The sequence below is a fragment of the Melopsittacus undulatus genome, chromosome 1, assembly GCF_012275295.1.
Source record: "Melopsittacus undulatus isolate bMelUnd1 chromosome 1, bMelUnd1.mat.Z, whole genome shotgun sequence".
Taxonomy (NCBI): Eukaryota; Metazoa; Chordata; class Aves; order Psittaciformes; family Psittaculidae; genus Melopsittacus; species Melopsittacus undulatus.
Window position 1 is genome coordinate 118890101 of NC_047527.1, and position 72089 is coordinate 118962189.

The 72089-nt window shown below is 40.9% G+C and overlaps 2 protein-coding genes across 6 annotated transcripts; one reads left to right on the forward strand and one right to left on the reverse strand.

Annotated features, from left to right (window-relative positions):
• Positions 1 to 4056: 4056 nt before the first annotated feature.
• Positions 4057 to 9348, forward strand: C1QL3 (complement C1q like 3). Its single transcript, XM_034065102.1, has 2 exons — positions 4057 to 4644; positions 9169 to 9348. Exons 1-2 carry the CDS (start codon positions 4057 to 4059, stop codon positions 9346 to 9348), a joined length of 768 nt encoding a protein of 255 aa, XP_033920993.1.
• A 2783-nt stretch (positions 9349 to 12131) lies between these two features.
• PTER (phosphotriesterase related) lies at positions 12132 to 33049 on the reverse strand. Of its 5 annotated transcripts, none has more exons than XM_034069262.1 (6): positions 32938 to 33049; positions 26111 to 26238; positions 22185 to 22620; positions 19817 to 20082; positions 16255 to 16395; positions 12132 to 12972 (listed from the first exon to the last, which is right to left on the reverse strand). In XM_034069262.1, the coding sequence occupies exons 3-6, from the start codon at positions 22614 to 22616 to the stop codon at positions 12762 to 12764; spliced, it is 1050 nt and encodes a 349-aa protein (XP_033925153.1). In that variant the 5' UTR covers positions 22617 to 22620; positions 26111 to 26238; positions 32938 to 33049; the 3' UTR covers positions 12132 to 12761. The 5 variants fall into 5 exon arrangements, 4 of the variants coding, with proteins under 4 accessions (XP_033925153.1, XP_033925143.1, XP_033925159.1 ...); XM_034069252.1 differs by having other exon boundaries at positions 22185 to 22661; XR_004550270.1 differs by lacking the exon at positions 26111 to 26238 and adding an exon at positions 14147 to 14444 and having other exon boundaries at positions 12855 to 12972; positions 22185 to 22661; positions 32938 to 33043.
• Positions 33050 to 72089: the final 39040 nt, after the last annotated feature.

Consider the following 72089-nt stretch of genomic DNA (forward strand, 5'->3'; position numbering starts at 1 on the left):
CACATTCCCTGAGATTTTAGCAACCTGAGTAGAAGTGAAATAGGACACCAGGAATGGCTGAGGAAAGGTGTCACCACCGTGGTAGCTTTGAGCCATCTGATACAAATATTTATCCTCCTTTTATGATACGTTTTATTTTGTAGCATTGAATTCACACATTGGAGTGAGTGCCTGTTTTTCCTTGATCCTACCACTGGCATCCATGTTGAAATGCTAACCTTGGCACACATAGTTAAACCAGTGTATATAAAGGGACAGCGCAACAAAGCCTTAATTTTTGAGTTGACTGAAATTCAAAATGCTTCAGTAAAGTGATAATAAAAAAGAGTTAAAATATAAGGAAGAGCAAAACAAATGCAGATAGGAGTGAGCAGAAGCAGTATGGAACTTGGCACAGCGTTTGAACACTCCTTTGCACAGCAGATGCCTTTTTCCACATTATTCCTGCTCACCGTAGCCGGTAAAGGGCTACCCTTTCTCACATGGTATTTTTTCCTGGGTTAACCCTTTGAATTTAGCACGGCAAGCATAAGAAGCCATTTTGTGCCTGGCAAACTGCAGAATGTGTTCCCCTGTGTGCCAGTGGGTACGTTCTTAAACCATTTTCTCCATGTTTACCCTATATTCACGCTGAGGCAATGCCACACATGTAAAATGGGCATGTATGTTACACTGTACATCTTTAAGGTTCTGTATGAACATTAACTAATTAGTCAGTAAGGAAAAGAGCTGTGAGAAGGCTGTTTCAAAGAGCAGAAGCTGCAGGGGTTACAGCTTGAACACCAGCTGCGGTCTGAATGTGTAAAGGCCCAGAGGACGGGAAGGGAAGCAAACAGGCTGAAAGGCTGGAGCAAGCATCCAAGAGGGCTCCAAAAATACAAAGAAATTTAGCATGTTAAGACTGGCTGCAGCTCATGTAGGTACAATTAAGATATTAAGAATGGACTGTCAAGCTTGAGTGTTAGCCTTTAACATGAGAGGAGATTATATTATAGCATAAATGCTACCCAAGCCTTAATTACAGCGAATCAATGCTCTGACATACCATTTCAGGAAAACAGAGGTCCCATGGTAAAAAGAGGTTTCTACATTTCCTTTAGCTTTGCTCCAGAATACTGAGAGCTCCACTGAGAAACTGAGCCCTTTGGTTTCCCATTCTTAGTTTCCTTGGACAATAAATATTTTTCCTTAGAAACTAAGGATAATCTGGTAACTAAAACATGGGTCTGGCATTCAAGGTCCCAGGCTGTATTTCCAGCTAACACACAAGGTCCACTGACAACCCAGCATCAGTACTTCCCCTGTTCTCTCAATTCTGCTTACACAAGGTGTGATTTTTGTGGCTTTCTTTGGGAGAAAGTCTGCAAGAGTTTAGAGTGAATGAGTGCTCTTGGCAACACGCATGAGAATAAAACTGTTTGTCAATTGAGAAGGTAAATGTGGTTGGCATGGTAGGACTTCACTTTAAAAATCAGGCTTATCATACCTGGAGTAAGAAACTGAGAGAGTGCTTGATGCCAGTAAGTCACCCAGCATCACTATGGTTTGACAGGGCATGAGAAGTTGGTGCCTATTTGAGAGCAGCGTCTAACATGGCTGTTGCAATGTTTACGCACACCCCTATGTCATGAAAACCATCTGGGTTAGGGATAACTAAATACAACACCTCAAGGGCCCAGCTACAGGCTGAGATGGACCCATCACTCTTACCATGACTTTTGTGCCTGCCCAGATGAAAGAGCACCACTGAAAGCCCTTTCCTATGGGGTGAGGAGAGCAGTGAGATACGAGCATAAGCCTCCAAGTGCGTTCAGCTGCCTTCCTGGGTCTTTAGGGGAAGCCCTTAACTGAGGGAACTGGCTAGCTTGTGCCAGTGCCAGATAAAGGATTTTTAAAAGAGAGCATTGGATGAAAGAAAGAAGGAAGAAGAAAAAAGAAAGCGGGGGGGAGCAACGGATATTTACAAGTGTGGGAAATGGAAGCTTTATCGGGAGATAAGGAGCTGGGCTGGCCCGTCTCTACCCAGCGTGGACACACTCGCTGCCTCTGAGTCTCTCAGGAAAGAGCAAAAGGAGCTGCTGACATTTCTGCTGAAAAGGAAGAATCAATGAATCTTTGTTTCCCAACGCCTGCTTGTTTGACCTTATTGTGTTGCGGAGTAGAAAAGGAAGAAAAGAGAAAGGGTGAGGGGAGAGGGGATTTGTGCTAATAAAATCCAAGACAAGATCACAGCCCTCAGATCGCTGGAGATGCCATTATTTGGTTGTTGTCCTATTTGCCGCTGTTGCTCATTTCTGATTCTTGCCTTGCTGTAATAAGTCACACTCTTTCCAGCCATCATCCCTGTATTGACAGGCAAATGTCACCCGCGTTTGATTGACGTCCATTGCTCCTGAATACAGAAGTATGATTTAGGAATCAATTCTGTTTGTTTATTTAAACAGCTCTTTGTGTACCTTGTATATCTGTAACCAGGACAAGTTCCTTAGTATTTTCTCAGGAGAAATGCCACTAATACTGCACATTCACCTTCCCACTCAGTCACAGAGGTGCTCATCAGCCCTTGGGGGAGGAGAAGCCTTTGACACACTTTCACAAATAGGAAAATTAAAAAGATCGAGAAAAAAAAAAAAGATTTTTTTTTTAAGGAAGAAAAATCAGGACTTAACAAAACGCTTTGCTGCCCCAGGGTTAAGCCAGAGAGACGTTTTTCTTAGGTCCAAGCATCTGTTGATCTGCATATGCCCGGCACTTGCCTTTGGCTTCTACACAAAAGGGAGCTCTTTCCCCGGTGTCAGTTTGCTAGCGAAGCGGTGGCTGGCTTTAACGCCGGAAAGCACTGCAGCCAGTGATGGGTACCGTCAATTCCAATTCACAGAAAGAACCGCTTCCTTCTCTGCCTTCATGGTTGTAATCGGGGAAGGGGGAGAAGAGGGAGATCCGAAGTTGCGAGAGATGCTAATCTCTGTTACTGTGCGAGGTGGGAGGTTTATGTTCAAATAACTTCCCCTTAGACAATGGGCAACTGTAAAGCGTCCCTACATTTAAAGCAGTATTTCCCAGAAAACATTAATATGGCAGGTCAGCCTCAGGGAAGCGTTAAGGAGGAGGTGGATTGACCTTTTAATTCTCGATCGGTGACCTGAAGGGTACCCAGAGGCTGCTAAACACATCTCTTCCTTTCGGTCTGCTCCAGAAAGAGCTGTCATCGCAAGATGCAGCTAGTGAGTGAGGCTCACGATTTCACTGTTCATCCGTTTGCGGGAGGGGAGGGGGAGGGAGAGAGGTGTGGGGGGGGAAATACATATTTCCCACACTGCCAGAGTAATGCCAAACTCTCTGTGAGTGGGAAGAGCAGAGCAGATGCTGGAATGAGATGCCAAAGCAGCTCCCCTTTCCCCTGCGCTTTTGGGTGCCTATAAATTGCTCCAGCGCGCTCGTCAGCCTCCTCGTCTCCTGGCAGGTGGCACCCGGGCAGGATCCCGCTCTCTCTCCGGCTCCGGCTCGGGCTCCGGCGCGGCTGTGCGGTTCGGGCTGTCGGCTGCGGGCAGCGGGGCGGCTGCGGGGCGGCCGGGAGGCACGTCCCCGCTGAGGACTGTCGTCTGTGCGAGCGGAGGAAACAGAGGAGAGAGCGAGCGAGCGAGGAGGCGAGCGGGGCGATCGCGAGAGGGAAGGCAAGTTCCAGGGAAAGTTGACTCAGACTGGCACAGCCTGCAAAAAAAAAAGTCGATCGCCAGCAGGAGCATAAAAGTGCGTGCGGCCGGGGCGCGGCGGCAGCGCTCCCTCCCCTCCGCTGCTCTCCTCTGCTCTCCCTCCCGCCCCGCGGCCGCAGCGGAGCCGCGACCCGCTGAAGCCCCCGCCGCCACCGGCAGCGGGAGGGCGGCCAAGCCCCAGGGGAGCCGAGCTCGGGCGGGCTCGGCGGTTTTTCGGCTCTGAGGAGGTCCCCCGCCAACCATCAAGATTTTGTCCAAAAGCAGGCAAGAGGATCGCCCTGCGCTGAGCCGGCTGGTGGGCAGCAGGCGGCGGCTGATCGCGGCCGGCGCGCTGGGGGTGGTGATGGTGCTGCTGCTGGTCATCCTCATCCCGGTGCTGGTCAGCTCGGCCGGCACCTCGGCGCACTACGAGATGCTGGGCACCTGCCGTATGGTCTGCGACCCCTACGGCGGCACCAAGGCGCCCAGCACGGCGGCCACGCCCGACCGAGGCCTCATGCAGTCCCTGCCCACCTTCATCCAGGGGCCCAAGGGGGAGGCCGGACGGCCGGGCAAAGCTGGGCCCCGCGGCCCCCCGGGGGAGCCGGGACCGCCCGGCCCGGTGGGGCCGCCGGGTGAGAAGGGCGAGCCGGGGCGGCAGGGTCTGCCCGGTCCCCCCGGCGCGCCGGGGCTGAACGCGGCTGGGGCCATCAGCGCCGCCACCTACAGTACCGTGCCCAAGATCGCCTTCTACGCCGGCCTCAAGCGGCAGCACGAGGGCTACGAAGTGCTCAAGTTCGACGACGTGGTCACCAACCTGGGCAACCACTACGACCCTACCACCGGCAAGTTCACCTGCTCCATTCCCGGCATCTACTTCTTCACCTACCATGTGCTCATGCGGGGCGGCGACGGCACCAGCATGTGGGCCGACCTCTGCAAGAACAACCAGGTGGGCACCGCGAAGGGGGAAGTCACTGGGAGCAGGGGACTTGAGGGCAACAGAGACCGGAAGGGAGCCGGGTTTCCCGAGGGCAGCCGGGTACCGTGAGGGGAGCAGGCACCCGGGGGGAGAAGACGTCTCTGAGGAAGCGGGCCCAAGGAAGTGCGTTGGGATAGTTCGGGGGTTGGAACTAAGTGATCTTCAGGTCCCGTCCAACCCTGATCATTCTGTGAGTCGGCACCCGAGGGGGAAAGCCGGGCTCCTTGAGGGAGTGGGCGCCGTGAGTGCAATGGGCGGGGAGGGGAGAGAACCCCAGGGGGAGCTGAGGGGAGCGGGCGCTCTCTGCTCAGCAGCCCACGGGGGCCCTGCCGGCTCCGCCTGGGGTGCCCCACCGGCCCGCGGGGTGAATGCGGGCTCAGCGCACTCTTTTCCCCGAGTCCCTCCGCTGGCGCCCGCTCCCAGCCCTCTGTCCGAGCCCGCCCGCGGGCAGAGCGGCATCTGGATGTCGCCAGCTCCCCCCGTCCGGTCTCGGCTGCCGTCCGGTCCCCAGTGTCGACCGCAGGCCGCTGAGCACTACCCGCAGCATGCCGGTCCGCGAGCAGAGGGCGTCTGGGCCGGCTGCTCCAGCTGGGGCGAGCGGGACAGGGGGTCCCCCAGCGAGCGGAATCTCGCTGAGAAGGAACATGAACCGGGGAAGGCGGTGAGCTCAGAGGGGTGATCCTGCGTGGGGAAGGGTGAGATGTGAGCGAAGAAAACACGCACGGGGCTCCCACGCCCGATTTGGACACGCTCAGACCCTGCTGGAAGCGAGGTCTCCCTCTGCCAAGGAAAGCCGGTAGCAGTGAGAACACGGTGCCCGCAGACCTCTCCCAGCGGCGGGCCGGCACACAGCCGCGGTACGAGGTCTGCCCGCACCCCCGACAGGAGGGAAACGTTCGGAATAATTAAAGACCCAGTCGTGCTAGCGTCTGGGAGACAGAGGAGTCATCCATTTTAATTAGGGTAAAGGCTGGCACCGCGCTCGCAGGGGCCGTGCCTGTCACATCGCCCCCGAGGAGCATACTTCGCAATTTTGCCTTTCTTCCGTGCGCTGTTCAAAGAGCGCTTGGCTCTAATTACGAGAGCGCTCCGCGATACCGCCATCCCTCCCGCCCTGGATGCCGAGGGCAGCACGGGGTTCTCCGCGTCTCCAGGCGCCCCGTGGTGCGTTCCCCGGCCTCCACTGCGGAGGGAGGGAGAAGGACCCTCCGCTCAACAGGTCCTTCCCCGCCCAGGCTGTCCCGTCCCGCAGCGGGTTGCCGGCTGCCGGCTCTCCCGGTTTGGGTACCCGGCGCTCTGCCCCGGCTGTTCACCAGCCGGCTGGCTGGGCTGCGGGTTGACCTGGTGGCCTCGCCGTGTCCGTTCGCTCGTCGGTGAGCCCCGTCCCCGCAGAGCATCGCAGCTCGGCGGAGCTCGCAGCCCCCCGGCCCTTGGGAGCTGCGGCGGCCGGTTAATTCATTTAATAGAGTACTTAACCTTCTGTTTATGGCCCCTCAGAAGTACCAAGGAACCAGAATAATGAGGCCATCAGCAGCAATTAATTAAATTAGAAAATGTCCACCATAAAAACTAGCACAGCAGATACAGCAGGACTAGTAAAGAGAAGTACATCGCTACATACTCACTTTGATTTCTTCAGACAAAGGCAGTATTTTCCACCGCGAGAATACCATTTTACTGGCATTAAAACATTCTTCTGGTTTTGATTCCCATTTATAATGTTTTAAAGTGTTTATTTACCCAAACCCTGAACAAAATACACGCCAGCACATTTTAAAAAGTACTCAGTTATAGCTATTCCATTGAACCCGAAGTCTAACCGTTCCCAAATGTAACTGCTTCCAGCACCAGCCGTGAGACAAATTAATCTCGCAGCAGTTCAAAGGGGGGAAAAAAGAAGACAAGAAAGGGCAGGGGCTCTATGTATATATTTGTATCTATCTGTGCAAAGATAAAAAAAAAGTGTTTAGGTAAATACAAACTACTTAAAATTGACACACAGTTTTAATGCAGCAGTGCCTCCTTTTGATGATGATTTATGCTTGAAACACTAAAAGCTGATGTGACAACGGTTAATTTTGTGTATTATTTGTGAGACAGCTCAGACGTTTTGGAAGGAAGTCTTTAAATGGGAATCTGACAAAGGTCACATTATAAATCCAGTGTTTTCTAACAATGAAAAGACCAAACCGCTGGAAAGTGCATGACTTACAGGGGGGGAAAAAATCATCCCTAAGCACTGCACAGGTGGAACCTTAAGGTCTCTGCTGTCAACACATTGCCTTCTTTAATGGTTATAAAGCTTGATCTCAGCTTTAAGGTAAACTGAGATCACATAGCTTACCTTAGATCACACTATTTAGTATGTGTGAGCAACCTGAGAACACAGATTCATGAGGGAACTTGAATGCAACGTCTGAAATGTATAGCCTATTAGCGGTTTCATTTTGAGATACATTTACCGTTTTGCAGCAGTCAGTACACTGAGAATTCATTTGAGACTGTTCTCCTAGCCTTTGCTCTGGCTAACCAAACAAGCAGGTAAAACCTCCAAGAACAGCACACTAGAGTACAGAGGGCATTTATTGCTATGCAGAGGGCAGGAAGATCGGCACTTTGGTTTCTAGACTTTCAATACTGTCTTTTCTCCTTTTTCTCTTCAGCCAGTATATACTGTATGTAGAATCTTAACAAATATTCATTGCTGTTGTAGTCAGTGACCGTATGTTGACTCCCTTAAGATAGTCACTAATGCAATTTGAGATCTCCTTTACCATCCACAGAAGCACAGCACTTTAGACAAATCCACAGAAGTAGCACTTCATTACCATGTAAATGGGAATCTGGAATGTACTTTTAACCATTTTGTTTGCCCGTATACAAGACACCAATTCTCTATGAAAGTTTTCCTACCTCACCTGCAGCCTTTCCTTCCCATTCCCTCCTCTGTTTACACCCTCACCTTCCCAGCGAGTGTCTCAGCTCATTATTTCCTTTGGAGGGTATTTCCAGGGTTAATGGCCCACAGATTTCAACTCCACCCTGCCTGTCATTAATCCAGAGGAAATACTCAGTGCTTAGAATAATTATTGCTTAAATACCAGCAAAATAGCTCCTCTCTGTAAACAATCCCAAGCAGTTCAGGATCAAGAAATCCTGAAATAGTTGGGGTTTATCATCTTGCCGTGTATCGGTTTAAATTTGCAGCCTGTCACACCCCTGCAAGCCTTGTAAGCCTTTCTCCCTCTCCTTACAGGATGTATAAAGAATTTCCACCTACTGTGATTTTTTTCAGCTGCATAATGCCATAAGAACCCGCGTGGTAAAAGAACGTTTCAGTATTAATGTGAAATCCTATCACATGAAAATTTAATTTGGAAATTTATCATTTAAACTTTGAAAGGAATCCATTGAAAATTGTGAGTTATAGCCTATTTTTTCAACTCAGAACAGATAAAATCCCACATATAGTACACCAAGTCATGCATTATTACTTAGTTCAGGTTTGCAGGACCACTAAATCACTTGCTTCTCTGTAACTATGCTAGAACAAAGCCAAGCAGATGATGTGTTATACTGAAATAAATCACATATAACTGAGTTTAAATATTTTACTGAACAGGGTCAAATTATATATAAATGATTTGGAGATTTGCAATGGCATGGGCTATTCAGTGCTGGAAACCAGCATGCATCTTGAAATCACAGATTACTTCCAGTTTGCTAGCAATGTCAAATGTAGTCAGCAGCAGAATAGCAAGGGAGGAATGGAGAAAAGAATTAGTTTTAAGTGAAAGTTGCAAATGAAAAGCCCTCAGTGACTATATATCCCAAAACATCTAGAGCAAAGAGCCACTTGCTTGTGATTTTGCAAATATGCATCTCTTAGACCACACCAAAATTAAATGTTTGCTCACTGAAATGTGGAAATAGCAGTTTCCCCAAACCCTGACCAGGCTCTTTACCTGCTTTGTGTGCATTGGAGTGTGTGTCCGGGTGGGTATGGATGTTTTGTATTCTTTTTGCAGCATAATGCCATTAGTAGTACAACAATAAATTGCCTCTGGAAAAAGTCCAGCCAGGTATTACCAACAGGGCCTCACTGCGTGTCCTCACCAGTGTCAATCACTCGTCCCACTCAAAGAAAAGCAATGCCAATGTAAAACTGGCACATGACCAGATTCAGTTGTCCCAACTCCAGCTGTTATTCCACGTGTTTAAAAAGGCTTCAAACATCTACAGAAGTGCAGGTGGTGGTTGTCTATTAATAAGATGACTGAGAAAGGATAGTTCTTAGTTACCGTTTTCATTTCAAAGGTTGTATTATAGGAGAAAATCAGCAATATCCATAGGAAAGAACTACAGTATATGTTGCCAGGCATTTAATGTGGCAACTTGTGCATGCTGAATAAAACATTGAGGATATGCTTTAATTTCACCATGCAAGAAGAATTATCTGAGTTTTCTTAACCACTCATTATGTATTTTATGTAGGTTCGAGCTAGTGCGATTGCTCAGGATGCTGATCAGAACTACGACTATGCCAGTAACAGCGTGGTTCTTCATTTGGAGCCAGGAGATGAAGTTTACATTAAATTAGATGGAGGAAAAGCACATGGAGGAAACAACAACAAATACAGCACATTTTCTGGATTTATTATTTATGCTGACTGATAATGAGTAAAACAGACCCACCAAACCAGTTCAAAAATGAAGCTTGCTCTTCTAAGCAATGGATTTGCGTGGCAAAAGTCAATGAAACAAGCACCCCAGCAGAGAGCGACCATCGAGCACCTCAGTAGCGGGGGGGAAAAGTCGAATGCTACCTGATTCACATCTGTACAACACAGAGAAACCTTATGTTAAAAAAATTGCAAACCAAGTTAAACAGATGTGCGATCCAGTACCGCCAAAGCAAATACTTCCTCATTGTCAGTGTCCATGTGAATGAAGTCCTACATAGAGCAAATTTTTATAGAAAAATAAAACACCACCTAAGGACGCTGAGGTATTTTTTCAGTGTATATGATACTTCAATGTGTTATGATCTTGCTGCTTTATCCATACATCAGCTTTGGTTCTTGTGACTTACTTGCTAACAGTGATGCTTGGAGTCCACTCATAGTGTGATGAGGAATGATTTTCCAATAAAAGGAAGGGGTAATCAAAATATACTTTCTCTCTCCAAAGGAATTGTTTGACTTGTACTTTTCTTCTCCTTCTACATAAAACTAGAAACTAATCAGCTTAAGCCTTAACTCAATGTTCCTGCTTTGTAGGTTTACATTAGACTTCTGGAATCAAATCAAGCCAGTGGAGTTGTTTAAATTTTGTTTTCCCCTTAGCTGTGTTCTAAAAGAAAAGGAATAGAAGAAACACTTCTCTTTTTCTTACTTCCTGAAAAATATAGCTATATAAAATAGAATATAAACTGTTCTATTGGACCAAATCCCTGATTCCACCAAAGCCAATAGCAAAACTCCCATTGCTATTAGTGGCAAAAAAAGATGATTTGGCCTTTAAATCGTAAACATGTAAATATATATATTTAGACAATTCTTACAGGCCCATTCTTGATGGTTAGTTGTGTAAATATTTAGCAAGGCTGGCATCGACATCCTCAGACTAAGGTAGAGTGTTTTCTTTGCAGCAATTAGTTGTCATTAGTCTTTTAGCACTTAGTCTGTACTTGGGTACAATTTTTAATAAAATAGTTATGACTTAACATACTGCAGGTGTTCAATTAGAATTTCATAGGAGTATAATGAGTCAAAACATTACTTGTCTTAGGTGTCTTGTCTCACTGATGTTAGTGGGCTTATTCCTACAAAGGAAGAATGGGAGATCTGACACGTGAGAATGCTGTCACGCAGACCTTTTCCATGGTAGCTAGTTATCGGTTTGTAGTAAGTTGTGCCTATGAAATGGACACAAATAAGCATATTACCAAAAATGATAACACATATGCAAAGAAAGAAGCAGATATTTACATGCAAAAAAAAAAAGTGCGTATTAAAACCTATTTTTCTCATTCATATATATATATATAGATAGATATATATAAAGTCTCAAAGAAGTTTAATCCATAAGAAGGATTAATGGCTTGGAGAATTAAACTAAACACAGGAATTATGAGTTGCATAGTTATATAAATGCTTTAAAATCAGTTAATACCAGTAATGTCCACAGGGTCTTCTTATTCAGAAAATGGATTTATTATTTGGTTTGGTTTGGGGAAGGGAGGCTGTCTGTTTCTCTCAGGTTAAAACTTGCAGTTCTCATTCTAAACCTAAATTATAACAGGACAATTAATTAGCTCCTTAGCACAGTTGGTTATGTTGTTTAACATTTTGGCAAAATGAAGGTAACATTTTCATAACTCGTTAAAGAGTAATAGAAGCTACCCCTAGCATTTCTGTTTCATGTACTTTGCCACAAGCAACCTTGTCTAATGTACTAAGGGTACAGACTCAGACTTATCTGTACTAAGATGTTGAAGGTATCTGCCACTGTGACAAAAAAGCTCTTTGTTGCTGGCTGCTCAGTAAAAGCAGACAGCTTTTGAGAGATTGATAAATGAGAGATTCATAAAACCTCTTGTTTGAATGAGTTAAGCTTATTTTAAACAGAAAGTGTTAACTCTTTCTGTTTTGACTTGTCCAATTCAAAACAAGTATTGAGTTAGTCCAGGCTGACAGATCCAGTCTAACTCAGCTAGGATTTATAAAGGGATATTGTGCTGCCAATTGATTGTGTATTATCTCACCAGGCTGGTAACACTTTCAGTTTATGACAAAGTCCCAGCCTATACCTGCACATTGCAGTGATTACTCCTGGATTGGTTTTTTTTTTTTTCCTATAAGGTAATGTCCTTTATTAAGAAATGTGCAACTGACTTCAGGTCTGTTTGCTCCCTGGTTGCTTTCATTGGTTAGCACACTCACAACAGCAGTGTGCATAGAGATTCTCTACACAGTGTTCAACAGTAACGTAGCAGGCTAGAGATCATTTACAATCAGCAATGTGCATTTACTAAGGTATTTATTGGAAAAGCTTAATACTACCAGATGGTAAGGTCCAAGTTGAAGAAGCTTTTGAAATCAGGCTACCACCGCTACTGGATAAGACCATTTTTTGGATAAATCACCTGCCCTGGTTAAAGTTAGACAAGAGCAAAGAACACACTTTATGTGAAAAACACATAGAAGGCAAACATTTCTTCCTTTTTCATCATATCTTGATATACTGATTTGTAAAGACTTATATCACAACCTTTGTTATAACTATTACAACTCATTAAAACTGTATTATGTAATATATTTTGACTTTTGGTGTTGCCTCCTTACAAAAAAAGAAGCTGGTCTGCATGAAGTTTCACATGATAGCTGTGAGATCCCAAAAGTTCAGGATAAAAATAGATGCAGTTAAAAGAAGACATCCACAATAACACACATAGCTTAAGAAGTCATCAAATTGCTTTATTCAAAAATATATTTTCCAAGTAATTTTTGCACTGTCAGTTAAAAATAAGTTGATAAACTAGAAAGAAACAATATCTTTCTAGAATTACTTGAAGTTCTTTTTGCCTTCTGTTGTCTGTGGAAGCTATATAGAAGTCACAGACCTTTTAGAAAGCACTATTTAAAGAACCTAAGGATAATTAGAACATTGTCAATATTACAAGGATTAAAATCACCCCCTGGATAAGGTGAATTTAATTCAAAACTCTAATTCCTTTGAAGTCCAGATGCTGCATCTTCAATAATACTTTGGTTAACATTTAATAGTAGTATTAGATTACCCTGTAGAAACAATAATTTTAAAATTTCGATAGAAAAGATTTTGCAGGTAGGCTCATATTGAGTAAATTATTCATGGACAGACTTCTAAAAGGGAGAAAATGCAGAGAGGATATATATTAGTTTGTTTTTCTCATTAAAGAGAAAAATCATAATCAGTTTGTTCACATCTAACTAGTAACTTCCAGCTTCTCTGAAAAGAATCATGTTTTAAAATGACTGCTCTCTGGAAACAAATGCAAATTTTATCAAGATTCATTTTAAAACAGGAATGTTTATTCATTATTCTTACTTAAAAGTCAGCCACCGCTTTGGATTTGCTAGGAGTATTTTATCAATTTTATCTTGGGATATACCTCTAATCAGCATTTTAGGAATTATATTTTTAAGGATATGTGAATATCCATGGCCTCCATATTTCATCAGCCTATTCTTAGTATGCACATCATGAGCAATCAGAATTCTGTCTTCGTAGCCTTCATCCACCAGCATACGAATCCTGCAAAAGTAAAAAGCATACCTGTCAGTGAAAGGCTCCCACTGCAACAGCACAGAACTGAGCAGGATTTACCTTTTTTCCTCATTGCTGGACTGTATAATAACTGAAATACTTATTTTCAGCTACTCAGAAGACATATTCCTTATATGCAATTGAAAATAAAACATGTAATTTATTGAATGAAAAACCCCAAACACCTCTGAAAACATACCACCACATCTCAAAATGGAGAAGGGAAACACTTTGCAGTTGGTACATGACTGCATTCCCAGCCCCATTAAGTCCATGGAGGAATTCAAAAGCTTCAGCATCACGAAGCACGGGACATGGGTTTTACATACACGAGTAAGTAATAATTTGCTACACAAACTCCCCCTCAGCAGGTTAGTTCTTGCTGCTCTCACAGTGCTAGTCCCATTACATTTTTTAATGACCAGACTGTGTATGACAGGTCCTTTGAGAAGCCCAGCTCAATCACAGAAATACTTCCATATATTTAGTTAATTCCCATTTAGCAAACATTTAAGGTTTGTTATCATACAAACACGTTTCAAAGATGTTTGCTAAAGAAGAAGATAAGACAGGTGTTGCACAGCATATCTGCCAGGAAATGAGAGGAGTTAGTACAACAGCCCAGCTAAAAAGACTTGGCAAAACAAGTCAGCTTGGAAAAAGAAGTAATCCTTCTGGTCACTGCCTTGTAGCAAGCCCGCCGCAGCAAGCCCTTCTGTTCCACTTTTCACCCTGGTAAACTTGATCCTTTCTCTGCTCATTCTTTAAAATTTATTCAGTGGGTGACTAAACTCCTGTTTTGCATGACTGTTACGTTCCCCACTAGGCTTCAGTTTAGTTTGGCAGTAGGCTGCAGCATTAAAGTGGCAGAGATAGACAGACCAGACCTAGGAAGTGCTTGTTCCTCATGAAGGCATCCACCTCTATCATTTGCCAGCACCGTGAAAATCTATTTCTTAACTTCCTGACTGTGCTTTGAACAGGAAGAAAAAAAATACCAGTTTTATAAGGAATTACACCATATCTGAAAGCCCCTACTGTCAAGTTTTATTACAATTAGTTATGAGGAGATACATGCAGCAGGATCAAATCAATATTGCCAGCAGGAAAAAGGCAAGTAAGATAGAACTTGGTAAAATACGAGCATCTTTCAAAAACTTACCATAAGCTGTGCTATCTAGTGCATAGCACTATGTATACTGTAGTATTACAACATCACAAGTATCTTTTCCAGCCTAAAATTCAGACAGACCACAGGCCAACCAGAGAATAAGAATAGTGACACTGGAGTGACTAAGTTCTTTGCTGACCAAACATCTTAGAATCATCTCCCTTCACGTCTGGATGAATTTCATGGGATGGGAAGCATATGGTCCTTTATACCCCATACTCATTCTTGCTTTTTGCTCATTGTTGTAAGTTTAGTTAGTACTTGCTTCTGACTCAAGGAAAAACTGCCCCTGAAAAAAAATCAGTTCTTTTACTTGCATTGACAGTAGGTTGCAGCGAAAATATGGAAGTACACACATGGCTAAACTGTGTTTGAGTAGGTATGGCACAACTACAGGAGTTTACGTTTTGAACAGACAAGATCCAAATATATATTTTCTCTTAAGTATTTTCATCAACATATTTAAATGTCTATTTGACTTCACTTCTCTGGTGCAGTTTGACAAAAAAAAACCCAAACCCTAAGGAGATTGCCACTGTCATCCTATGTCCAGTGTGGACGCATCAAAAGCCCAGCAAAACCCATTTAACTCAAATGTGCATACTCCCACCATACAATGAGAACACTTTTTGTGTTTTCTTCCTATAAACAGCCTGCTGCAAGAGATACTCAAATGCTAGAGAGCTGAAGGAGGGACATCAATGGCTGAGCAAGTATCATGGATGGAATGAAAACTTTGCCATGGTTGAACAAACACTTGCTAACCACGGTGTAACCCATTCTTCTACACACACTCCTCACAGCCCTCTGCACACACTGACCTCCCATGGCACAGGAGAGGGGGGGAGGCAGAGGGGGGAGGAGCAGCTTTACCCATTCTAAATGTGAAAACGGTGTATTTGGTGCAACAGTTTAAAATACCAAGTACAAGACTCAGAGCCCTGTTAAGACAGAGATAGGATTTCTCCTGTGAAAAGCAGCAGCAAACACTTGGCAGTAAGTGGAATAGTAACCACGACACCTTCCTAAGAAGAGAACAGTCTGAAAACAGAGAAGATTAGTTTTGCGGTTAATATGACAATGAGGGGGAGGGAAGCTGTGTCTGAAATGTAAGTGAAAGCTGAAAAGTTACTTAATTAGTGATCAAGGATCACAAAGTGTTTCTAATCAAGGAACTCTGAAAAGAAAAAAAAGACACAGGCAGGATGGCAGCCCACCCTCAGAAACCTGACACTTCACTGCACATGAACACTGTGGACAAACAGCAGAGGAGGCTTCCACCTCCAGCATGGAAGGAGTGAGATGCCCATTCCCAGCTGATCCTACCTTCTCTCTGACAGTTTCTGCAAGGAGTGCATCTCCTTGGCAATACCTTGTGTTAGCACAGCACAACAGATTTGCTGTGCAGCTGAGCTGAGACTGCATGGGCTGACGAGAAGCAGGGAAGAGGTATCCTGCCAGTGGGGCCAATATTTTCACATTGTGAGTGTAAGGAGCATAGGAGTGCTGAGGAGATGGGAATTTCACCTTTTGAAAGAGAGAAAGGGCAAAAGGAGAACAGAAGGAGAGATGGTAAAGTGCATGGAAAAGTGTAGTTTTCAGGATGGAAGCACAAATCTACCCTAGACAACCAATGGGTTCTGCTGGTTTACTGCATTTGTGAGGCGATGTAACAGGCTCAGATGATGCTTGGCAGCAGCACTAGATTTCCAATACTGTGTTTCAAACAAAAGCCAAACCTTAACGTGAATGCAGTATCTCCAGCCTTTTTTATAGACTATATAAATGCAGTAAATGATAAAATTCAACCAGATCAGCACAGACTTAGGACAGAGAATGAAGTGAAAAAAAGCTCTTGATCTTCTTCTCAAGTAACTTTCCACAAAACTATGATTCTACATCTTCCTTTGCAGACAGGAGAAATTATACATGCTGCTCTAATGACGTGCCAGCAGCAGAGGAAAACTCTCATTATCTTAATATGAAAAAAGGCAATTTTGAACAGCAAGCAGAATCACTGTGACAGCCTTAAAACAAGGACCAATAATATTCACTTGTCAATGGCAATGCTATAGCTTAAACTGCATGGAAGCAGATACCTTGTAATTCTGTCATTGTCGCTCGGCATGTCAATCTCAGGATGGAAGTGGTAATGAAGAAATTCTGTACCAAATAGGTCATACTCTAAATAGCACCCAAGGTCAGCAAATTCCAGAAGTTTCTTTTTATCAAATATGGTCCTAAGGAACATTTAAAACAAAGTCAGTATTGTAAAGGGAAATAAAAATCATTATAACAGGAAGAAAAAAAAGGATATGTATTTTGTGACTTCCTACTTCAAGAAACAAAACCAATAATATAAGATGTAGTTCACCCTTTTGGAAAACAGGACTCCTGTTTGACACATGCAACTTCAGCTCATACACCTTTCATCTCCACCTGGGACTTCATGCACTAAAACAAAATAAACCAAAACAAACCCAATTCTTTCCCCATGAAATAATGAAAACATTTATGATAATCTTTAAATGGAAGGCTACTTACTTTTGATATCACTAACCCTCTCAATAGACAACCTAGCAAGGAAGGACATTTAAGGAGGAGGTTAATTCATAGAGACATTTAAGAAAGACAATGGATTAGTTACAGAAAACAGATTTACTTTCTCAAAAAAGCTACAGGAGACAGCTACATCCAGGGCTCATTTCATCTATCACACAGCAGTAATACACAACTTTGTCTTTAGCTTCTATTCTGTACACTGATATTTCTAGATCGTCATTAGAACAGAAATATATCATTGTCTGCAATGGGATCTGGCCAGAATGCTTTAAGGAAATTTTCTCACCAAAATATATAATGGCACTGTGAGTACCTGGAACTTGGGCTTTGCAGCAGATCTGAAAAGTGAAGGAACAAAGAGAAACAAAGCTACTAAAACCTGCCACTCACATGGAAAAGAATGGCAACTGAAGTAAGAGCTCTCTGGAATATATTTTTTTTCCCCTGGAAACATTTTTGCCAAGAGTATAAGCTATCCAAAGGCAAAAAAAAACACAAAAAAAACCCAGAAAAAAAGTCCTCAAATGATACATTATAATTTTATCTTTATAACCAAAGCACAATTTTTTATCTAGGGAATAAACACATGTCCACAAGAACAGCACCGTTAACCAAAAGGGCAGTTGTTAGGTTTTTTTTATTATTGCAGATATCAATGACACAAAGTAATTTTACCCTCTACAATGACATCACAGTCTGTTACTATGGAAATGGTTGATGTCACAATCTCAATATTATGACTTTACAACAGGCCCAAGTAGGAGGAACAGATGGGCTGAGAGAAAACCCTTGTTGAAACAAACCTGCCATCAGCGGGAGTCTAAAATTTGCCAACTGTAGTTAATAAAAAGAATTATTTTAAAATAAATGTTACAGTTTACAGAGATTGAACATTTATCACCAAATGAGTTTTCAAAGTGCAGAGCAAAAGAATGGGTTATTTTATGTCCAGCCTTGTTCAGTTCCCATGAAGATGGTAGTCAAGAGTATTCAATCCTATGCAGGTGTCAAAACCCACCCAAAATCAGAACGAGAAAAATGTCTTTCTAAACCTATTGTTGTTGTTGTGCTTTTGGGTGCTCTGACCCGACAAAGAGCAGGAGAGGGTAATTTCATCATCCATTGGAACCCCTTGTAAACCACATGGATGTAGCAGCAGCAAGTTACCAGCTGGAACTGCTAAATATCTGTGCTAGAATTAGGTGGTTGGGCAACATTTCTGGGCAGCCCTGAATGCATGGGAAATGAGATGGCACACAGGGAAACATCCTGTATTTTGGACCTCATCCATACAACCCCAGAGGGACACCCACCAAACCATTATGAAGCATTCATAACAGTTGCTGTGAGTCTTCTAACAAAAGTTGCTCAAGTGAATGTATGTTGATATCTACCAAGATACCTCTATAACCTTGGCCCCTAACAAATAGCCAAAGCCAAGACCCAATAGCTTCTGCTTCCCAGCCTTTATCTACACTACAGCTTCACTATGGACACTTGCTACTTTTTGTTCTAAGATGCTAAACTGAAAAACATTTTAGTTTTATAATTTGATTGTAAATCTACCTGAAAACTACCATTCTGTCTGTGTCAAAGCAGACATGAAATATGGAGCTATGTACAAATTTATCTCACATTTAAGGGACTGGGATGCTCCCACGTGGATTCTTCTCACTGGAGGAGACTTAAAATGTTAAGTGCACATTGCACAGCCAAACTTCACAGTAGTTTAGAGACTATGCTACAGCAAATGCCAACCTGAATGTGTGAAAGTAATGATAGGAGTGTAAGAAAATGTCATGTTGTGCACCAACGGCTGTTAGTGAAACTGCACCTCTGTTTTGCCTGGTTTCCTACTTACATTGCCTATTTTCCACCAATAAATCACCGAATTCAGTGATTTACAACAGCGTATAAAGGCAAAAAACCGTAACTGTGTATTTATTTTGTATCAAAATGGCTACAAAAGTACTGACACAGGCAGCTTGCTCAGTCCTCTATTGTAAAAAGATTTAAGTAATCATTTTTTCCTTAAAAAAGAGAGAAAAAATATAGCTGCAGATACAATGAAATGCAGGTAAATGCATAAAGTAAGCTCATATCATTCATATATAACCAAATATAAATAAAATTTCACCGTACTGAATTTTATGCTCCAAAAATTCCTAAGTAAAACATTGATCTCTGTGTGAACACAAAACACCTGTAGCTCAGTTTGCAAGCTGTTAGAGCCTATATCTGTTAGGAATTTGGAGCACAGTTCTCTTGCCTGTATTACACTCACATAGAGGGCAAACAATCCAATTGCTGAGAATCATATGACCACAAACAGTCTCCATTATTCAGCAACTGTCCAAATTAATCAATGCCTGGATATTTTCCAGCTCACCATGAGCAACACAAGGTCACACAAAACAGATTTGGTAATAGAGACTGTGTTTCTAAACTGGAGAGAGAAAAGCACCCTAATCCCTCTCCATGTCTAATGCAAGGCTCCTGGTTTTTGTTCTCAAGGAAACTAAAAGTTAGCTCTCTGGTCAATGCTAAGAACTATCCAAACCCCAACTATTTTCTTTTAAAGCAATATTTCTTTTGTCTGGTAGAAGAACGTGAAAGATTTGCCTTCTGCTTTGATACAGAACACAGCCAAATCAGGGAGTTCTCCATTAGCTTTTGTGAGATTCTGGCAGGCCCTTTAAGAGAGTGTTCCAGTTCTAAAAACTGACAGAAGCCAAGAGCTTCCCACCCAATTTGGCGAAAGGGGAGCAATTTCTAAAACTTTTTGTGCACGGATTTGAATTAATGGAATTCCGCTTTTTTTTTTTTTTTTAAATGTGGCTACAGTTATTCCTAATCTTGCTCCAGGCCTTCAAAGAGAGCATTAAAAATACCAACATCTTTTTATCAATGTGAATTTCACAGATGATCCTGACTGAAGTGCTGGAAGCTGATGAAGCTCTATATAAGCAGCTATTTTTAAGTCAGTAAACTTGAAGATAATTCTTCATGTCGTGATCCCAGTGCACAACAGAAACCTAGCTATTTGCAGCTGCTGTGGGTTGTGGCAACACTGCCAGGACAGTAGAACAGTCTGCTTACCTGTCGAGGTGAGACATGACTGTCTTTGAAGCATCAGCCCCAGCTTCCTGCAGAATGCGGATAAGCTGGAAAGGTGAATCGCTGTGCCTGCCAGGATGGATGATAATAGGGCACCCGAGCTGTGACTGAGCCTGCGCTGTTGCCTGAAGCACTCTGTGTTCACTCTGAGTCAAAGGCCAGGAGCAACCTATTTCTCCCACTACACCACACTTGATGTCTGTCCCATCCGCTCCATTGAGTATCTCATCAACAATAATGCCTGTAAGCTAGAGAAAAGGAAAATGAGATTTTTTGTTATTAATACTATTTGTGTTAAACCGCATCAAATTTGGCCTATGAACACTCTGCTAGTGATACTCCCAAGGTCTTTCTGAACTTACTTAATTAACAGTTGGGTGTGTGAAAACACGGTGCTTAAAATCTGATTTCTGTCAATTAATGTTATACTAGCCATTCACTAAGACCAAAATAAACACAGAAGCATATCGATTTAACAGTATCCACTCACACAGTTGTCCAGGTTTGACAAGAAAGCTGGTTTATGTGTAATTTCAATACTGATTTAGGCTAAGACTAATTTTTCTTAAACCTATGCCTCACAGTCCTGAAGCAGATTCAGAAACAATTCAATGTAATTTTCTGTGAATAAGGCAACCTTGTCATTCAGATGGAGAAGGGAAAACTCTGCCAGATGCTGCAGACACAAGTTTCAGGCAAATCCTGCTTGTGTGAATGCCAATGTAAACCAGCAAGAGCTCCCCTGACTTACCAGAACTACAAGAACAAAGCTCAGCTGACAAACGTACAGGGTCAAAATCAGCTTGTTTTTAAATATTGACAGGCAAACAGGACATCAGAATCTCCTAATAAAACCAATTTGCTATAAAAACTATGTTTTTTTTTTTCAGAATAGGCCATGTATCTTAAAGCATACATTCAGAATCAAGAGCACAAAATGGCACTAATGATCACCTAACTCTCTGGCCTTGAATCTTAAGGAAATCATGATTTCAAGGAAGAATAAAGCGAGCAAAGGAAGAAGGAAGGTTTGCAAGCAAATCCAGAAAACTAAATTAATCTTTAACTTATTTCTACTCCACACCTTATCTCCTCAACAGCCTCATACAACATATTAGTAAATACTCAATCTATACACAAAAGTCAGCCCAAGGTATTACAGTTTACAGCAGGCTTCTGCCCAATACTTTATCCTATAATTACACACCTTCTGCTTCATGTCTAACCAGTCTGCCAACCATTTCTTCCATTCAACCATTTCATGAAGAGCATCTCTCAAAATACTCAAATTGTCTTCGTCTAATCATAAAACATATCATGTCAAATTTACTGGCAAATAAGGAACCACCAGTTATTGAGGATCAGTCAATTCATAACCCTTTCTAAATAACTGTCTTCTGGACTACATTAAATATTGATGACCTGCTGCATACAGGACATCTCTGGGTCTCCAGCAGTCCACATACAAAAGGGAAACCTTTGCCCCAAGAAATCTATTTGTTATCAAATTTCAAACAATGGAAGAATATTAAGGAAAAGTAGTTCTGTTCCACACAGCTTGGGCCAGTGGGGCTGGCAGAGATGCTCAAGTTACGCCCTTTGATTTCTAAAATTAATTTGGCTCATTTGTAAACTGTGACAGATTTTAAAAACATTTTCCCAGCTCTGTTCATCTCATTCACAGCCTCCTGCCCTGGAGAGTTCCCTTCCCTCTTCTCCCTGTCATCACATTTTCTTAATAAAAGGTGAATGAACATTTATAATTATAGGAATATCTGGGGACCTCAGTCATTATTAACACATTGTCTTAGGCACCACACAAACAATCTGATGCAGACTCTGCCCTCAGAAATCTGGACAAATGGTAGAGAACAGAGACGTAACACATAGCCTGAGCAGAACAATGATTTGCAACTATCCTGTAAATACTGCAATTATTTACACTTTTTATAAAAATCCTGTGTGATCTCACTGGGAAGCAACTAACCAGAAAAAGAGACAGAAGCAGCAGAAAGGATATACTCCTTTCTTAAAAAATGTAAAAATAAAAGGATAATTGGTGCTGTACCAGATACCCACAGATGAAGTACTTTATTTCCGTTTTACTGTTGCATTATAACAAATTTCATCAGGGAAAACAGAGCTTAAGAATTGGAAATGCTGACAAAAGATCCCAGCACACACAAATAGTGCTGTTCCAGCTATAACACACAAGCAGTAAAGCTGTTCCCAAGCTTTTCATGTTGAGAACTTCTAGATTCCATTCATTTTGCTGGGATTCCTCTCCAACTTTGACTTCCCCAGGGATAATTCACAGGAGAGAGACTCTGAAGCAATGGTTAAGACTTACCTGCTCCACTGTCATGGCCTGTGTTTGAGAAGAATGAGTAAAACCCACATAAAACCCAGCGCCAGCAATAATATGGACTCCAGTTTCTTCAGCAAGTTTCTTCAAAGTATTCATATCTCGACCAATTCCTGTAGTCGTGTTTTCCACAATCGTCCCACCACCTGCTTCTTTAAAATGCAACAGCTCCTCCTTCACAGCATCTGTTTCCTGATACAGAAGAAGGTTTTCTTTATGGCTGTATGGATTTTGCTTAATCCAAAACAAGTTCTTCATCTCAATGGGCCCATCAGACAGAGGCTCTTGGCCTGGAGAAGGTGGCAAAAAACTGCTGCTGTAGTTCATGGCCAAGTGTTCATGAGTCAACGTATAGCCAAGGTGGTCTGGCTCCACAAGGCCCAAGACAGTCTGTACTTTCCCGCTTAAGGAAGGCATTTTTCTTCAACAAAAAGGAAAAATAAAATCAGATTCTGAAAGAGTCTGGGAAAGAAGAAGAAAGGGAAGAAGAACATTTCAGAAAGAGCAAACCTTTCTTATACAATTTCTGTATTCCCTCCTCTCTCACACACACATACCTACAAGCTGTGTGTGTTTGCTGAATGAGATGTTTTGAAACGTTTTCAAATGCTGCTTCCAGTAGAGCACTCAACGTGAAAAACATTTATTTTACCTAACTATGCTTGTACCAGTACTCTAGCAATGTAAACATATCACACTCATCATCAAAGGAAATCGTCATCCTTATTGTGCTATAGTCAGTATCACGATCAGAGAAATGTTTCCTATTTAATTAACAACCACTGTATGCTCATTTAGGATTCTCTGCTTGACATCAGCTGTCAAATTTTGCCAGCTTGAGCTACCATGAACATACTCAGCTCCAAGACTGAGTATTCCTTTCTGGTACATTCAGTTTATTCATCTGTGTCCTCCAAGACACACTGTCCCCCGCGCATGCTGAGGAAGCTGTGTTTGGACACCTTATCTGTCCCTCTGTATGAGGAATGGAGGGATGGGGACACTCTTCTGCTCCTTCAGCTTCAATGGATCTCAGGTTGTTTTGCCAGCTGTACTGTAGAGGTCTGGAACAGCCCAGGACAACTCTCCCAAGGCTAACAACAGTTGCTGAAGATAGAGGGTGGCCCCCAACCAGCAGGGAGAAGCCAAAGAGATTTTCCCATCAGGTTCACTGGCCAAATATTTCATCAGTTAACAACAGACCTTAACCTAACAATTTACATGGCTCACCCTTTAAGAGACATTCATCTTTAACATGAACAAAACGATGTTCTTCCTCAGAATCTGAAATGAGTGATGACAAAGACACACATTGACTCTGCTGTCTGCAGTTGCTTCATGTCAAAGGCATCTGCCCTGTGCCAGCTTGGCCTGAGTCACTGAAGGTTAGAATTAGCTGCAGCTCTCACCATTGGGATTTGGGGGAGGTTTCTCACTGGGGAGTGGGGGCAGTCCTGACTACCCAGTTCTTGTTAGATCTTCCTGATGCTAGTTGCAAAGGCTTGAGGATATGTAGTTATAATCCCTAGTCAACCAAAATCATCAGTTATGAAACAAAATACATGTTTAATCATGTCCAGAGGACAGGACTAACTAGAGCATGCATTATTGATTAAAGAGAGAGGTCTTTCCCGTTTCTGTCTCCCTTTTAGTGAATAATGTCATAAATATGGTTTTGTTACTGGTGATGCCCTCAGAGGACATTTTGCTTTTAACTGCTAAAGTTAATCTACCAGGATGCCAGAAAAACTGAAATCTGAAGGGCACTGAACTCTACATATCAAAGGGCACAAGAACATCGAGGTCTCTTTGGGGATACTTTGATCTCACAAGCAGCAGTCATTGTCAAGAGTACCAATGTACAAAAGTGACTCAGCCCCTGCAAAAGGCAGCTATCACCTGCCTAGTGATGTCTGGAGTGCTGGCAGTTATTTTAATACAGAAACATGGCCATCCATAAGAAAGAGAAAGGACTGACTGTTTGCCTTGTGTAAAAGCAGATTTAGGAAGAACTGTTCTTTTATGAATTTCCTATCTAGACTAGTGTGTTGACTTGTTTGAGAAGGCAGAAGAATAATTACTCTCAGAACAGACTGCTGGCTGATTAATATAATGATTTATTTTTTGCCAAATAAATTAAGAAGTGCATGATTTCAGAAAATATTATTCTTGAGCAAATAATCACAAGCAAAATACCTGTCTTAGTCAGAATCTGCTGCTAGCTGCAATTCAATTAAGTTGTCCAACCCAGTCATTAATTTCATCCTTGAACAAAGCTGGTGCTATATAGTGCAACCCACTATTTTGGAGAAAGTTCAATGATCTGAGTCATTCCTAGATGCACAGCAAGGAGACTAACATAAGTCTATGATAACTGCATTACATTTGCTTCCCCCCATCCCTTTTTTTTAAATGTTAAATATCTACATGCTGGTATTCAGTAAAACCCTGACAGCATAAAGAGTGATAACTACTCTCTGCATTGCAGACATGCTTTTCTTTCCTCATGTTCATTGGCAATTTTCAAATCCATTCAGGAATTTCAAATGCATTTCAAATCCAAGTTAGGAAAACAAACCTATATAAATATTTTGTTATATAATCAAATACGTAAGTACTGAAGTTCTGTTACTAAAACTTCACACAAATTGATCGCAGTCTGTTTCCTTAACAAATTTCCACTTCAGTTTTTTTTGTTATTTAATAGTGCAATTACTAAAAAAAACCAGAATGTGAATTTTTGCCCACTTTTAGATTACTACTTTAATAAAAAGTTGACTTTCAACATTTGTTTCCACTCATTCCTTTCCAACACAGTTAATTTAGATTACCTTCAATTAGTCTGGCCTGCCCACTCCAAAGACCTATGGTTGCAGGTGTTAGATCATCTTACAGCCTGAGGTGCTATAAATCTCCTGATTTATAGCAGCAAAAGAAGACCTGAAGTTACCAGTTCCAGTGAAAGGTTTCTCTTATAGCAGAGATCAATCCATTCATTTTTAGACTCTAGAATTCAGATTATAGCATACACACAGAGTTTACACAACCAATATCTACTACTGAACCTTTTGATTGAGGCCAAGGATTTTTATAAATACAAGCAGCATCACAAAAACAGAAACTGACACTAACAGCATTTAAAGTAGGCCTAATTTTATCTGCATGAAATACATGATTAATATTAATGTCTGCACTTGCTTACTAACACAGTTTTAGAAACCCACAGCTTTTAATAAAAATATGAAAAATAAAGACAGCTAACAACCTGTGACTGGAATAATTTTTAAAACCACTGTCTTGATATTGTTCCTACTGTCACTTACATAGACAGAATGCCCTGATTAAATGCTATAATGATATATTATTCCTAACAATATTCACCTGATGGAAACAGAATTTAATTAGTGTCTTTAAAACAAATTCTAGGTGCAAGCAACTTCTAAATGGAGCAAGGACTTCTTAATTTAAGCATGTGTATGTTAGTACAGGAATCAATGTTTGTGTGCTTCACTAATGACTGGCATGCCATGTTTTACACAGAACTTTCTTCTGAGGAAGTTCCTCCTTTCATACATCATGGACTGAATTCGTATCACCTCCTTCAGCCATCTAAAATGAGGTATGCCTTCTACAGAAGAGCATTTTCACAGCCAAGATGGAAAGATATATCCATAGGTAACTCATCCAGCTATTTTGCATGTCTGTAGTAGGACACGAAAAGTCACTTTCTGTAGTATCAGCCTCCTTCCAAGGACTATGGAGGGAGCCAAGAAACCATCCTGGACAAGAAAAGCATATTTTAGATGGTTCTATATAAGATGTGTGAATTATATTTCCTGAATCCTAGCTCAGTCTGAGGGAAGGGGAAAGGTGCTGATTCCTATGACAGAAGGTAAATAGGTAGCTCTTACCAGGCAATAACAGGTGTTTTGGTTTAGGAAATCACTAATTTATGCTGTGGTGTTGCCATGGTGCTCCTGCACAGATCAAGGCTTCCATGCTCCAGGTACCATATAAACAGAGAAATAAATGGCATTTCCTAAAAATAACATATTCCGATAAAAATAAAATTATAATTGCTTTAAGATATAACCAAACCTTGTACTATTTCATAACATCCTTGAAAATATACCTCAACATTTCTGTAATAAACTCGGGACAAATCTTTACAACCAATCAAATGGTGCATAAAATACAACTCTCATCATTAGTCAACTATTAAATACTAGTGAAGTAAATGTTTTTCCTAGGGGTACTGTTAAGAGAAAAGAGACTTGCTGCTAATAAGGTCCTGGTACTGCATTCCTGACTCTGATAAAAACTCCACCGAGTTCAATAGATGTTTTGCCTGAATACTGATGACAAGATTTGTGTTCCTGCTTTTCCCATCTGAAACCTGCGCTTCAGTCATTGTGTCATTTTAATGGTACTGTAATGGGAAGTCTCTTTAGGTTTGGATTAGTTGCTTCCCACAGTAATCTCATATTGCTGAAACATTATAATCACATAAGCACAGTTTCCACATGCTAACACTGCATTTGTTTTGATTCACTAAGCACATTTTAATGGTATTAGCATAGATTCTCCCTAGGCTTACATGGAAATCAGTTGATTGCCATTACATTATGAAGTGAGATTACAGTGACGCTAAATCCAGATTGCTGTGACAAAATTACCCCCAAAAAGCAAAAAGAATAGCTCAATAGGTATTTATTATAGTCAGAAAAAGTTAAACACAGCTGCCATTTAGGAACAATTTAGCCTTGGCTGCATGAAGAGCACTGTAAGTGGGTCCTTCCTTTATAACCATGCAGTCCCAGAATATGTGACATAGCACACATTTGCTATATCCTTACAGATGGAGGAAATGCTCAAAGAGCATCCAGTTCTATTCTGAGCTACCTCTACAGAGCATGGAAAGCCCCAAATTAGAAACACATGACACATCTGTAGTAAATTACCATTAGTTAGTCTATGCCGTGTTACCTCACCATCCCCCACATGCAAACATTGTGCGATGAGGAAAAAGTTAGCAAGACAAAGGAAGACGAGAGGCAGAAAGTGTGTTAGGAAGAATTTAAAAAAAGAACTTCCTTCTCTCCTCTTCCATGCTTCTGCCAACCCTGAGGAGGTTTACAGGGTGAAAGGAACTCTGCTGCCAGCACGGCTCTTCCTCTATCCCACCAGACAAGCAAGCTGTCTAACTTCTCTGACAGATGTGTGCCAGATCTACCTTACTTTCTAAAAAATGTATTCACAAGTGCCAATTACAGGACAAACATGCCTGAAAACTGGCTTCCTCATACGCTGGTTTGTTTTTTTTTTGCTCAGGCATAGTGTCAGGAAAGTGCAGCTACAAGGGCTGTGGAGCAGAGCTCACCACAGCTGTCAGGGTGAGAGCAGCAGTAGGGCTGAACTTGATATCTGCTCCAGGACAGGTACAGGCTTACCTGTCATTTAGCCCAGCAATTCCCTGTGTGTCAATGTCCAACACTGGTGTCCACCAGCCTACAACCCTATTCACAGGCACTCTCATAGCACCACTAGTTGTCTGTGTTACATGAGATAACAGCACATCTCCTACTGCTTCTGGATTATTTTGCCCAAGAAACAGACCTTGGAAATGGTGTGTAAGTACTATGAAAGAATGCAGGTTTCTGGGCAAAATCCTGTCTCTTCTGCAGAAAGGGAAGATATGCTTCTCTGAAGGTGATGCAGATTATTCTCATTACAGTCATCATTGTTCTTCCCTGTCTTCAGAATTAACAGTGGTTGGAAGTGACACTGCTCTTTTTCCTCTCCCAAACTGGAGCTGTGAGATTATGATGATCTGCTGAACTTCAAGCTAACTCAGAAAAGTAAGCCAAGAAAAATAATCTAATCTATTCAGAAGGAGTGTTTTGTTTTCCATTTTTCATTTCCTTCATACTCTATTAATTACAAAACCCAAAGCAAAACAAGTATCATGACAGCTTTACACAGTATGACCTCTTGCCTAGTGCTGAAGTGTACTAAGGGACAGAAAGGCATGCTAGTACTTCCATGAGCATCAACATGGAGGCAATGCTTTGTGTCCTAAGGATCTATGTCACACTATAGATCTTTAATGCTTTGACTAAAGCTCTTCTCAGAGAGGTGAGTAACACTTACACTGCTTTTCTCCTTCTAATCTCCTCCATAACACCATACAAGCATCTGCTGCATATGCTGCAGCTCTTCACTTAATGGGGCACCTGCAGTTTTCCATCTTTGGGTGTCTGCATTTTCATGCAGCAAGTAAGAACCTTACCATTTCAGATACGTGTAATCTCTCAACTACTAACAGAATCTGGCCAACAGATTCAAAACCAAGAGAACTCTTGGGGAAAATATCTTAAAAGTCACATCTCTCCATACTATACCACATTTTTTCCTGAAACACACTGTTCTGGAGATCGGGCAGTGGGTTAATGCTGTGGCCTTCAACAACCTTCCTCTGGTCCCCAAACCATTCAGAAACATGTATTTCCTCCAGAAACGAAGCTAAAAGAAATGCTAAATATTGGTTTTCACCACATTTTCTATATATGTTTTCAGCATCCAAAAAAACCTTTACACTACAGAAGTGAAAAGGGATACTGAAAGCAAAACTTTATATAAAGTCACAATACATGCTATGAAAAAAAAAATTGGAGATATTTAGCTGAGCCTTATACAATCCTACAATGATATAGAGAAGTCCCAGCAAAATATGCACATATATATACCACAGCAGCTACGCTGCTTGAGTGACACTGGCAATGTTCCACAACCTAAAAGCAAAGTCACTTAAATTTTAAGAGAAATTTAAGCACTTCTACACATACATCAATGGCCAACATATTGATTCCCTGCCTTCAGAACCTCTGAAAATCACACTCAGGGATGAGGACCCCAGCAAGCAAGAAGCAAAGCTTTTAAAAGTTCACCTGAAAGGTAAGTGGAAATGCTCACCGTGTATTTCCTCTGTCACTCAGTTAGTGACAGACAGATAGACCTTCCAGCTTTGCGAGTTTTGGGGGTCACATTCTTGCTCTAGCTAGGCTTTGAGCCAGACATACATAAAACAGATTTCTTCCTTACAGTGACACCAGAACAAAGTATGGCCTCTCAAATTGATTTCACAGAATGGCTATACCTTTGGGATCAAAGCAAGTACATACAATCTGCACATGAGCATGTATGCACACGTATATTTGCCCAAAAGCAGAGGCTAAACCACTTAGCATGTAATACGGTGGATAGGTTTGGGTTTTTTGTTTTGTTTTTTTTTTTTTTTTAATTTGGTTAAAGATCAGCTGTTGTGAACAGAATAGTTAGACTTTTATTTTACCTTATTTCTGTGTAAATAACAGTCTCAAAATCTAGCCTTTTCGCAGCAAAGTCACATTGAAGTTCTCTTCCCCAAAAAGATCTGAGACCAACATCCCCATAGGTGTTTTTTCATTAACATCTCCTTTACAAGAACTTCAGGGGATTTTACATTTTGGGCAGCTTCCAAAATTACTCCAGATAAAAGGTCAGATAAAAAGCCTCCCCTAGGTCCAACATTACATTAATTATATTTTACATGCACACATAGTGTTTTTAGGCAAAAAAAAATCCCAGAACTGAAGTCATATTATGCAATATGCAAATATGGTCTGGGTCCTGCACGTTGATACATACATTTGTATTCTTAAGCCTAAAGAGAATCATACTTGCTTCTCCCAGGTTCTAGGCTACAAGCCTTGCTAAGACAAGAAGATACAGGAAAACAGTCTGCACAGTGGAAAACAGCATGGAAATAGGGTCTAGTGCCTCATTCAAGATTGCAGACTGCAGCAACTGGAATATGCAGAGACTTCCAGAAAACCACTTTACTAGTGAGTGATGGGCTTAGATGCACAGAACTAAATTCAGTTTCCCACTACTGCAAATTGCATCCCAAAACTTGCAACCAAACTGAAGACCCAGTAGAAAAAAAATTACGTTGAGAAAAACCTTCACACTTTCCACTGTGACTGTTCCCTATTGCTGTCTCAGGAAGTGGAAGCCATATGCCCTCCTCAAGGCCAAGGCAGGACAAAGACAACTGTGGGATAAAACAAGTCTTCTTTTGCACTTTGAAGTATGAGGTGTGATCCTGAAAGAGCAGGAAAAGAGAAAGTACCTCAGTCTGTAATATCCCACTCTTGTTTGGTCCTCCCTCCTCCACAGAAGTTACTTCAAGAAAAAAACACCCTGTGGTTTTAGCTCTATGCAAAACTCGGGTTTCAGAATAGCGATCCTACACACTCCTGAGATCTGACTGAAAAACTGTGATACACTTAAGCTGCCATATAAGAGATGGTGGTGGTGGTGGTCTTCCTACTTCCTTCTTATGGAAGCAGTTAAATACTTGTGAAACATATCAAAGCCACTGCTAGGATAAAAAGACTTGAATTATTACACACGTATATATTACTATCAGACTAAAGACATGGCCACTGCTTAGAAAATTCTGAGGAAACTTTTTAATTCATGACTAGAAAATTATGTTAAAGCAGGAAACTTACCCTACCAGTATTGAGAAAAAGATAAAATTTCTTTCTAGAACTAGGGGGATGGGGCACTCCCTTTCCCTTCCAATTCAGCTTGTATATTCTCCAGAAATACAGAAGACCTAAGTTAAAAACTGCTCTTTATCAAACCAGTGACTTGAACGTTAGGTTTCCACAACCTAGATGGATTTCTAATCCTCCCCTACCAGGTAGGTGGCCAGACTCTTGCAAATAGAAGTCTCCTTCCTCTGTTTTCATAGAACCTTAAACCTCAGTTTCAAATTATTAAAAAAAGAACTGTGTTCAGTATTTCAAGTTTTGAAATACATAAAAAATATTTTAGATCTATATCCAGTGAAATAAGAGATAAAGCCCACGGAATGTTCAGAGAAATCACCTTTAATAAACACAGAACCCGTTGGTGCCATATGTTTCACTATATACTGATTTTTCTGTGTGATAGCTCCTTAACCACAGAAGGAAGCAGTGACACTTGTTCCTGCTCCACCATGCATTAATTTAATAAGTTAGCACTGGTCACCTATATGAAATGTAATTAAGCATCTGAATGCCATTGTTGCCACCTTTGATTATAAATACAAAAATGAATGTGATGATAGTGACATGATGGCAAATATTATGTCTGTTAAATTCCAAAACCTGAGAGGCATTCATAATAATAAATGACGCTTTCGTAGTCTTTCATGTAACAAACCCAAAGTACCTGACAAAATGATACAAAACTACCTATTAGAAGCATCGCTTCACCCATCACTGAAACATAGCCCCCAGCAAAAAGAAGGCAACAACCTTTAAAGACTACAGAACATATTACAACAGAGGACTATGAATAATGTATCCAGTAGAAAGCACAAAGGAATTCCAGACAAGCAAAACACAATTTTCCAAAAGCAAGTGACCTCCAGCTAAAAATGTGTTTCATTCCAGAGTTATCACAAGACTCTAGCATAAAGAAGACACCAGCCTTAACAAGACACAAAGAAAGAATTATATCTGCAAGTTTCTTAGAGATCACATACAAATTCATGTACTTGCTAGGCCAAAAGATGCTTTTTTAAATTCCTCACCAACAGGACTTGCATGCTTCAACTTGGGACCAAGTTCACTACAGCACAGGATCTACTGCAGACGGGTTGCCAAAGCACACCTGACAGAGAGGACCTTAACCTTCTCCACTCAGAACCAGCACTCCTCTCTGCAGCTCACCAAACCAGGGCAAGGGGAAGAGAAACCAGAGCATCTGCCTCACTGCGTCTTGTAAAGGGCAGCATCCCTCAGGCCAGGCAGAACATGCCTGGTGTATGGATCCCAATGAGGCTCACAGGCAAGTCTGGAGCTATGCTGTTGGGCCTTGTCAAGCTTAAGCAACTCTGGAAGCATCTTGCAGGGGGCTGCGGGTGCTTCCAGATGGAGAGACAGCTGAAGGCAGGCTTTGACGGTCCCAGTTTTGGATTGAGGCATTTGTTCCTTCACGGAGCCACCTTCAGGGACTGACGGGAGAAGACTACCAAGAGGACGTAGTTCCAATATTTAACTTGTTATGACTGTACAAATATTAAATACCAGCACTAATAACGGCAGCACAGCTGCACTCGCACTGTGAAGCCCTCCCGAGCTCCCGGCTTACTTTTCTGGCAGCAGCCATCAGACCCTGTGAAACGCATGTGTAGAACGGAAGAGGTGTTCACCACCGCGGGTGGCCCTGCAGGAGCCCTGCCCGACCCAGCGCCGCTCTCCCGGCCGCGGTCTCCTCCCTCGCCCGCTCAGGTCAGGGGGCCCGTCCGCCGGGGCTGCACTCGGCAGGACCGGGCGCCCCTCAGCGCCCTTACCAGCCGAAGCGGCGGGACCCGCGTCCCCGGCTCCCAGCCCTGCGCTCCCGGCCCCGCAGGGCTGGCCAGTCCGCCTCAGCCGCAGCGCCCGACGCGGCCCCAGCTCCGCAGGAAGGGGACTCAGGGCAGTCACCGCGGCAGCTGCTCACTGCCCTGCCCGCCTCAGGCCCCACTCCCTGGGCCGGCAGCCGAAGGAAGGGGCGGAAGCAGCTCTCACTCCGCAACTCCAGCGGAGTTGCTAGGCCCGGGCGCTGCTAATTCCGAGGGCATTAAGGTCAACCCTGAGACGGGGTCTGGGCAGCAGGCTTAGTAGACGCTCCCCGGGGTCCCTCCGCGGCAGTCGCTCACCCCGCGGCAGGACCCTCCGCCGGCAGCACGTTACCCCGCGGCAGGGCTCTCCGACTGGCAGCCGACCGCTTCCCCCCGGCTCGGGGCGGGACTCCCTGCCGCGGCCGGGCGCAGAGGACGGGGGAGGGCGGTGGACTGGGGGGAGCGGACTGGGTGCGAAGGAGGCGGGACCCCGGGCGGCCGGGGGAGCGGGAGCGGAGGAGACCAGTACCCTGCTGGATCCCTGCGGGGACCGGCCCAGCTGTGGGCCCTGCCGCTGGGCCCCTGCCTCGCCACCAGCGGGTCGTGAGCCACAGAAGCCCGTTCCGCCTTAGAGTAAGGTCCAGCAATGCTCTGCGCCAGCTCTGGCTCCAAGTACAAACGGGAGCCGGGGGATGCGTGCATCGTGCCTGCCCTTGCTCGTACCCCTGATTACACAGCAGGGAGGAGGCTTGGATCTACTGAGTCATTTCGGGGGGTTGGGAGATCGTGCTGAATGCACGGGCTTGCAAGAGGCGATATTTTCTAGTTTGCCCTTGCAATGCAAATATCAGGGAAAGTTGAAGAGGCGCTTCCCAATAGCCACAAATAGGATGACATTGACAATGGTTCCAGATAAAAACAGGTGCAAAGAATGAAATGAAAACAGAGCGCACACCAAGTTTTTACACTTTCCACCAAGGATCTCGAAAGTGTCTTATTTCCCTAAGGCTCATGGCATCCTGTGTCATACTCTTCCATTTTATAGAAGGGTAAACAGATGCTGGCAACACGACTAACAAAGGCACAAAGGATGGTGAACTGCTCCAGCCCTTGTGCACAGCCAAAGCTGCAGCAAAGCCACCCTCTGCACTGAGCCCAGGAAGGGAACCTCAAGCTTTTATGGGAGAAGTATTTGCTGTTCTCATTGCTGGTCATTCTGCTCTGACTCCTTCCCTGTTTCCCTTTGCACGAGGCTGAGTCCAGCAATGGCCCTGCATCCCACTGTACAGAGCCCCAACTTGCACCCAGCACTTCAGCACAGTGCCTGCAAATGAATTCTGGTGTGTCAGCCTTTAATACAGCTGTTCATTGCCTAAGGGAGCTGGATCCTAGCTTTTATTCAGATCCTAGATAATCCAATGATGCAGAATGTGAGTGAGCAAAACTGGGGATGAAAGCCAATGCATGCTGGTGCTCAGGCCTTTTACCATCTATCTTACAGTGAAGGAAGAACAAAAGTGAAGGTAGTGGATGAAAAATGAGGAGGGTGCAGCAGTAAACAACTTTAGAGAGGTAGGAGGTAAGGGAAAGCTGTGCTTTTATAAAAGTGATGAGGAAATGGAATTTGGCTTAAAAAAAAAAAAGAAAAGAAAAAATAAGCATTGTGAGAATACTAGATCTACAGGATAGGTCCACGGTGACTGGTCATATTGGTGTGGGGAGGGCTCAGCCTTTAGGATCTCAACCCAAATGGAAACTACTGCCCAGTAAAGGGAAAGGAAAAGGTGAAGCAAGTGAAATGGTTGGGATCTTTTGAATTAGCAGCCAGTCACCACACATATGCAGCAGTGATTAATACAGATAGATGTATAGAGCGAAGCTTCTGGGATGGTTCTAGTTGTCAGCGTCACTTGTTTTTATTTGCTTCTCATATGAAGTCAAGTGAGTATGGGTCCTGTAAAGATTAAGTGGAGATATGAAAGACTGTCATTTATAATGCCTTGTATTTCAACATGATTCTATTGCTGGGCAATCAGTGCAGGAGAAATTATGTATGAGAGCTATGTTAAAAATAGTCATGCAATGCTTTATGGAACATCATTTATCACTGGCCCATATCAAACCTGTTTTGAAGATTTGCGATGAATTTTACATAAGGCCTGCACTTCTACATCTCTTTTGTGTTTTGAAATAAAAGCAATATTAAAACTTGGGTATGTACAAAGTAAAACCATATTCAATCTGCATTTTTACACATGCAGAATGAGCTTCTCTTTAAAGCAATCTTCAGTATGTCCAAATCAAAGTAAGGTGCTATATTTTTATTTTTTATGTCCTTGACTTCAACCTGCTACAAAACTGAGGCGTGTAAACATAAAGTAATGAGGCTGTCTTGTTCAGACCGAATGTGTAGTGAACAGTGAAAACAAGCCAGCAGCTGGCACAGTCATTATGTATCACACTGTATTCACAATTTAGGTGATATACAACCTTTTGTAACCTATCTGGTATTTGTATACCCTTTCCCAAGTCTGTAAACCAGGCTGTGGTCTTCCTAGAAATACTGAGTTGGTTACCATATTAAATGGCTTATGAAACTGGGGGAAAAAAAGGCCGCAAAAAACCTCAGCTATGTTGCCATACAAATGGCAGTGGCAACTATCAGTAATATCACAAATTAGAATATCCATATTATATGATTCAGAAACAAGGAAAAGCAGTTTACTATCTGCACTAAAGAAAAGCTTGGTGTCAGTGGCTTTTGTAAAAGCTCCAGTCTGCTCAGGGCTAAATAACACCCATACTTTTGTCCGCCTCTGTCATGCAGTGAGCAAAAGGGATTGATTCTTTATCCATTGGAGACACTTTTGTATACTTTGTCCATTATTTAGCAGTAAACACAAATAAGGAACGTATCCTTGCAGCTTCAGTAACATCTCTTTCCAAGAGAAAAGAGCAGACCTGGGCTGTACCCAGAGGGTGCACAGAGGTCCTAAACCCAGGGATTCCCAGGACAGAGAGGCTGTGACAGCCACTGCCACCTGTATGGCTGTGGAAACACCTGGGCCATGGTTCTAGGACCTGGAGACTTCAGGATCTTCTCCAGCCTGACATCTACTCAGGGCTCTATTACTCAGGTGCTACAGAAGATATACAAAACATGCTGTGTTTTGGTTTATTAAGAGAACAATTGATAATGTTTTCACTAGCTTAAATGTACTATTTTTCTTCTTTGAAACAAGCCCCTTTTGGGGGCTGTGGTAACAGCAAAACATTAAAGCATTCAGTAAGCCAACTAATGGTAAGTGGAAAACCAGGCAAACTTCCAGGCACAAACAAGTACTTCTTTAATATGAAGCTGTATATGAATTTTTCTTCTGGTATGACTTGAAGACAAGGGAATTCCAATTTCCTTTAATAAAAATTAGTGGCTGAAGACTATGGATTACTGTTATTCTTTCTTCAGAAAGGTAATAAGCATGGAAAGGAAAAAGACACAAAATGTAATCTCAAGCTGTATTTGTGCAAGAGCCATTGTAAACATAAGTATTTTCATATACTGTTGAGAAATGGAAGTGAGAATATCAGTTGTGCACGTGTATAATATAATCCATAATTTGCAAGTTAGTAGCATGAATAAATAGGAACCCCAGAACATTAAACACCAGAGAAAATTCATGCAGCAAGGATAAAATACACAAAATTTAATTCTTCAGGGAAACCCTTTATCGAGCATGATAAAAATCCCCTCTGCCCCCCTTTCCAACTGCTTCCATAAATTGAGAGGGTTAAAAAGAATAATTTGCTTGTCAGTGTGGCACAGGCCTGTTGCTCTTAAATACCTGAACGCAGACAGGAGTCCTTCAGTTCATTCAGGCAATGAATTATATGGTAGGTAGGGGTTTCAAACCAACCATGACTGTTTGAAAAGCATTTCAGGTGTGACTTTTTGCTTAGGAAGGGTTGTTTTTTTGGTTAGCAGTGTAATTCAAAGATTAATAATGGCTGTTCTTGAAAACTTCTGATGTGCTTCAAATGTAGGTACCATTTAACTGAGTGTTAAATTGCAGATGCAAATGAAAATTGGAAGAAATGGGCAATACATAATACTTAACTGGAAATAACATGAAGCTATTCATTAACAGCAAAAGTAAACATGTCTCTGAAGAATATTAAGTTACAGTTTTCTGGAGGCAAAAGGCAGAACGATGTTAACTTTGACTAAAGATTTACTTAATCTTACATTCTTAGTTATTATTTGAGTTAGTGGAGGGTATTTTGAAATAGCCAAGCTATGTTGATCATTAAGAAAGTTTGCAGTGTTCAGCTCAAATATTATTTCAGGATGCTGTTGAATTCACAGCCATTAAATACAATTCTCTCAGCACCCTCATCTTTGACTAGGCTAGAAACTCTGAGCAGGTTATATGATGGTGCCTCTCCTGTTATCTTGTTGATTAATATTTTAGGAGGGTAAGTGTTTTCAGGCTTTTGTTTGATCTGATTTAGTATTTTCTTCCCAGAGAGAAGGACACAGACGAGTATTCCTGTGAGTCCTCAAGCTTCTGAGATATTTTCAGCAAAAAGCGCATGTTCACTTTCTGAGTTAAGAGGGATTTTTTCAAAGACGTGTACGTAAACCGACTCGATCCAGATGACAAGTGACTACACAGACATTTTTTTTCTTAGAAAATGACAGGTTTACCAGTCACCTATAATCTGAAACTGCAGGGGTCTTACTGTTGGTGGTTATACAGTAGAGGAACAGAAAAAAGAGAGAAGTAAAATCTGTGGTTGCACTGCTGAGTGGAAGATGGGATGATGGGCAATTTGCATAATTTATAATGGGCTGCTGGTTGAGAGCAAAAGGTTCCACAAAAAAAAAAATCATTTATTTTCAAGAAATAAAGATTATTTTTTTTTACATAAACAAGAAAAAAAATATAAAAAATCAGAGTGACTTTTACTGTTTTGCTCCCTACTGTTGACTCCAGTATATTTAATAGTACTGTGTGGAGGACTTTTGGAAAAAAATGCTGCTTTGTTCCTAGCTCAGTGCTGGGATGATGTAATTCAGTAGCACAAAACTCAAGCTTATTTCTGCAGGTGATCAGTGATAACACACATGAGTAAACCAAGACTGGTCAATTCAGCCTGCCACTTCTCCTTTGTTCTTCTGATAAATCCCAAGAGCTGCAGATAAATGACTTCGCTATCATCTGTACTAGCAATTAGTACCAAAGTTATGAATATCTTCATGTGGATGTAATTGAGGGCAAAACTTGTGGCTGCTAGGTTTCAATTCACTGTACAAACACAATTTCTTCCAGTTAGTTGCCACCTTTTAAAGTTTATGTCTTTAATGAGAGAGAAGCTGAGAATGAGAAAACTCCTTAATGAGGGGAATTGAAATGGAGATGGTTCTACAGGCTCAAACTGAACCATAAAGGGAGGCTAGACTCTTTTATTTTCCCACTAACTCGTCAGATCAAATCCTATCTCCTTAAATCAGTTCCCTAACTCCCATTTCTTTGTTGCAAACAAGATCTGTCCTTTATAGCCTCACCTTTCAATTGCTTAGGAAAAGGCCTTTGAAGGTCATGAAGTTGCTTATGTTTAAGAAAAGATAAAATTAAGCCTACAAGCCTTTGGCTTGTTTGCTTAAAGCACATTTCTATTTTGTTTAAATGTGTTTCTCTGCTAATTTGGGAACAAAAAGATGCTGTAAGTAGTGTTCTTTAAACCTAGGAATGAATTTAGAGGCCTTCTGTGCCCCACCCTCTCTAAGCAGTCTTTTTGAAATCAGTGAGATGAACATAGCCCTTGTTCTGTCCAGGCAGTTGTTGAACATTATTTAGTAGGAGATACAATTGATGGCAATTTAGAAGCATATGAAGTTAACATGCAACATCCAGGCGGCTATCCAGAATGGAGTAGATGGAGCTGAAACTGGTTAATGCTAGATCAAGAAAAGCTCAAGTATTTGTACTTATTAATGCTATCTAGGTTACCCCTAGTGATCATGCATTCCTTGGCTTGCTTGTACTTTGCACTGGGCTACCCTGATCCAAAGAACTACAGAGACAGCAAAGGATTTATTACATGGTATCTTTAACCCTTTCCCTGTTGAGTAAAACTTTGATAGTTCTGTCTCCAGCCATTCACATTCTGAAAGTTTTATTTGTGAAGGTTTTTTTTTAAACTTATATTATTGGTCTGTATTTTTTTCCCAAGTAGAGTTGATTTATTTTCCCTTCTTGCAGAATGGCAATCTGCTACCACATTAACTTTAGCCCTATCTTCTTGATCTTTTATTCTCACTTGTTCACTTACCCGTTGTTTTCACCTGTCTCTCTAAGTAATACTAAGCATACATCTTTCCATGCTTCAGTGTCCAGCTTCTTGCTCTGCTCTGTCTTCTCAGTTTTTGCTCTCTGTCATGGCTCATGAGACACACGGTTAAAACTTTCTTTTAGAGCAATGAAAGATATTGCTTTTTCTCCAGTCTTCCTCTAACTCCTCACTTTAACCTTGATCTTTTCTCTGATTTTTTTTTTCATTTTGATATAAACCAATGCATAACACTAGGCCAAATAGATGCCTCCCCATACAGTTTAATATATTATTATTTCCTCTTTTATTGAAAAAATAATATCCGTTTGTACTCACAGCAAAATCGTAATTCAGCTTTAGGCCTTGCAGAGCTGTGTTTGGGAGATTACAGTTGTTCTGATCCATGAAATTAACTACCAAACACCAATCTTCATTAGATTTATCAGACTAAAAGTGGCTTCCATTAAAAATTTAAATGCCTGAGAGTTTTGCTTCTGATTTGTAAAGCTCAAGCTCACTCTTACCATTCCTATCTATGTTGCTTTCCCCTAACACCTGCACTGAGATCAGTAACTTACATGTGTAATCCTCTCTTTAAAGCCTCTTTCTGAACAGCATCATTATATCTGTAGGGACAATCTCTCCTACTCTGTTTTCATACTTCCAGTCAGTAAGGCTGCTGTGATGGTAGTTCTGTGAGTGACCTGGAAGCTCCCCTGAGATCAGATTGCTATTTAAGAATTGAGCCCTGTCAGTTTGCCTGCCCTGCCAGGAACTTGCTTTTATCTATGGTAATTGCTTTTAGAGCTGGATAGCAAAGAGGCTCTTCTCTGAGATTCCCATGCTTCATCCTTGCTTGTGGCACACTAGTTTCACAGCTGCTCCAGCCCATTTCGGAGTCATTTTTCTTTCACCTAGTGGATATAAATCTGCTGCATTCCACCTACAATTGACTGTCCCTCTGCTTCACTTTAGGACTTGTCCATTCAGCACTGCTTAATGATCCTGATCCTGCAGTCCCTTGGCGTTGACTGTAAGTTGGGTGGGAGAAGGGTCAAGTTTGAGACTGATTGATAGAAGCAGACACGACTGGCCCTTTCAAGTCAAACTAGGGTGAGCAATTTTGCTCTGTCTAGGATGCAGCTGCAGTCCATGCTATTTAAAAGCAAATGTTTACAGGAGAAAAGCAGTTTTCACAAGGTAAACAATTTTCTGTGGTTCTAACAGATTCTCTAGTTATTGATCAGCACAGCTACTTTTCTGAAAGGGAAAGAAAGAGCTACTGGGGTAAGCAGCAAAGTAGCAGCATTTACCCTGTATTAATTTGTATGATACCAACTGTGTACTACATGGTATTGCTTCCAGCTATGTTACATAGCTGTGGAAATTTCAAGGCTGACTACTGTCACTGCCAGGGGCTATCGCAGCAGCTGGGGATTGCTGGAGTGAGGGTGACCTGGATTTACCTTTTTCCTGAATAATTTCTCAGTCACAAAATTTCGAACAGGGACAAGAATCCAGATCTGAAAGTGAAAGTATTTCCCCTCTGCCGTGGGCATCCCATGCAGGAATTGATGTGGCCATGGGGAGAGGGGATAACTGACAGCTTTTCAGGAATAACCAACGGAAGACCAAGTGAATAAATAAAAGGCGATTTCTTATATTGAATGTTTCTGGGAGAAGGACAGGACAAAGAAAAAAAAATGTTTTCCATTTTGCCCTTAAAAGGAGGTGCTTGAGTTTTTAGATCTGTACTTTTTTTCTCTTTAGACAAGTGCCTGCTGGGCAACATTTTGCATCATTAATTCCCCTGATCCTGCAGGCTGCTGCATGTGGGAAATCCCATGTAGAGCCCCACTATTTTAAATGGGGTGCTTTGTGGGCAAAGGCATTTCCCCCTGGAGAGAAATTTTCAGTGTGAGGTGCATTAGTCAGTCTTCCCTTGTTTGTGTTGATCTTCCAGGCAAAAAAAGTAAGATAGATAAAAGGTAGAAAAAACCCTGAAAGTCACACATGCATCCTCATATACATGCACACAGAAGTACACATGCACGAAGACAGGAGCAGGCATCAAAAGAAGCTGTTGTGGTTAATTTTTGTGTTGTCTAAATTATGAGCTGATGGTATCCCCTTGTATCCTGGAAGAGCATTCATTAACAGCAAAATCTCACAGGGAGAGATTTATCATTTTCCCCATGTTTTGATTTCTGAGGCTAGAGCTGCAGTTATTTTCTATGTACATTTTTATTTCTGTTCGTATTTGCTGTTGAATCTGAGTTTTACATCCACATGATGAAAGTCAAGGACAGTTATCTTTCAACTGAAAACATTCTTTCTTTGAAAATTTGGCTGTTATGTTCTTTCATTTATTTCCTTTCTTATGTTCAACAACATACCACGTCTCATGTCACAATATTCCTATTATGAACAAGAGTGGTGTTTTTCTCTTCTGTCAGTGACAGACAAAGCAGAAGAGCTTGCGTTTTAGAAGACAAAGCTACAGTTTCTGAATATTATATTAATTATCTCAGACAATGCACTTGGGACACTGTACCTGCCTATTTAATTGCCTTGCAGAAACTGTGAGTCCTTATGTTGCCATGCAGATTTTATAATCAGTGACTCCTGTGCAAAGGGGTATGAAAATTATATGTACTGAAATTCCTTCTCTTGTTTGTACCAGTGACAACAATCACACATGGAAGCTCATGTTTACTGACAGATCATTTTGTGAGCAAAACAGATGGGACAAATTAATCAGAGATAATAGGCACATTTTACAAATATGGGGTATATTTTTGTTTCCTGTTTGAAAAACTAACAACTCAGAAACTTTAAATTGGTATGAATATTTAATATAATTGTCTGCAGCATGGGTGACAGTTTGCTAGAAATATGCAGAGGCAAATCCAGCTGCTTAGGTTCTATCAAGTTGTGGCTTCCTCTATTAAATTAGGGAGAGTATTTACAACTCAGAAGCAATGTTACATGCTACAGTTTTGGACTCAGCCCTCAGTGCTTGATCTATATTGATTTTCCAGCCAGTAGCCCTCAAAACACTATCCAGATGATGAGGATCCTGGTCATAGCTTCTTTTCAGTCGTAACACCCATCATCTCAGGGACTGATGTTTTGTAAAGCACAAGATGCCTTACATAGCTACTTTATCTACAGAAGAAGGCACTTGGAGACTGGCTGCTGCACAGCTAGTAGGGCCTTATCGCTCCTGCTGGAAGCAGAGGAGAAGTAATACATAGTAGGTGAGCTCCAAAATATGCCTACACATAAAATAGAGTGGAGAACAAACAGCCATGAAAAACCTGGACAAAACTTTGTCATTGCCTGTATCTAAACCTGATATAAATTAAATAAAAATCTACTAATAGTAGAATGAAGACTGGTATATTGTATTCAGAAAAGTCTAAGCAGTTGTTCTAAGCAAGCTAAATATTTCTATGACGAATAAGATGAAAGCATCCAATGTTATGAAGTACCAAAGAAAGGTCTGAGCACATCTGTAGGACTGTTTATACTCCTCACTATCCTCCCATAGAAAGACCCTATTAAGTCAAGGTAAATTGTACCAACTACCTTAAAGTGGTGCCTGTCTGTTCTAATTCTTTTGATACAGCAAGCTGAAACTTAGTCTGATAGTGATTGTACTGATCTATTAAGGCTGAAACTGATACGAAAATGCATTTGTCACCTACAGCTTTGTTATTGTGCTGAAACAGAAATATTCTTTTCTTGCACCATTCTTGCTTGAAAGTGAGACAGCAGTCCGCTCCTTTTGTTGTCCAGTTGGATAACACTGGTACATTTGCTATAAGGATGCATTTCAAATGGGGTTCTTTTTAAAAATGCATTTGGCAGCCTGAGAACACTACCAGAATAAATTAGTTATGTTTAATGCTGCATTCAAACATCAACTTTTCAACTGCTTTGAAAATAAGTCATTCCACTTTCGTTTATCACAGCTCAGTGCAGCTTGTGGCATTCTGTGAAACCAAGACTTAGCCCTCTTTTTTTTTTCTTTTGAATTTTTGTTTGTGGGTGAATTTAGCTCATGAAAGATGCCAAATTAACAGCCTTAAAGACTCTATTTTTCCAGAGGACATTCAAAGTATCATTGCTGAGAGTTCAGTGTTTGCTATGCTACCTCAGCAATCTCACATTGAGGAAGGAAGAAGGAAGTTCAGACTTCTGCAGGCTGTGTCTTTGCCTGTCCTGCTCACACTGCCTTAAAAAGTGGCATTGCAATCCTATGTGGCATCCAGAGCTGAAATGATAAGATTTTCTCCTGTTTGACATGTCCTTCGTAACAAGTTCCTCATATGAACTTGCCAGGTCTGTTTCTTGCTATAGGAATGTGTTTTGCAAGGTTTGGTTAAAGTGCTGTATGTACATCGATGGCTATGTAGGCATGAGTTTAAAAAAAGCAGTTGAACATGGTCCTGCAGAAGATGATGGGCTCCCTGTCTTAATTTAAGCACTTGCTTAAGTACTCTATTGGTCTCACATCCTCAGTGTTCATTATATTTATTTTACTAAAAGCTCCATGTGAAATAACTTTTGCTTAATATTGGAAATTGGTGATCAAGTCCTCCTGTAATGCTTTATGAAGTAATATAAGTCCAGGTCACAGCTTCTAGTTTATGTATCGAAACCTGAAGACGTTTGAGGGTATAGGATATTTTTCTGTGTGTCTGAGTGACATAGGAACTAGCATCCTGCCTGATAAACAAATATTGTTCTTAGTGTGGACAGGACTTCAGGTTCAAAGAGATATTTTTAAAGCCATGATATAGCAGGCTTCAAGCTTTGCTTGCTTCTTCCACTCAGAATTCAATCGTGTAAACTTTACACCTGAGTACTTGGACCATGAACAGTTTATTTGAAGATGCCAGTCAAACAGTCAGCAGTACAAATACTTCCAAATGCACCTGTGTTTGATTTTGCACATACAGCAGAAAACTAGTTTTCAGTGCCTTCGAAAGCCCCTAAATTTTATTTCTTAATTAAAACTTTGGTTTGGTTTGGTTTTTCTACATATGTCCGAGAGGCTGGAAGAGAGGCAGCAGGAAGATTTGTCTGTTTGGGGTTTTTTGTTTGTTTTGTTTTTTTCTTTAAAGATCAGCAGAAGCATTTTTAAAACAAGTGTCAGTGAAATACCTAGGAAGGAATTATGACATTAGATCATTATCAAGAGGTTCACGATGGGTTTTTCTCATTATTTGAGAGTTAGATTCAGTCTAGTGGAGCAATTTGCTGCTGTACTTGGTTGACCTAATAAGAGCCAGCTAAGGCTTACAGAGATCTTTGCTTTTGGTGCAGAAGTGTTAGTGAAGGCACTGGTAACTCCTCTGCCAGCTGACTGGTGAGCTACTGAACACATGGGTCAAGAACAGGCAGGAGACAAGGCAAAGCAGAGCTCAGAGCTATGCTGTTTGATCTTTCAGTGTGTAAGTGTTGCATCAGGAGAGACATCGAATCATAGAATCATACAATCATAGAATGTTTTGGGTTGGAAAGGACCGTAAGATCATCAAGTTCCAACCCCCCACCATGGGCAGGGACACCTCACACTAAACCATATCACCCAAGGCTCTGTCCAACCTGGCTTTGAACACTGTCAGTGATGGAGCATTTACCACTTCTCTGGACAACCCATTCCAGTGCCTCACAACCCTCACATCATTTTTCTTAGGACATCAGTCTGTTAGCATTGAGTCTTGTTGTATTGAAGCACCAGGGAATATGTCTTCCCTCACCAGGAAACCATACTGATGCAAACCTACAGAACATGTCAGTTCTACATTAAAAAAGCATATGTTCATGGGATCTTGCTTTGGTGTAGTTAACTTAAAGATAAGGTCTTAGGTTGTGTATTCCTATAGTTTTGAGGGTGTAAGCATGTGCTATAAAATATGGTAAGTATGTGTTATGCTGTGCAAAAATTCTTGGCAATGGATTTGGCTAAAACATTCTTGTCTTTAAGGCTCAGAGTATGGTTTAGTATCAATGTGCGCTATTAAATAGTTCTTGGGTTTCACATTAGAGCTGTCTGTATTTTGCCATTAGGCATGTGATTCAAGAGCATGTAAATCAACTTGGCATCTCACTGTAGGAAAGGTGCTTCATTTAGATTAAGCCTATGCTCCTAGTGTCTTTCCATGGCAGACTATTAAAACAGGGATGTTTTCTGTAACTGGGGGAGCAAATACAAGCAAACAGTCTCATTTGTGTTATAAAAACGTAGACACAGTTGACTAATAGCAACTAAAATATGAAATATCTCAAGAAGCTTCCTCTCCTGAAAATAAATTGACATTTTGGGTGTGATCCAGCTCAATCTAACGTGTTTTCTCTTGAAAAGTCTGTTTCCTCATCTCCTCAGAATACTCTTGTTTCATATCTGTTTGTATAAAATGTCTGCATTTCAGATGTCTGAGCATCAGTGGATGCTGACAAAGAGGATTTCTTAAATACCTTAGACCAAAGGTTTGGTTCCTATCCTTGTGAAGGACTGAACACAAACAATGTTTACCTTTTCTAAATCTCTTGTCCTTGAATATGTTTATAATTTTTTTTTTATGTAGTCTCTCCTCTTAAAGGTACTTCAGCAGAAGAAAAAAGCCAAACCTTTTATTACATAAGTTTGTTCAAAGCAAGAAAGCTCCAGAAAATCAACTTATAAGAAATAGACATTGTACAAAATTAGCTTATATTTCTGAAGCCTTAGTCATTATGCTTCCAACTGCAGCTTGTAGTGAGGACATGTTAAATAATCAGTGGTAATTACATGCTGAAATAATGTTATGTACACATTAACAAGTGTCTTTTAGGGCATAGATACACAGACTTCATAATTACTGTCTGAACAAAGTAACAGTCACAGTTCTGGATGATAGTGGTTTGCAGATGTTGAGATACTGTTTAGTAACTGTAGTCCTCAAATAGGCTGAACATTCCCAAAACAAGATGAATAGTCTGCAGATCCATTTTAGAAAAAGGAAGTGCCCCTGAATTTGTTAGATGCATCATAGAGAGATGCTTTTAGAGATTCCTGAGTTTCTCAGAGTAATGTTTTTTCTTTTTTCTAATGAAAAGTCCTTACTTTTCACACAAGACATAAAAATGGCAACACTTACAGCTGACCACTTCTCATAACTATTTATAGAAATGTAACTGAAAAACAAACTGCCGAAGGTGAGATTGACATTACCTGTATTGCCTAGAACATGGCTGCTTGGTAAGTCTCACAGAATAATTGTAAATGGGAAATAATTATCTGGCAGGAACAGACATCTTGGCTTGTTGCTGTTCAGTTGTTTTGCTAATTATTTTTGAATCATCATGCTAAAATTTACAGATAGATACAAAAATCACAATGAGATAAATTATATATGCTATGCTTAACCTGAAGAACATGTTTTTTAAGTTCATCCCCATAGGAAGACTTATATCTTCACTCAGAGAAAGCATTGATAAAATGAGGGTGTGATTCAGTAATTCTGCAAATGACATAGTAATTGCAGCAGTTAGATAATCAAAAGAAGCTGAGTGCCCAATCTAATGCTGTATGCAAGACAACAGCAATGTAATTCCTGCAGGCTTACAACTGCCAATATCAAGAAGAAGCAGGCAGATGAAATTACTTCAAATCTATAGTGACAATGACTCAAGACATATTTCAGCATTCCTTCCCATTCCTTCCCATTCAAATTTACAAGAATGAGTCAAGGAAAACATGAGGGAGACCCAAAAGCTCAGTCCATTAGTTTTCAAATATTGCTTGTAAAAGGTAAAATAAGAAAAGATAATCCTTATACATTAAGAAGAGGTAACTGGTTGTATATGGGTCTTAATCTGAAAAGGTAAAAACACTAAATACTGGGTTACATTTTTTTTTTCATATATATATATATATATATATATATATATATATCTACATATATGTACATACAGTCCCCTACTACTTTTTGTTCTGTTGGCTTAAATAACTCCTCATTTTCTTGCCCTGTTGATTCTCTTTTAGAACCTAGAGCCTCTGACTGCAGCTTGATGAACAATTACAAATCCACTTAGGAATGCTGGGTGGGATATTTTCTTTAAAAATAATTTAAAGGGCTCATTTTAAAATCAGGAAACTGGTGTTGTGGTTTAAACCCATACCTTAGCTACTGGACTGTTCTTATCTCAACCTGTGGGAGTTGCATTCTTTTGATTCTCCTCCCCATCTCTCCGGGAGTTGGGAGAGGAAGTGGGGGAGTGAGTGAACGAGCTGCATGGCTGGGTTTAAGCCACGACAACTGCATATGAATTTGGGGATTTATTTTCTACCTCCTTGGTGGTTAATATGACAGTACATATCATGGCTCATTTTTCTGTGTAATAAACAGTGACTTTCAGAGTCACTATTTAATATCCCTTTGTTTCTATGCCTAAATCATCCAACCTGTACCGCGATTGTTAACACCTAGAAATTTGTTTCTCAGTTTCATGTATAACTGCTTTAAAAGGCTTCAGGCATTTTTCTTCATTTACAACTGCATTTTTGGCAGTGTCCTCAGTAATGATTATTCAAGGTTTTAATGGCTGTGAAGACCATATGAATGCTGATATTACCACTGTGGAAAGTTCCAGTTGTAAAACAAAACTAAATTTCATTGGTGACTTGAAAAAAAAATGCATGAAACACATTAAAATGCCTTGTTTTTACTGTGTGTTTGCAGCAGTGTGGCAGAAGGTATGCAGTTAGATAGCAAGCTGTTGGCTATTAAATATGGATTCATATAGTTTGCAGTTTAACATTTGATAGAGCTGAATTTGAAGCACTTTTAGCTAGTTTTGCTAATGGTTTTAATTATGAAGGTAGCTGTCTTGCTGTCAAGCTTTTTTTCAGTTATCTGTGAAAAGAGGTTGTGGTTTTTTGATGCCTTTTTAAGACTTTGAAAGTGCCCTACAGCCACTAGTAATATTAAGTAAGTCTAAATAGGAATTGCTTTTCAGCTTCCTTGATAGCCTGTTCCACATGGGGATGAAACCAAGTATGTTCACCTGTTTTCAAACTGGAGAAATGAGAAAATCAGGTGGACTGGTTCTCATTCAGGACAGACATAAATGTTATGTGAATAGAGGCATGAAAGGGAAGACTTATTCCCTATCTCATGTTTAAAAGCAAAAGTCACACCATACAAAATAATGGGTGCATAGCCTATCCTTCCCTTACAATTTTAGTGTGAGGTTTTTCTCACCTCAGAATGACTGAAAACAGTATTTTGGCCACTCATCTACAGAAAAAAGGCTAAGATGCAAATTTTAGTTCTGAATATCTTGAGGGTTTTTTTTTCCCTCCCCAGCAAAATCATCTTCATTGAAGAACATCTATTTTTTGCACAAACTTTTGGTCTTGAGCTGTTGACATATTTGTGACAGAAAGCTATTTTACCAGAAAAATTCCTACCAACTGCAACACTGATCTTTTGGAAGGTAGTAGCAGGACTCCAATCCTATCAGGAATTCCATCAGCAAATGTAAAAGTAGAGAGTTTAAGGCATATATTTTCAAATGTTTTCTCTAATTTGAGAAAGAGAATTCACATCTCCTGTTGCCTTTTGCCTTCCTTTTACAAATATGCCAGATTTCTTCTTGCTCAAAAATGTCATTATGCTTGTTCCTTCAGCTGCTCTAAGCGGGTAGAGTGAAACATCTCTCTATTTTGAAAAAGAATATATAAACTTTGCTACTTGAATCCTTCTGGCAGGTTCAAAATAATCTTTATATGGGATAAGCATCATAATTATTTCTTTTTTCTGCATTAAATAAAACCCCGATTTTTATATGTAAAAGACCAAATGACTCTCTCCATTTAAGCTTACTGTAAATGTAGAGCATGAGAGCTAAGGTACAATTGTTAATATGACAGGGAAATGCATTACTGTGATATTACATTTTGGGTAACAGGATGGGTAGCACAGGAAAAACACATTGACAGATCAAAATGTTCACCAATGCATGTCTTCAGCTGTGTGCTTACCTTCTGAAATAGGAATTGAAATTTTCATGTAAATAGATTTATTATCTCTCAGAAACATTTCATTTTAACTCATGGTTTCTTAGTACCCTTTGCTCTAGATTCCTGCAGCTATAGTCATGCAGTTTATAAAACCCTGCCTTGCTCAGAAACATAACTAAAAAGAAAACTAATTGCTCTTGCCAGTCATGAAGTTCGGTTTTTCCAGTAGTACGTCTATTTTCCTACCCTTTGAGCAGGCTCCATTTTTCTTTTCTGTTTGGTGGGTGTTACCAGACCGTGTCATTCTCCACAGTGAAAACTGGGTAAAATTGAAATGCTGTCGGCTGGCTCAATAGCAAATTTTGGTGTCTAATATTGAAATGTTTGATCCTGTTAAGCTAAGGGATTCATAACTGAAACATGGAAAATGGTACATGTAATAAGTAGGAAACTGGAAGAAATGGTTAGTTATGACAAAAGAGGAAGAAACATTAACATTTAAATTTGTTTTCTTCTGAGATTAAATTGTACAGCATCTATGTGCATGTGCTTATAAACAAACAGCTGTCTATTGTCCTACATGGTTATAACTGCTTGATTTGCTAGATCAGCCAGTTCTTGTCACAGTATTTCTGATCTTGTAACAAACTTGAGTCTTAGCAGGGTTTTTACAGAGAAGAGAAAAGGAATAAAAGTTGCACCAGATGTCTGTGTTAAGAAGTTAGAGAGTCCTGACTTCTTGTAATGAGATATTTTAACGGAGAAAGGGTTGCAACCCAAACCTGTGCTCTTAGTGTACTCCAGAGTCTCTGTGTCCCTAAGCTGGCAGGATTGCTAACAGTTTTCCCTGGACTCATAAGAGAGAGCCCTGTAGTGGCCTTTTTGGCAAGGCTCAAGGATGGTGTATTCCCTGACAGGTGGTGTTAATTTACCTGATGACTTGGTGCCTGTCTACCTAGGCTAGAGCTGGTTGCTTTCTTTTTTTGGCTGACTTTTGAAGCAAAATACAACCACAGCTTTATCACAAAAAATGTTAGGAAAAATTAAAAAATAAAAATGTATTTTAAAAATTAATTATATTTAATAAATTTGCTTTGAAAATATTTTAGGCTTCAGATTTTCAATGAAACTTTATAGGGTAAAATAGGTGGGGTTATTTCTTAAATGTGCTTTGTGACAAATAACAGAATTTTTAACCAGCTCCAGCATATATGTCTACGGATTAAATAACATTCCTGGAAGGCTTCACTATGTTTTTTTCACTCAGATCTGGTATATCTGTTCATTCAGAGTATTCTCAGAAATTATGCTATGCATTCAAATGAACCCATCATGATGTCAATGAATACCAAAGCAATTAATAATGATTAAACACTTACATTAAATGTCATTCTCTGTATTTTAGTTAGAAAATAATTTCTGGCATCTATTTTTATTTGAAGAGAGTCACATTGCCCACAGAAAATTGTAAATGCATACTCAAAGTTTAGCAATTATCATAGGTCAAAAGGCCAGGAACAGAACAGACAGTGAGAAGTGGTTTGGAGAGTTGGTTATTTCATAGGAGGTGTGTGCTTTATCAAGCTGTTTCTTTCCTGGAATCAAGATAAGAATTAACATGAAAAAACCTAGAATATCCTTTCCAGATTTTTGAAGAAGAGAAAAGACAGAAGTCAGTTCTTTGTTGCTGTTGTCACACTTGGTTATGAAAAAGCAGAGTGAAAGTTTGAGCACATCCATTTTCCCTGGGTCTTTCAGCAGTCCTGAGGTGTTAGGAGAGCTTTTTTTCTGTCTTCTTTGTCACAGTGGACCTTTCAGCTGTCACTGTTGAACCAGACTGCAGGGCTAATGGAGGCCCCCTTACCCTCCCTTTTCTGGTTTCCTTTGTGACCACACATATTTTTATATACACAGACACTAATAGTGGGGAGGGAACCAGGAGACAATCAGAGCAGTTCCATATATCTCTGATAATATAAAATACAATAAACCTTGTAGTGGGGTTGAAAAGAAGGTGAGGATATAAACATCCTCCAGGGACAGTTTGTCATTGATTTATGACAAAATCTTCTCCAAAAATCAAATTGAAATGGTTTCCATTTTGCGTTTTGCAGGCCCCACTGTAATAGCAGCCTCATCACCTTTCAAAGGACAAAAGGTAAAGGAATGGTAGGTTCAATACTCATACAGCACTCCAGTATATCTCACGACAAGACTATTGAAATTATCCTCCTTTTCTGGCATGACTGTGGACTAGAAGGACATGCAATTGCTGAACTTGTAATAAGATTTAGTAGTTCTGATAAAAGTAAATTATTTATCGTTCACTGCCCCCTTTATAGGCTTGATGATGTTTATAACTGTGTTACCCAGTGTCTTTCACTATGCAGGGTAGTCTTCCTCTCTAAAGAGGAATTAAATGTAGCCAGCACCTGACTGACAGGGCATGGAGCAGATGGACAAATGGATAGTGCAACTTCATCTTGGTCACTTCTTGCATGGTGGCCTTTATGCAAGACCCCTTCCTTTCCTCCCCCCCTCCCCCCCCTCTTTTTTTTTTCTCAGGGTATAGCAAAGTGACATTAATCTGGCATGATTGAGATATCAGTTTGGTTAGCAGGCACAAAGCAACCTTAAGTGAAAGGGCAGAGCAGCTTGAGAAATGTTGGTTGTTAGTCTTCAGTAACAACCCGATCGAGAAGCCCTGAAGTGGTTCATATCACAGACTGCCTGCTAAGTGGTCTTCAGGGAGGCTGTTCCGCATCAAATCCCACCGAAAGAAATATGAGCAGAAGAGTGGAGATCAATGTAGGTTCCTTGCTCAGGATGTTAACTGCCCCACCTCCACTTCTGACTCCTGCAGATTGCCAGCTCTTTTCCCAGAGGGGCAGAGGATTCTGCTGGGATCTGTAGCAAAGTCTGTTGAAAGCAGGAGAACTGACATTTTGCTGATTATCTCAACAGCTTTGACATCTCACAGACAGTACAAATGATCACTTATGTAAAGGTTATTTGAATAAAGGTAACATCCCTTGGTGTGACTTAACTGTGAAAGCGTTCCAGTTCCCTTTTGGTGTCCCTCTGAGATTTCTAGTCTTCTAAAATGTGTATGTATTTCTAATTCGCCTGTAGGCTAACAGAAAGCTGGAATCTAATGTCTGCAGAGCTTGTCTGAACAGGCAGAATGCACTGAAACTAGGTTTATTCAAAAAGGCTCTTCCAGGGCTACAAACAAGATATGAAAAAAACCCCAAAACTGAGATATTCCTGTCTCAGGCAGCTGGCGGGGGAGCAGCTGGATAGCTGCTGGGATGGACTCTCCTGCCCACAGAGTTACTGCATAAGCAAAGGATTTGATCTGCAAAGGGAAGCTTTTCTGCGCAGCCTGAGCTCCACTGAGGAGTGGCATAAGGAGGGTTCCTCCAGCAGCCTGAGAAACGGGTCTTCCCTTCCCAGGAACATCGGTTTTGAGAGATGTTGTAAAGCTCAAGCTCTCATTTAGCTCCTCAGTCTTTGCGTGCACTTGAATCATGCTCACAGAGTTTTCTCGCAGCTCCCCTTAGGGCTGATGATGTTGAGGAGGGAGAGATGAGCTGGTTTGTTTGGGTTTTTTAAAGCAACATCAGACATTTTTAGATGGAACTCTCTAACTCGAGGAAATGAAGAATTAAACACAGCAAAAGGCTGTTGATATTTCAACAGCAAAGCTGTGTATTACATGTGGCCTGGACAGTCATTCTTCAGTGCTCCTGTTATGGGAAGCCTGGAGTGGTGGTATGTTAGAGGCACTTGTGGAGAATCCCTCTAGAAAGGGGAAAGCCCATGTCCTAATGCCCTAAAGCAAACCTGCCATATGCTGTCAGAGCTCTAATTGCAGGTTTTCACAATTAGACCCTGCTTTTGCATGCCCATATAGGCATGTATTTCATTAACTGTGTGATTAATGATATCTAATTAGTGTCCACAGCCTTTGCTGAGATGTGTAAAGATCTGTTAAGGAGAACTGCAAGCATCATTTTAGATACTGGTTTTCTTCATGTCTGAAAAATTCTGATACTTTGCTGCATTGATAGATACCTTGAGATCATAAGTCACAATGAAGTCACCCTAGGTTAGTGAAGATGCTCTGCATCTGTAGGTGAGTAAGAAGTTCAGTTGCTCTGAGTATGAGTCCCGAGCTCTGAATTAACCTGATGCAAAATCATTTTGAAAAGATCACAGCTGAGATTAAACCCAGTACTACTGCTTTGTGCTGTAATCTGGGAACTATGGTCAGAAGCTCCTGAAGCTCCTCCATGTCTCAGAAACTCCCTTAGTTACACTTCTGTGGTAAACTGGAGCTAAGGGAAGGGGCCTTGGCCACTTGGTTTACAGAAATGTGCTGACTGCCTTTGTAATTATGCTCTGGTCCTACTTCCAGGTTCAAGAAGGGTCATGAACCTGATGCAAATGTAGGTTCATGTGTGTATTACAAAGTAGCCTATGAAGTGGTATAATACTAAAATCATATGAGGGTCATATAGTAGTTATGTGAAGAGATTTCGTATTGTTCCTTTCAAAAGAGTGTCTGCTGTGATGTCAAGATCTTACTAAATATGCTGGGAAAAAGCCCACATTTGGAAATTCTGTGCAGCATAGCTCAAATACTTTGTACCTCAGTAGTAATGTTTGTTATGAGGCTTTTCTTATTAGGCCATGGACCAGAAATCCTGATTTACCTTCAAGACCGTAAAACTTGAGCCTACTGCTGTTGCACAGAGAAATTTTCATAGCTATGGATGTGGTAGCAAGGTTTGCATCAAAAAGATACAAAACTAAATCAGCTTTCACAAGAGATCTATACTCTCTAAAGGCACAGAAAAGCTGAATACATTTGAGTGTGAGGAAAAGAGCTGGTGATTTTTTCTGTGTATTTTGGTAGTAAAATTTTGCTGGAGCTCTTTTTAAAATAAAAATGCTGTACCATAAGTACATTAAGAACATGAGCTGATGCCAAGCTATAGCAGACATCTGGATTTGCCTGTTGGATTCATAATTTCAGTAAATTAGAGTATGATGATTTTTATAACAAATTAAATGCCAAGTTAATTATTAATTATTGGACACTCGTTATACAGTATTGCTTGTCAATGAGTTACTCCATCTGGTCTGAAACTATTGCAGATACTCTAAAGCAAGACTGTTTAAAAGTGTAGGAAGGACTTTATAACATGCAAAGTAAAAGGATGACAAAATAGAAAAGAACAACTATTTCCAACTTTTAATTTCATTTATTTGGTGCTTAGGTTCAGTGAAATTGTTGCTTGAATCAGAGTCCTGTAAAGAGCCATCCCTCCACGCAGAGCTGATTGCATGCAGTACCCATGTGATGCAGTCTGCCTGCTAACCCATGTTCTCATCAAAATATAGGTCCATTGGCTGTCCAACAGGAGTGGCCTAGCAATGAGAAGAAATTCTTTCTCTCTTGTCGTTGTCACTGTCACTGAAGTCTCATTTAATGACTCTGCTTTGGCAAAATATAGGAGATTGCCATGGCAGCCAGATTTGATTCTAAGTGTCCCCCAGATCAGTGTTCTTGATCAACATTTACCTTGCTTGCTTCAGCTTTCTTGCTTTCTGTTATATTTTGCCATTTGCTCTCCAATGAGAGCAGGAGGTTTCCTTTACTGGATATGTTGGTTGACCTCTCACATCCCATCTTCATTTCCTTCTGACATGGCATTTCAAATGTAAAGTTGCAGTTTAGTTGCTGAAAGGCATTTGAGCATGCTTAGGGATAATGGTGATACAGAAACAACGGCTTCACTGATGTGGCTATTGGTCACTGTAATCCCACCATTCAAGTGGGATGTGAACAGCTGGCCCAGCTTCATGCGTTACTCACATCCAAAGCTATGGGGCATCCCAGGTTCTGGTTCTAAATATTTTACCTTCCAATTTGAAAAACAGGACTGCAGGTCCAAGTTGGATCTCTCAAGCATTCCTGAGTCAATGTGGATAATTCCTCTACCTCTTGAGTTCCATTGTCATTTGGTTTTGATGATACACTTGCAGCTTCTCTTTAGAGAGGATTTTACTTCAGTTACACATCTGCTATTGACAGCCAGCTAATCACAACCATTTGAAATCTTTGGGCCAGAAACTCCACTGGTGTCATTTCAGTTGACATGTACCGATTTCCTGAAGGCAGCTGAGGATGTGGAAAGATATAGACACCTGTCTTGCAACTGCTTTTACCTATGGACGGTTTGAGTGATCAGTTTCTACTGAAAGGCTAGTTATTTTTTTCTCATGGGCCACAGTAAATTTTTAGGTCCTTTTCCCTCCTTGTTTGTTTTTCCCCTTTTCCTTCTTAAGTGTCAGCAGCATTTGGTTGGGATTCTTGTTTTTCTTTTTATTTGTGTGTGATCTGTTTTCTGGAGCTTCCTCTTAATTCACTGTTTGACTCATTTCTCTGTGCTTCCTGCAAAAAGCATTTTGTTTTTATTTCTAGGCAACATCTGAGCATCTCTTCTGTCCTTCCTGCTTGTCACCATAGTCCCTGCCAAGGTCCACACAGTAAGACGGGAGTAAACAAATGTCTTGCCACACTTTCTGCTGTCCAGCCTGCAAGGGTTAATTCTTATTCAAACTACAGTCACAGGCAACCCTAAAGAGGGATTTTTTTCACAGTCACCACAGTATCCATCTTTCATTAAAACACTTTTACAAATAAAATGATGAGCTTTAGGCCTGACCCTGGCCAAGCCAGGTCTCAAAAGAATTTTCTGGATTACACCCCAGAAGTACTTTTATTTTCTGCTGAACAAAACAAATTGCTTTCTTGCAGACCTCCAGCTGTCTCAGAACCAAATCACAGCAATTAACAAGCAAGACTGATATGCTGTGACTCTTGTTGCCACTTGACTTCAGGATGTCGTCGGCATTTAGCTCCTTTTTTCACTTCTTTGTGGTAGTGCTTCTGGTGGTAATCACCTCATCTATCAATTCCAGTGGGTGTCTTCTCAACCAGGGTTGATAGTCTGCAGATTGCTGCTACAGTGAATACTCATTCTCACACCAGGGGAAGGTATTTCTGGTGTTTTATGAGAGTTACAGGTGCAGAAATTCAGTATGGAGCAATTCCACCAGCAAAAGAATGACCAACAGAGGAAGAACTGAATGGGAAAACATAAGTAGGGTTCAGGGAAAGAACAAGTTTCCTCAATGCCTTTTGAGTCCACCACCAACAACCCTGGCCCTTGCCCAGGACAAACCACCCACTTGCAGTTTTCCATATGTAATTTTTCATGCTGCAGACTGATCAGGAAGCCGGATGTGGCCAAGTGCAGTGCATTTAGATGTGTACAGCAAATTTAAATAAGGCCAGTGAAGCAGGTTATTCAAACTCCAGAAGCACAAATGATTCTATTAGTGGCAGTGTTCTGGCAATAGGGCTGATACTTTTTCAGTGTTTTAGTTGCACATGGCTGTCTCAGCTTTCCTGAGAACCTGTGGTCACCTTTACCTACCTATTGCAGCACCTTAGAGCTCTCAGTCCCTAAGAAACCCCTCAGTTCAGCTTGTGACTTGAAGATAAGATGACAGATTCCAGGGAAAGATCCAGACTTTCAGCAGATGCAGCTACTGAGTAATATCTATTCTAAAGCCTATCATGCACGAATCCTGGCTTTCTGCTAGAAGTAACTGCCTGTTTTTATGTACATACTTTTTATTTGAATCCTTGGCACCCAGGGACTGACTGGATTCTGTCATATCCCAGAAATGGAGCAGCAAAGGCAGACTTTAGCAGTTTTCTCTCAGCTAACAAATGATGCTTTTGTTGACTTATTGTTTATTTTACTTCTGCATTAAAATGTGGTGCTTAAGAACTGTGTTTTAATTGCAAATGAAAGAAACACAGTCTTCTTGCTTCCGTGGGACGAACGCCTCCCTTCCAAGAATGACTAAGAGAAGAAGCCTCTTTTGCCTTTCTCCTCAGAAACCCTGAGAAGATGGGGAGCACAGAGGAGCTCAATGGTGCCCGGGAGAAAGGGGTTCCTCCATCAGGATGCAAAGGTGCTGTCTCAGCTGGCACAGGAGGCTGGCTGGCACATTGTTTTTGGTGGAGAGGAGACTGTGTGAGCACAGTGCAATGTGGGATACTGCAACCCTTCCTCTGAGATGGGGGGGTCTCATGGAGTCATTAAATGCAGGCTCAGTGTCACTGTCCTGAGTGCATCATTTCTCCATAACCTGTTTTCCGTTCCAGGCTCTCCTGTTCTCTATACTCTGTATTTGTTGCCATAGTGAGAGGACCCAGCTCAGACAGCAAATGCTTGCTTTTACTTTGACAGAGGTCCAAATAAAAACAAGGGCGGAACAGTCATGCAAAGTCCTACAGAGAATCCTTCTGTGCCTTCAGTGTTTGTCTCTCAACAAGTTAAAATTCACACTCATGGAAAGAAATGTGCTCAGGATGGCACACCACAACCTGCCCTGAGGACCTGCACTCAGGGCTGGAGCTACTGAGACATGACAAAGAGGGAAGGAAAACAAAAAGAAGGTGCAGAAATGCAGAAAAGGTTGTTCATTTGTTTCCTGGCTGAGAAGGATAAATGGTATGGAAAGGGAAGAGAAGAGAAACATATCTATACAGCCTACAATAGCATGTTATGGCCTCTCCAAGCCACAGGAGAGCAATCCTGTGGCCAGGAAGGAAGAACAGACTTCTACCAGGACTTGAGCTAGCAGTGCTCTGTATGTGAAACTGTGGAGTGCTCTAACATACAGTTTCTCTGTGGTGCATGTGTAGCCTAGGGACTTAAGAAAAAGATTTTCTTTGACGTATGTGCCTTGCAAGTCATCAATTATGTTTTCTTCTCTACTGAGATCTTTCTACATAGTTATTAATCTAAATGCCTCTTGATATGCACACTATCACCTGTCTAGCTGTGTATTTCCCTAGACTTTCCATGTACAGAGACTCAGAGGCAAGGTTTTGCTCACTTCTGTTAAATGACCATCCTCATTTGTGTCAGTGCCATGAAGGGAAGCCCTTCAAGTAGGCAGAACAAGTGTGCTAGTAAGAAGAAACTCAGTCAAATATTTCCTAAAAAGACAGACAAACATCCAGGTATAGGAGACATTGATCATGATGCATGTGCAATCAATAAGAGTTTCGCCAATGACACCAATGGGAATGAATTGGCAGGAAAGAGAATGGCAAACATTTGTAAAGAAGTGCATCAGCTTTGCATTCGTAGAAGACAAAGCAGCTGCATTAGCAACTGTCCCATTAGAAGGTGCTCAGGAAAATCAAGATCCATTGCTTCTATCTTCCAGGCATTAACTGCACATTTTTACTCTTAACTTTTGATTAGAACATTTAATTGGACTAAGCCCCATTTTTTTTCCTGTGTGCAAAGTAATAGGCACAAGTAAGAAGGTAAGTTTAAAAGAAATGAGAGAACTCTCATACAGAAGGGTGCATGAGGATGTTCTTTCTTCAGAGACTGGCTGAGATGCCAGCAGCCTTTCTCCTGGAAGTGCTGACATGTGCCATGGGTAGACCAAGAAGTGACACTGTTGTCAGTGTCTCCAGCTCAACATGCAGCAGGTCACATTTAAACATGACCTTCACTACAGTTTAAAGAAGGTGAGGGGTATCAATCCTCAGACATCTCACTCAACCACATCTTTGCTATTACTCAATTTGGGAAAGGAGAAGACATATAAACCACAATGGGTAGGATATTAAACTCAGTTTATAAATTGGGAAGCCCCTTCTGAAAATATGATCCCTGGTGGTAAAACATTGTGTGGAAAGATACAGAAGTGTAAACAAGAGTAGTCTATGATTTCTTGGGTTGGCAAAAGAGCACTGAATGCTCTGGATGAATGCTCTGGAGGTTACCCCAGAGAACTGATTTTCTGTGTGACCTAAAACTGGTCACTTGAAAGAGTGGCCTGGCAATTGCAACTAAAAGCAAAACTTGCCAGAACATCAGATACTGTATTAGACTTGAACTTTCTGGATCAACATGACCCCATAACTGACAGACAGTTCTGACGACACAGAAGCATGTTCCATGACTCTACTGATCAGCTGAATTTCCATATGTGATGTGATTCTTTTTATTAACCAGATTTGTTCCTTCTTCTTGGATCTCTAAAATACCAGGTTGTAAGGCTTTGCCAAACTACTAATTCTTCCTTCCCAGCAGTCAGTTATGAAAAACTGTGATTTTAAAAATATGTCCTTTCCTTGAGCAGTCTCAGCCTTTTGCAGTAATGATATCCCAAATATTTCTGGAAACAAATGTTTACCCTTTATTATGGAAGTAAATGCTTCTTTTAGTAGTAAATGGACAGTTGCATGGCACCCTTCTTTATCAGTGACATGGAAAAATTAAGCAATACTGAAATATGGTTGCAGTTAAGATGTCTTCTGGTATGTAGTTTTTCCCTCTTTCATGTAAACAGCATATTTGTGTTTTTCATATGAAATACATTGTGAATATACAAAAAGGAATCTCTTGGTAGAACTTGCTCTCTCTACTAATAAATGGGTTAATGTTAGTAAGTAGGCAATATTCCTACCTCCTTGTAGCTTTTCTCAACATTATCCTAAAAAGTGGGACCATTGTTGTACCAGAAAATAGTCTAGAACAACAAATCAGGATACCACAAAGAACTGGACAACTAGAGGACTAAAATGCATTAGGTAGTAGAAAATTGGATAAAATATAATTACAGTTAAGGGGTAGTAACATGATCTTTCTAGGTAAACTGGGAATTCATTGATTTGAAATTAAAAAGAAGAAAACCAGGATGTGTTACTCAGTGACAGAGTGGCTGTAAGCAGTAATTACTGCTATTAGCATAGTTATGAAAGCCTCAAATGTTATACTAATGTAGCATATGGAGCATTTTCACAAAAAAAAGAGGAAAGTATTGAAGTCATTGTGCAGTACAGATTATTGGAAATAGCTCAGGCTATCCGTGTGATAGAAAGATTAATTAAAATTAGAATTGGTGCAGGATGACCAGAGGAATGGAGATTAAAACCTTTGGTTGGTACATCTTAGCAGACTGGCTGGGCGGAAACTGTGAGAGCATATGATTGTGCTCTATAAATGCATAAGGGACATATATAGACAGAATATAGAAGAGCTATTTAAGCAAAAGAATCAAATAAACATAGGACAAAGAAATACGTATTTTAATATAGAAATTAGCAGGAAAAAAATTCTAATTGTTGGTGAGATTCTAGATCAGCCTGACACAAGAGGTAGATTCAGTAGACTGAGCGTGATTCCTTCATGAGAAGTGTATAGTGCAACTGTCTGGAGTTGCAAATTAAAGATCTGAAGACTTTCCTTCCTCTTCTAGTTCATATTGCCATACAAGCCAGCAAAAAGGAGACAACAAAGACTTAAAAATGAACAGGAACCCTGAATCAACAATCCAGTTCCACTTAACACCCATACATGTTTTGGCAAGATGAACAGCCACAGCAAAATGACCAAGTTAATGGCCAATGCAATGGCTTTTTTTTTCAGGAAGTGTATAAACAGCCACTGTCTGACACCGGGGAGTAAACTGTGTGAATCACTGTCTTCCAGTTAAATGTCATCACTGCTGCAGACAGTCTACCATAGTAGGTATCCTTGGTGCAGCAAAAATAGACACAGGGTCCTCCCTCTGCTATACACACCAAACTGCTACAAATACAACATTCAGCTGGTAATGTGACAAATGACAAATTCAAACTTTGCTCAACTGATTTGAGCCTATTCCAGAAAGTTTCTTACCAAGGCATCAGGTTTCCTCTCTGCAACAATTCCTGTTGCAGAACCCTCTAAGCAATAAAAGGTCTGAGATGGAAGTGATGGTAATAGAAAATCATTATTTTCTACTAAAATGCTCAAAATAATTGTGGTGTTGACCTTCCTATTGGCTCTCTGAATAATCACTCCCTGCCTTGAAACAGGGAGTTGTTTTCTTCCTGTGTCACGTGAAAAGCACTCTATCTTGCATCACAGATTTTCATTTCTGATTAAGCTTCAACCATAACTGTGTGACAGGAATTGTACTTTCTCAGAGCAAAGCAGTTTTCTACTGTACACTGTAACTGTATTCTCCAAGACCGAGTAGAAAAATGCTCAATTTTCCCTCAGCATTCGGTTATGCATAATGTGTGGGGTAAAACATTTATTAAAATGACAGAATAGTCCTCAGCCTCTGGATATTATACTAAGCATGCTTTGGCATCTTATATTTTGAGTGAGCTATTTTATGCTCATTTCCTCTTGATGCAATTTAGTTAATAGCCAAATTCAGTCACAAAACCACTTGTAAATAAACACCTTGTTACAGCTTACAGCGTTCTCAATCCTCATGGCTCTTCAGCTCTATCAACCAATAAAATCTGCCAATACTGTATATTAAATTCTGACATGTTGGAGCGCTTTTATACATTAATGGAACAGCTTGTAATTTCACCATATAGGCTACCCACTCCTGGATATACAGCACATATCAGATAAATAAGCTGTCCAAAGAAGACATTTGTATTGGATGTTCATTGTTGGTTTCTTCCCATACTGCCTTCAGATGCAGAAGCTGCCCTGGGAGATGAATGTGCCAGGATAAGTTATCTGGGGCTCATAAAATCTTTTTTAGAAGATTGAAATAAAGTCAGTGCTTGCAGAAGACAAATCAATTGTGACATTTCTGAATAGAGTGCGATGCATTTAATTAGCACAAGACATACTGGCAAATGCTGAATTACCCAATAAATCACTGAATGCTGGAACCCATACAGAGCCAGGAATCAGCTGTCTTTTGAGATGTACAGCAAGTGATAATAGAAAGATCTGGCCATTTCTGCTCCATTTTCTGCTAAATTTCTTCCATTTTGACATTTGCATGTCAGACCATTTTAATTATTTTAAAGTATCAAAGAATTTCTCCAGCCCAGTCTGGGAAATCTTTGCCATTATCTGCATCTGCTGAAGAATAAAACACATATTTTATGGTATACTACGGTTTTTCTATTCAGTCCAAGACAAATTATGGAAGTTTAGCCTCTGGGAATAAAAGTATTTCTAAGAAAATTTACAAGGCTGGTCCCAAGGGAAAGTGTTGTAGGACCAGGCCCTGCAGTTGTGCCTGCCCCCCTGGCATTGTCCTTGATGTCTCAGGGCCTGCCTGTGTGATGAGCAAGAGGGGTTTCGGGCTTGTGGCGCCAGGTGAAAGGGGAACAGATGACAGGTTCAGCTTTGAGGTGTAAGTGCACTCTCATGCTTGAGGCTCCTCGCCACATGCTCTTGCACTGTGAAGAGGCTGGGGCTGAAAGCAGCCTCAGGGTTATGGGTGCACATAGGAAGGAGTGCCATCTTTAATATGCCATTCCTGTACACTCACTACGCTCTTGCAGGGCTGTCCAATATTCCTGGTGTGTGACAGGAGCAATTGGGTTCAGCAAAATTTTATTAACATATAAGAAACCTTTCCAAGATTCACCTCACTATTCACACTCATCCCTTTCATCTCACTTCCTTGTGCTTCACTTCTAAACATCACAAATAAAGTCAGTAGCTACATGTAATTTTCCAGAGACTTGAGCACCTAACGTACTTAGGACACAAACAAAAAAAAAACCCCAAAATAAATTCTTAAGATTCCTATGGAATATTCTGCACTTAGTATATTTGTATTTACATCAAATTCTTGTTTGCTTTATGCTATACAGCTTAATTACACTTAAAAATACATTTGTTTAATGGGAAGTGATTTTATTGTTTTAAAAAACTTAGCCCCAGGCTAGACTGAGCTATCTTTAGGAAGAAGACAGAAAAGACGTATACAACTGTACTGCTAATTTTGTGCCTACAGTGACAGAAATCTGCATATGCAACTACAGCCATGGAATAAAGATTTGCACTCATTAGGTCTGTGATTTTTAGAACTTGGCATTTAATAATATTCCACCATGCAGGAGTGGCCTACAGTCTCTGCCCAGCATCCTCCATTAGGTGAAAAACCAGAACATGGCCTCTTCTCAAGAAGAAATCCAATTGCTTTGGGTGATACTAGTATTTGATATTTATTTAGGTATGTGTTTATCACCAGTACAAAAATAAATATAAATTTAGCTTCAGTGCCTGATTTTTTTATTTCTTCTGGCTGAATATATCCAGTGCAACACTGGTGTAAAATATTTCGTAACACATCCTTCTACTATATAGAGTTTATTCTCTTGCCAGTTTTTCATGGTCCCATGTTTGTTTTCAATCTGATAGTTTTCACTGCCCTGCAAGGGATGGTCTAAGCCACTCTACCAATCTTGCAAATGAAAGATACAATTCATATGACACTTTCGTCTTCTCTTTGTTACTGACAGCTCCTTGTCCTCAAGGAATCAGCAGGGTGTCCACTGGTGCTGGTTGAGATTGCCCACAAGTAGCACTGGAAAAAAAATAGACTGATGTGCTTCTAATTTTTGTTTCTGTCTTGTTCAAATAACTTCAGCTTTTGAAACGGAGTTTAATTGTGGATGCATGAGAGTAGTCTTTAAAATTATTGTTATAGACAATGATAACTAGCAAATATAGACAATCTTTCATATTTGCAGAAAATTGCAGCAGAGGAAATCAGGAGCCTTTAAAATCCTGTCTTGGTAATTTAAAAACAAGAAAACCAAGACTGAAGCACCACCCTGCTAGATGGGTAAAGGATGAGAAGCAAAATCCTCTCAAATCCTCCTTTGTACTTTCTTTTGCCTATTCCTATGGGAGGCTGAGTTCCCTCTACCTCCAGGTGCTGCAAATCTTCCTCTTGCCCTAAATTTCTCTGGTTTTCTAAATGTTATAGTATTTTAAGCAATGAAGCACATTGATTATTACTCAATTATCCATTAAGCAATATACTGCCTTATCTGCTTTGCCTATTTATGGAGTATAGTAGGGCCATGTAGCTGGGAGCAGGTGTAATTTGCATTTGTCCGATTCTCTGTGTTGTTCCCTAAGTTCAGAGCAGGAGAACAATGATACAAAGAAATTAGTCCTTCGTATTTTCCATAAGGATGATTCTGTTATCCCTTCCTGAGGTACTGAGCAGAACCGATTTTATCACAACACAGCCCACAAAAGGCCAAGGACCTGGAAACCCATCACTATACTCTTGCTCTTTGTGTGCTTAAAAAGCTTTTTTTTTAAAAAAAAAATAACCCAAATAAATGGTTAGAAATTCTTAAGCTTCTTAATGTGGAAGGATGTATGAATTAAAACGAGTGAATTAAGTGGATATGTATAAAATATTAACAGAGGGATTTCCATTTTGGGGTTTTGCTCAGGTTGGGCCTATCCAAACAAGGGATGCTACTTTTCAGACACATCCTCACCTACCTGTCATGCAAACAGTGACTTTTATACTTCTTTCCATGGGCCTCTATGCTGGGTTGCAATATGTAGCCACACAGTCTCTGATTCCTTGGTCATCAGCATGGTCAATATCGGAGCTGCTGTCTCAGCTCCCCATTCTTCTGCTTCCAGTGTACAGCTGCTTGATTTCATTGGTAGACATTACTGCAATTACTTCTAAAACTGTTTGTAAATCAGCACCTGATTAAAATCTTTTGTAATATTCTGTGTCCAAAACCACCTGTGCAGAATTACACAGAATTATGTCAAAATGAGTGTGGGCTCCAGTAAGTACTATGTCCCTCTTCATCCTCTTCAGTCCCCACTGCTGTGCGTGTTGGTAAGGCAACCCAGTAAATCCCCTCTAGAACCAGCACTGCAGCTGCTTGGAGAGGGGAGGGGATTTTGATGTTAGCACTGCCTGAATCCTTCCAGTGCTCCCAGCTCTCGGGCCCTGGGGCTTTCAGATCAAAGCTGCGGCATCACTGCAGAGAGCAGAATGGTTTGCCAAAAAGAAAAAGTCTGCCACAAGGAAAGCTCACTGAACATTTGGGGTGTGTATTAGAAGCACCACCTTCAGTTTTTCTTTAAAGCAGCTCCATAGCCCACGCAGACCTGCTTGCCCTGGCAGCACCAGTGCCTGTCGCCCTCCCAGATTTCCCTGGGGCTCCTGCAGCCTGGTCTAGGGATGCTGTCCCCAGCTTAGGAAGAGAGTCAGCTTCTGATCCTGATGAAATGCAGATACAGAACAACAGGGATCTCTGATGAGCACTTTATCTCACTTTGATTTAAAAATTAATAGTGCTGAGATAAACTGTGGGTGATGATTGCTAAAGCTTTAAAATAGAATTAAACTGTTAGCTTGGAGTGGCCAAGAAGACTTTTTTTTTGCTTCTCCCTACAAGTGCCACTGGTGTTACTATTCTGTTCCTCTCCTCCAGGTCTTTAAGTCGTTTATTTTCATGTTTGTGCTGTTTTGAATACCCATCATGATGCTGTACTTCCCAGTGGGGGGTCAGAAGCATCAAATTCATTTTGTACAATCCTTGTGTTTGTGCCAGTGCCATTAGCAAAACTTTTAAGCATGCTCCATCCTAAGACTTGTGCTCTGGGAGTTCCACAAGTAACTTTCCTGTTTCTTTCCCCTTTACCATTCCAGTCAGATTCTGGGTGAATTTCTGATTCTTGTACTAATACCGAGCTCTTCCAGCTTAACAGTTTCTCATATGGCACCATATGCACATTATCTTAAATTTAGGTAAATGAAACTTAGGACATTTCATCAGCAATTACCATACAAAACCCCAAAATATCAAGACAGTTTGGCATTATCTATTCTGGCAAAAAGAAAATGTTTTTCTATCTTATATCCTGAATGTTTCTTTCACTTTCCTTAAGGATTCTCTCTCAAGTCTTCTGTACTGTTGATGAGCTTGGGTGATTTTATCACTCCCTCATAATTACAGATACTTGATTAATTGATCTGTGGTGTGTGGCACACGTCTCATTTGACTGGTCCACTGAAAACCTTTCATGGGGAAATTTCAGTCCTTTATTTTGTATATATGGAGCTGTAGGGATTTGGCTTCTGCTTTAAATGTGCTGATTTCTATCTGTCTCCCTTCCTTCTCTGGTTTCAGTGAGACCTGAGTCTGGTCTTTGGTTGGAAGCAGCAAGCGACTGTGTACACAAAGCTGGGAATGCAGAGAGGGGCAGATGGGATTTCAGAGGCTGTTTTTGATAATTTGGCCTTACACATTTGTCCTAGTACACACAAGGCATAACAGTAAGTGAAAGAAGGGAAGATTAATCATATTGTTAATGGACAATTTGTCTCCTGGACACTCCCCAGTGATAGGGGTTCCACACAAGCTGTTGTATTTGTAAAATTCAAGCCCTGATGTAGTGCTGTATGCATTTTGATCTGTATTAGTTTACATGCTGCATTGTTTTTAGCAATCTAATTGTGAGCTTCATTCAGTATTTTCTGGATCACATACATTTGACCCACCTGGGTTGGGGCAACCCTTGGTGTTGATACAGGCTGGGGAATGAAGGGATTTTGAGCAGCCCTGCAGAGAAGGTCTTGGGTTTACTGGTGAATGAAAAGCTGGACATGACCCTACAGCATGCACTTGCAGCCCAGAGCATTCCTTGGTAGTTCTCTTTCTGAAATACCTTGCACTAACAAAGAAAAGTGAAGCTTTAATTGCTTGTATTAAAACCTATGTATTGTATTGTATATCTTATATTTATTGCAACTATCATATCTTCAAATTACCTTTTTCCTTACCACTCCAAATATGATTTGGCATTTGACAGTACATATATTTTGGCAGAGATGAGAACAAGTTAACAGGCTGATGGCATTTTAATTATTTCATTGAGATGGCATCGGCCCAGAATGCTTCTTGGAATTTACAAATGTGCGTTGATTTATATTTTATTTTGTAAACCAGGCTGATGAGGCTGACTAATTAGAAACATGACTCAAAGCTATAAGGGGTACTTATTGATTCAGATCATGAAAAGACCAGAATGGTCAAAAGCAAACATCTATCTCCCTCTTCTCTGGGGTTCAGAAGGTTAAGTGCTATTTGTCTCAAATCCCAGGCATTAGCTCTGTCTTTGTAATGTAGAAGACAATTAACATCTATATCTATTCATGTTTAGTACATACTGTATTATTTAGAAGAATGTGCTTTTCATAATTAAACCATGCACAATAAACTATTATCAGCTTATTTTATTAGTTGGTATTTTGCTTTTTTCTGACCTTAACTTATATTTTTCATTCTATGTATTTAAAGTTTGGAATGTATGGTTTCATTTTAGAAAAAAAAAAAGACAGGCTAAATATACAGGTTTTGTGCTGCAGATCTAATTTGCATACCATGGCAACATATAATAGCTTCATTAGTTACTTGGGACCAATTTTAAATGGCATCAACACTTCTGTGTTGCCATAATGCAGCAAAAATGCTAAAATGTTAATGCATTCATAGGGTACTCACAAAAAAGGCAAAACAGAAGTGTTTTATACTGTCTGCACTGCTCCAGGACTCCACTGGAGCCTGGCTTGGAACTGGAAAGGAAGGCAAAGTGTATGGTAAAAACAGACGGAGAATTCAAGTTCCTCTTGAATGTAGCTGAGAGAGGTTTTGTTTCCATGGGAAGAGAGCGGGCAGCATACCTACCTGCCTCCTTCTGTCTTGTGTCCTGCCAGGGGAACCAATATTGAGCTGACCTGGGTACATTCTTCTGTGCCACCAAAACACCTCAAAGGGATGTTGTGTTTTCATGGATGTCTCAGACCTTTAGACAGTGCCTTTTCCGTACTGAAGTGCCGAATATAAGTACTGCGATTAGTTTTTAGGATGTAACAAAGCACAGATAGACGTTAGGGTCTTTTGAGTACTCTTCTGTCACTCTGGCTGTGTCATCTCAGTGTGGCACTCACACAAAGCAAAGCTAATTGCATTAGCACTGGGGTGCACTGAGAAGCATATTGGAGCTGGGCTTGGAAAGCAGTGCTCACAGTCCTATGCCTGCTGCAACCGCCTGTGCCAAAGCATTCATTACTATGAGCTGGAAATATTCACACCCTCCCACACACAAGGACTGGATTGAGAAAGTTTCATATTGCAGAGTTACTGAAATTATTAAATAGAAAAACAAAGGATGTCTCATATAGGAGACTAACTGATTCAGGTTTAGCAGTGTTAATGGGAGGCAGGACTTTCCATTCCAGATCAATGGGCTTCAGTAACGACTGCCGCCAAATCACAAATAGAATCATAGAACAGTTTGGCTTTGAAGGGACCTTCAAATGTCATCTAGTACAACCCCTCTGCAATGAACAGGGACATCCTCAATTAGATCAGGTTGTCCAGAACCAGATGCAGCCTGGCCTTGAACATCTCCAGGGATGGCGCATCTACCATCTCTCCAGGCAAGAAAAGGTGTTTTCTCTAGTGACAGCATTCACAGCCTCAAGTGCGAGACCAAGTGCTGAGCATCCTCAGCTGTCCTTGCTGGTGCAGGGACCTGGAGGTGCTCTGTATGTGGTACAGTTGTGCTCTCTGTGCTGCATTTCACTTTCTTCCTGAAAGGTGAGAGTTTCAGGATGGGGCTGACAGCAGTCACTGAGTGTCAGGAAACACCCTGTTGGGTGTCTGCCTACATTGTTCCTGCCTAGTGGGTGACCATGTTAAGCATGGAGGTTGAGGACATGGTGCTGTGGAGTGGTCCACAGGTTACAGACACAGTGAAAAGGTTTCTTCCTCCTCTTAGTCACCCCGTCCCAGCTTGTGATTAGTCATGCTAAGTCAGGTCAACTGCAGTTTGCTCTGACTCAGCCTTTTGCATGGCAGGGCTGTAAACCACATGTACTCAAGAATCAATTTACAACAACAAAATACATATCTGGAGACAGATTTTAAAAAACAGGCTCCTGTAACCCAATCTGATCTAGGATGCAGCCTACGAGACAGCTGAGTTAGATGAGCTAATCTAGCAATTATCTCCAGGAAACAAATGTTTGTGAATAGGAGGTTTAAAAAAAGCTCTCCCCCAGTCAAAAGAAAAGGGGAACCACTGCTTGAAGCTTTGTCAAGTGGAAGTTTCGTTTACAAAGAACTTAAAAAAGGTATTATCATGTAGCTAAAATAGGAGGTTGGAATCATCTAACTAAATGTAGATATCCACATCTGAGTTGGTCAGCTTGGCTACATTTACAGTCAATGGAGAGACAGTTGATAAGTGGAGCATAAAGCATGATTCCTCCCTTCTTAAAGCTGTCCAAATTAGATGAATCTCAGCAGTAAAAACCCTTGTTTCTCAGCAGAAAGGAAGCTCCAGTGACTCAGACGTGGATCCTTGCATTATAGATGTGTAGAGTTAAGTGAACAAACCCTACCCAATGTGACAAATATTTTTCCTTTTCAAACATTCTTACCATTGCTTTTGTTCCATGAAATATTTGAACTGCAGTGACCTTGGCTCCTTACTCTTACTGTTTTGCTCAGTACCTTATTAATATCTTTGGGCTGCAAAGGCTGTCAAGAAGACATTGTTCTTTGCCTGACATACCTACTTACTGCAAAGCACTGTGTACACTGCTGTATAAATAACATCTCGGGGAAAAAAAATGAATAATTGAAAAGGATGGAAAACTTTGTTCAGTTGACTGAAATAATCTAGTAGAAGCTATATGAGAACAGAGTCTACAGGGACAAAATTTCCTAAGCATATCTATTAAGAATTAATTTTGGCAGTTTTGAACAGAGTTCTGAAAAGACACAAACAAGACAACACACAACTTTAGAGAAGACAAGTGGTGAACAACAAACCAGGGAGCCCTGCTCCAGCTGGAGGTAAGCTTGTTGATATCCGTTCCTAAAAATCTTCCACAGCTGGAATTTCCACTAAGGGAACTGGTTTGCAGCCTGACAGGAGGAAGAAGCCTGTTTCCTAATGGACCAAGGGTTTTATTTTCCATATCCAATGGTGAAGTGTTTGGCAGCTATCTTTCTACACTGTATTACTGCGCTTTTCTTCAGTGGTGCTGCTGAACCTGCAACCATTTCTGTGGGGTAGAACTCAGTGTCCCACTGTCTGCTTTGACATGAAGACTGGACCACAGATATTTTCCAGGAAGATGTTTTGAGGCTGGGTGAAGGTCCATAGCCAGGTTCAATTTATTTGCACTAGATAAGGGATTTCTGGTGAAGCAAATAAACTTAATGAGGAGTGGATAACTTTAATATTGCTGTAGATTTCTTCTGTGGTCATGAACAAAATAAAATAGTTTTTCTTTTCCTTTGTGTCCTGTGAAACATTTTGGCCATGTAATGAGACTTCCTTTAGCGTTTTCATCTGCCTTATTTAGGTGAAAAACTTGGTGTGCTTTTATTGTTATGGTGAGCTGACAGTCCCCTCCCATCCCCTGCTACCAAAACCTTGCTATGCAAACCCAATACAATTGTATACATTTACACTACTTTATACACTGTGGTTCTCCTGGGGACTCTAAGTCTTGCTATAGACCAGACAAGTCATTTAATAGTAAAAAGTAGTCAACCCCTCATGCATCTCTCATATAGTCGTTTTCCTCTTAACAGCTCTAATTCTTATCAGAGATAATAACTGTTAATAATTCCATTAAAAAAAGTATTTCTTCAAGAAATTTAGAAAAAGGAAATTATGATTTTTAAGCAACTTAGTGGGAGTAATTGACCTGGAGAATGCATGTTACCACTATTCTTCAGTGTAAACTGGGGTCACAGATAAATTCTTTGATTTCCAAGGTCTATTGCTAGGCACAAAAAGACTTGTGCCTGGTGAGAAAAGGGGAGCTTCCATGTACTAGAAAGACATCTTTAATTACTGTGCAGTGACTGTGCCAAGCTGGATACAGTCTATCAGAAAATCATGCTTGTTACCAAACCTGCTTTTGTAACACTGACAATACTGATTAGGGCAGAAAGCTGTCACGGGACTGCAGGACCTGTGCAGCCGAGTGGAGCTTTTTCATCAACAGGGACAGAAGATGGGATATAGAAACATAATTCTTAATTAAGCAAAAAAGTGCCTGTACTTGGTACCAACTGTGTATATCATAATCTTTTTCTTTGCCACCTTTGATATAGCAGAAGTGGGAACTGTGCAGGGTGCATGCATTTGCTTAGGAAAAAAACAACTGCTTGAAACATTTCAAGCTGACTTTAAATCAGCCTTCCAAGTAACCACAGTATTAAAGTCATTGTGGTACAAACTTCATGGTGAGTTGGCCATCTGAAAACCTATAAAGAATCTATAGAGGTTTATACAGCTTGTGCAGAGGTCCAGGCTGTTATGGTCTTTGTGTTACATACATCAAAGCTGACGCAAATAGATCTATACCTGCAGTAATTGTGCCCATGACTCAGAGCACCCCAGGGTATGCACAGAGTCCAGGCTGAATGCTCCCACCTACACTGGTGGACTGTATTTTAAGGGTTACAGCATGTCTTAACCTTGGTAATTAATTAGGGAAGTAATAAGCTTACCGGCTTACTACTTCTCTAATTAAGATTTTGGCCGATGCCTGTGAAGCTGGGTGGACATTTAGATGTGCTTTGTTGTCACTTTGGATGTTTTTTGATCTGAGACTTTGTCACTCTTGGGATGTAGATGGTGGTTTGTGCTCAGACTGGGAAAATAAATGGCTTTATTTTATTTTATCTCATGAGACAGACACAGAAAGGGCAAAAGCGTTTCTGGAGGAACTGCTTGAAAACCTCAGTGAGAGCTCATCACCAGAAGGTGCTGGAAGAGTTTGCTGTGGAGCAGTAAATTGCATTGGAAGGAAGTACAAGGTGTCAGAGTGAAAAGAAGAGGACCTTGTATGTCACAAGCTTCAGTGTATCCCCAAACTGACAAAGAATATAACACTGAGAAAAGAGTGATCTGCTAATGTGGATTCTCTGTTTTCCTTATCAAGAGGAGTGCATGAAAACATGCTCCATTCAAGATGAGACTTTAATGAAGCAGCAGCTCCAAGAGCTTTGCGAGGAGATGAGTATTAAGTATCAATTAATGATGACCGAAACTTCAAGAACTGACCTTGGAAGGTGTAACTTCAATGCACACAGATAGGAAAGCTTAGGAACTGGGAGAAATGGCAAGCATCAGGAGACCCCCCCAGGCCCAAGACCTGGCTTAAGACAGAG

Bases quoted from the DNA above. Each gene is read 5' to 3' on its own strand.
- C1QL3 (XM_034065102.1), top strand. From the start codon at position 4,057: ATGGTGCTGCTGCTGGTCATCCTCATCCCGGTGCTGGTCAGCTCGGCC. The intron at 4,645-9,168 runs GTGGGCACCGCG...TATTTTATGTAG, and splicing joins ACCTCTGCAAGAACAACCAG to GTTCGAGCTAGTGCGATTGC.
- PTER (XM_034069262.1), bottom strand. From the start codon at position 22,616: ATGCCTTCCTTAAGCGGGAAAGTACAGACTGTCTTGGGCCTTGTGGAG. The intron at 20,083-22,184 runs GTAAGTCTTAAC...CCTTTTCTCTAG, and splicing joins AGGCCATGACAGTGGAGCAG to CTTACAGGCATTATTGTTGA. The intron at 12,973-16,254 runs GTATCTGCTTCC...TTACTTTTGCAG, and splicing joins GACAATGACAGAATTACAAG to GATTCGTATGCTGGTGGATG.